The 59,210-nt window shown below is 44.5% G+C and overlaps 2 protein-coding genes across 2 annotated transcripts; one reads left to right on the forward strand and one right to left on the reverse strand.

Moving 5' to 3' along the window:
• Positions 1 to 3,671: 3,671 nt before the first annotated feature.
• LOC118114167 (ataxin-1) lies at positions 3,672 to 16,325 on the forward strand. The gene is made up of 3 exons (XM_035164449.2): positions 3,672 to 4,074; positions 7,807 to 9,847; positions 11,116 to 16,325. The coding sequence occupies exons 2-3, from the start codon at positions 8,036 to 8,038 to the stop codon at positions 11,776 to 11,778; spliced, it is 2,475 nt and encodes an 824-aa protein (XP_035020340.1). The 5' UTR covers positions 3,672 to 4,074; positions 7,807 to 8,035; the 3' UTR covers positions 11,779 to 16,325.
• Positions 16,326 to 18,569: 2,244 nt separating this feature from the next.
• On the reverse strand, positions 18,570 to 57,420 carry itga8 (integrin, alpha 8). Its single transcript, XM_035163203.2, has 30 exons — positions 56,810 to 57,420; positions 56,370 to 56,500; positions 52,764 to 52,864; positions 52,318 to 52,441; positions 50,928 to 50,989; positions 50,339 to 50,384; positions 48,177 to 48,302; positions 47,995 to 48,039; positions 46,527 to 46,570; positions 45,022 to 45,078; positions 44,815 to 44,867; positions 44,520 to 44,725; positions 41,207 to 41,404; positions 36,727 to 36,772; positions 36,385 to 36,492; positions 32,409 to 32,464; positions 31,844 to 32,001; positions 31,610 to 31,741; positions 30,808 to 30,875; positions 30,132 to 30,279; positions 29,358 to 29,450; positions 26,143 to 26,222; positions 25,618 to 25,698; positions 24,271 to 24,376; positions 22,652 to 22,810; positions 21,049 to 21,165; positions 20,818 to 20,931; positions 20,355 to 20,456; positions 20,132 to 20,254; positions 18,570 to 20,027 (listed from the first exon to the last, which is right to left on the reverse strand). Exons 1-30 carry the CDS (start codon positions 57,001 to 57,003, stop codon positions 19,938 to 19,940), a joined length of 3,168 nt encoding a protein of 1,055 aa, XP_035019094.2. The 5' UTR covers positions 57,004 to 57,420; the 3' UTR covers positions 18,570 to 19,937.
• Positions 57,421 to 59,210: the final 1,790 nt, after the last annotated feature.

Here is a 59,210-nt window from a genome sequence, read left to right on the forward strand (position 1 = left end):
CAAACCCCCCACTCGACTGTGAAGGGGCTGCAGGGAGGTTTATGTGACACAGGAGTGCACACACAGGGTCTGCATGGAAGAGTCATTAGAGGGAAACGTCACCTCTGAACTCACAAGACAAAAGTCAGCATGTGAAGTAAAACCAACATCTGGATAAACCAGAGTCTTTTTTAGAGCAACTGCTGTGGAGAGATGGAGTTGGACACATGGTGGGGGGGTGTTTGCACATGCCATAACTACTTTTTCACATATTATTTCTGCTTTACTCTCTTTTAGTTTCTTACATGAAAAGGTGCCTTTCAACATTTTAGGGAAAAGCTCATCTTTAAATGTATGTTTGATGCTGGGTACTTACCTGTAAAATCTTGGCAGCCACCTGTAGCCTACGTGTTAAAGCTTTTATTTCCTTCCTCTTGCCTGTGTCAACATGGGCTGGGTACTTTGATGTGTATGCCACAATACAAATATTGATTAATCTATTGAGCTTTGAGCTTTTCATCGCCATCAGTGTTATAGGTCAACTGTTATGGTTTGATGAGCTATTTCAAGTTTTTAAATCGTGTTATAAAACCTCTCCAGAACTTCCCCCTTCTGTGAGGGGGAAAATGGTTCAGTCCACCCAGGATTCAACTTGTGTTTCCTCCTTCACAGATCACAATATTTCTGCTGATGCTGAGAACTTCAGGTGAGTTTAGAAGCAGTTAAAAATTAAAACGTATTAGGTTATGAACAATTTTGAATTATCATACTAAAACAATAAAACTTGCAATATGCTATATCCTGTGTAACTCAGCTAATAATTAGCTACACTGCTATTTAATTTCCCAACATTGCTCTTTGCTTCAGATGAAACCAGAGATCGTGGGTCTGATTGATGACTCCATTTTCTTTCAATAAGATATGTAATATAATAGGGTTGCTACTTTCTAATTAATTAATGCAATAATTATAATTGATATGATGATTTTATTGATTTATTGATAATGGTTTGGAGTATGAAATTCTGCTGCCTGAAAAACAGTAAGAAAGATGAAATGATCGATCAAATAGCTCTTTTAATTATTAAAAATCTTATTTCAAGTTATTTTCTATCAATCAAAGCAAATAATCCAATACTAATTTAAACTTTTTAACACAGGTATCAGTATTTTTTTGCATGTTCTCTATCTAAAATGAAGACTGGAGAAAGTGTTCTGGAGAAATGATTCTTCAGGACAAATTTAATGGTATTTTTAACCAGTATTTGAAATGCCATTTTATACTTTTACTTTTCTACAATACTCTGGTTAAAGTATTTACACTATACTACAAATAACAGCTGAAGCTATTTGCCACAATTGATGAACTGATATAATATGATACATTGTTATTATATAAAGGTCCTGCTTACCCAAACAGTTCTTTCATACTACTACTAATTACATTTTTATAATACTACTTTTGTAGGATTTACTTATGTGCAACTTTGAATATGGACTTTGACTTATTATAGAGTATTCTTACATTGTAGTACTTCTATTTTAATGAAGGATCTGAGTGTTTCTTACACCCCTGTCATTACATATGTAAGTAGTAGGGGTGAAAAGGTCAGAATGTTCCAGGTAGTGTTTGTAAAATCATGAACGAGTTCATTAATGCAAACCATTGTGCAATCCTTCCATTTGCATGACAGTGTTTGCATCACACATGCTTCCCTGTCCTCTGTGTGCGTGTGTTAGTGTGTGAGAGCACCAGTGTTACATGTCTGGACATGTCTGCTGCATGAGAGCAGGCTCACTTGGCCACAGCAAATGTCTGCTGTGGATGCACAACTGAACGCTGGTAATGATGCTTGGATACATTCTCTTCTTTTCGTCGGACACCGCACAGTTCCAAGGTAACATGATTCGTCTCTTCACATTTGGAGCTGTGTGAGATCATTGTTGAAAAAAAAAGCTCCCTCACAACTTTGCAGCAGCTGCTTTTGTTTCTGCTGAAGGCTGCTGTGTTCCAGTGCACGAGCATGAGAGGGCACCGAGAGGCAGAGTGTTTAAAAATGGAGGAATGTGACTATAATGCAACTGTGGTTTGTAGAATGGCACTGTTGTAAGTACTTCATTACTACTAGTCCCACTTCTACTACTACTACTACTGCAATACTATCACTCCTCATTATACGGTTAATGTTTGCATGATGACATATCTTATTATAGTTTGGAGCTCTCCCTCTCATTATGTGTGCACCAAGCTGAGGAATGTAACACTTGAGGCACAGCCCTTAGTTGTGGTAGTGTGTGTGTGTGTGTGTGTGTGTGTGTGTGTGTGCTCAGAACAACAACAACAACTGGGGCCAGTCAAACCCCTCCGTCAGGTTGGACCACAAAGAATCAGCGTCCAATAGATTCCAATAGCATCTGTGAAGCTGTGAACAGAGATTGTACATATCTGTGCTGAAGACTTCCCCTGCACTAAAATCCAGGGGAACGCCTCTGATTGAGCCACAAACAGATCAGATGTGACAACAGTCCCTCTCTGGATCTGAACATCTCTGCTCCACGCACCTGGAGCTGGATTCGTGAGTTTTCCCCCCCGGAAAGCTTCTTTCAGCTCACTCGGCCGACATTAATTCTGACCTTCAACTTACAGTGAGTCATGTCAAGGCAAGGAAACAGCAATCTCTTGTAGAGGGTCCAATGTCTCACAGGGGGGTTCTGTCCTGTTGCCTTTGCTGTGCAGGGGACTGTGTAGTTCCTGAGGTTTGCATTGGCTTGGTAGCATCTTTGAAGAAATGTGAGTCACAGTAAGAAGATGAGGCAGTAGCCCTCCTTGGCAGTAAAGACACCCGGCACATGTTGTTTTTTGTGTGCCTCAGATGGAACAGCTGGGGAAACACACCAACTCACGTCAGTGGTTCAGCGAGTGCATGTGTGTGTGTTTTATGTAGTGTAGAGCACATGTGCACTGGATTTATGTCTTTGTCTTCCAGCAGCTGTACGGGAGATGGAGGATGAGCGGGTGCAGTAAAGGAGGAGGCTTGAGGGCAGCAGGGAGGCCACGGTGCCAAGTGTCAGTGCCGGAGGTGGGGTGGGTTATCAGGGAAGAGATGGGGGAGGCATGGGGAGACCTTGGTGTGTGTGTGTCTGTGTATGTGTGTGTGCATGTGTGACGGGGGGTCACTCCCAGTCACTTTGCAGCTGAGTAGAAGCCGAGGCTCTAATTGTAGGGCAGCTCGCAGGGCAGATTAGGAAGAGATTTGTCTCTGCAGGGAAAAACCCATATGAAAATGAACAGGAACAAGGCCGTGCATTAAAAACAGCTTTGACGCTCTAACACACGCCGAACAATTTAATCCTCCATGTGAGGGCACATGCAGTCAGCATCTACGCCTCTGTGTGTGTGTGTGTGTGTGTGTGTGCCAGCGTGAACATCCCACAGTTATTCACATTCATGCAGTATGTCTGTCTGAGCAAACCCTCTCTTCTGAGTCTCCAGCTCTCCCTCCCTCACCCTCAGTCTGCTGCTCCCTCTCCCTCCCTCCCTCCCTCCCTCTCTGTGTGAGCGTAGTCTGGGCTCTGAGCCAAGTGGAGTGTGTTTTTTTGAATGAATACCTGATGCGGCTGATGAGGCTGGCTGGGGGAGGAGCTGTGTCAGTGGAGTACTGAGAGAGAGAGAGAGAGAGAGAGAGAGAGAGAGGGAGGAGGGAGGGAGGTAGAGAGGGAGAGAGAGAAGCAGCCAGGCAGAGAGGGAGCTGGCGGTCTGGTGGCCTTGCATAACACACGTTGGAGCAGCCTTTGCACGCAGGACTTGCAAGTGAGCCTGAGCAGTGGGAAGGGGGGGACTTCCTTCCACCGTCGGCCCCGCAGAGGCAGCGTCCAGCCCCCGAGACCCGAGAGTCCGGAGAGGAGGGCAGAGCTGGAGCTGCTTACAACACAGGCTCCAGGAGAACAGCACAAAGGAGAGATTCAGGAAGAGGAGTTCCTAGGAAACACGTCTCCTGCACACTCACACACACTCACTCACACACACGCACACACACTCTGAGAGGCAGGAAGAATCTTTGGACATGCTCTGCAAGCAGTGGCTGTGGAGAGACTGGTGAGCTATTCTTAGTACTCTAACCAGAGGAGGGGAGGAGGGTGGGTCGTTTCTTCTTCTGTTTTTCTTCTGGATTTGTGGGCATAGTAGGATTTTTTTTCTGCCCCCCGCTACTACACTCGTGCTTACTCTCACTGTCATTCCCCGAGCCCCTGGAGGAGGCTCCAGTCACAGCATCTGTCCACAGCCACATCTGCAGGACTCGGCGGCATCGATCGCCGTGCGGCTGGAAGGTGGCCGCTCGCTGCGAGCTGTGGACGCCCGCGTGCACATCCCCTGCGCGTGTTTGTGCGGGACGTGTGAGTGTGAGTGTGTGTGCGGAGCAAGAACTCTGGAGTCATTGTGGAGACAAGCAGCCTGAACCCCCAGCGCCTGTTCTTACTGTCTGCTCCAGTCTGCCACACGGTCGGTCCGCCTCTTAAAGGCGCAGGCAACACTGTTGTGCAGGGAGCGGGGCAGGAAAATGGCTCTTTCGGGTCTTAGTGGGGGCAGTGCTCCTGTACTGGTGTGCTGTGTTTGGTTGAGGCAGCTGTGTTGTAGAGTGAGTTGAGGTGAGGTCCTCTGAACCCCACACACACACGCACACACACATGTCGTGCACGTACATGTCGTCCTCCACTACCCCCCTTCATGCAAGAGCTTAGATTGATAATGATGTTTTTGTTTTCTATATATAGCCATTTGCTGTACAGTGTATTCGCTGTGTATCTGTCGTCTTGCAGGGGGAAACGCATGACAGCATTGACACCAGCGCTATAACCACAGGGTCGCTGCATTATCCTGTTGTGGGGATCTCTGCACAGAAGATGCATTGGAAGACAGTGTCACCAAATAATGTCGCTGCCTCTCCTCTGCGTCCTCCTGCTGCTGCAGAGACACGGTGTTGCTATGAAGCCGCGGACCGGCGTGAGGAGTAAATAGTGGGAGCATGAGATTCAGGGCTCAGGCGGAGTTGGAGGGTGGTGGTGTTTGGGGGGGGGGTTGCTTGCTGCGTAAAGAGAGAGGCGCTGTAACTCTGCGGGGGGGGCTCTCACCTGGAGACAACAGCAGAGAGGAGGCTGGGAGAAAAAAACAGACACACGCCGCTCCACGCCAACCCATCTCTGTGGTTTTGTGCAGCCTCTTGTGTGGGAGTGTGAAAGAGGATCACTGACTCCCTCACCCTGTCTGAGCTGACAAGCATCAGTGTGTTGCACGGGAACAGAGAGCGTCCTGTCGACCCCCATCCGTCCATGTCTCAGAGGTGACAGTCCGGAGGCAGGGGACTGACTCAGTGTTCCCGTGCTGTCTGGTTCGCTGTGACATGTCTCGAAAGCTCGCCTTTGTTCTCCATAGTATCACACGAGCCGTATGTTTGTTGGTGTCAGTGTTCTAATAATAGTCTGAAGCTGGAAAATGTAGAGAGGCTTGTAGCTGCTGTGCCGTGCCGTGCGTGTGTGTGCGTGCGTGTGTGTGTGTGACCATGTGCAGAGAGCGCTGCGCACAGGTTAAATGAGGAAAGGAATTACACCTTCTATAGGAGCATCCTATTTTATCTGTGGTCTGTGGGGTGTTTGTGTGTGAGTGAGTGTGTGTGTGTGTGTGTGGCGCTCGTGAACCAGAGCACGCCGGCTTTGTCTTCCAGTGCAGCTGTAATCAGAGGAGGTACTTGTGCTTCAGATGTGATGTCATTACAGTGTTGATGTGGTGTTTCAGAGGTGAGCCTGTGCAGCAGCGGCTGTGTTGCTGGCCGGGGAACTCTAGGCAAGGAGGGGGTTCTATGGCGCTCTGATGCTGCAGGCGCTGCTCAATGTGGGTCAGGAGAAGCAGCACTCTGTCTTCTTCCCCGTTCCCCTATTCTTTCTCCCTCCTTTCCAATCCTAATCTTCTTTCTTTCCCAGCCGTCCCCCCTTCCACCTCCCACCCACGTCTTTTACTCCCTTTCCTCCTTCAACACAGTTCTGTCATCTTACATTTCTCCCACTCCTCCCCCTCACTCTCCTCTTCCCTCTCTGGGTTTCTGTTTCTCTCCAGCCCCGCTGCTCTCCTCCTTTGTTGCATCTGCCGGATCCACCAGGCTCTGTAGTCCTATACGGATGAATCGCACGGTTTGAGGTTTTTCGCCGCAGTTGGATGCGGTGACCTTGTCAAAGCCATCGACAGATGTAGATGCATCTAAGAGAAAATGACCAAGGTCGCCTTCTGGCTTTTCTCCCTCCCTCTGTCTTTATGTAACCTGTCTGCGGCTGTAGTGAACCTCCTCCTCAGTTAATATGAAAATACAGTTTTAGTGCTGTCAAATAGCCGGGCTCCACTCAATGGAATGTAGAGGCAGAAAATGAATGGATGGTGTCATATACACACCATCTCCGTGGCGCCTCTGGTTAATGAACAACTCAGAGTCCCGTGCATTGACCCACAGATAAGCCTGCAGGACACAGCAGTCAATCAAATAAAGAAGCCGTGACAAAAATGACCTCATGGGAAAGGAGAGGCTGCATGTTAATGCTGCTGAATCAATGGATGCATCGCATGTTGTTGTTGTTTACTTGTGTGTGCACATTTTAGAGCTACTGCATGTGACTATGCATACTTAAAAATGGAGTGCATGACTCTAAATGTCGGAAAAGCCTTGCAGTCAAACATTGACAGTGGCTAGGAGACATTTGGGTACCTTTAACCAACACGCCCTCTATGCATCACAGTTTCCTGTAACCTCTCTCCTGGTTTGTTGTCCACTTATTCCCTTGAACCTGGAAACAAACGGAGTGCAGCGGAAAGCCTTGGCAAAATATTTTCATGCACTTCAGTGAAAGAGCCCAGTTGCACCTCTGGCAGAAGGTTCTCTAATCAAATTTCAAGCCATATTGTTTTCACTTCATTTCTCTGATGTGTCCATTGACCCACAGTTCCTGTCAGGAGGTGGATGCTATATGTATAGTTGCCCCACTGACTCAACGCGAAGCCTGGGAGTGTTAAAACAAAGAGTAAAGCCTGAGCTCCTCTGAGGCTGTTACTCTGCGCTGTTATCCTTTCACTCTGCTCTGCTTTCTGTCCCCTAGAGCAAGATAACAGCCAACAGCAATGCTCATACACTTACCCTGTACACATGAGTACACACACACACACGCACACACACACACACACACACACACACACACACACACACACACACACACACACACACACACTGCATCCCAGGAAACTCCTGCCTGGTGTTGGAAACATGAAAGAGCCGTTTCCACGTTATGTAAATGATGACACACAGCCCTGCACTGTACTTCTTATGTGTTGTACGTCATTACTCATGCAAAGGCTGGTTGAGTTTTGACAGATTAGTCCATGCAAATCCTCAGGGGTCGTCTCTACATGTTGATCTTGGAGAAGCCTACGTGTTGCGTTCAAGTTCATCAGAAAAACACAAATCCGACTGATGCAGTAGTTATACAAGGTACCACCTTGTGGCAAAACAAAGAACATCAGGAAATCTTTCTAAGGGTGTGTTATGGTGTTTGTTGTTTTGCATTTGGATCTCCGCTGGAACAGTTTGGGATTATGCTTCATAAACACATTTTGTGCTTATAGAGCTAATTCTGCAGGGAAATTAGACTGTGCTGAATTAAAGTCAAATACAACTTTTATAATATTCATTTATATAGCATGAGAAGAGGGTGTAAACATTTTGTTACCAAGGGTTTTGATTTCATTTGCATATCATCTGAGTGTCTGATTCCAGCTTCTCTCTGCCATCAGATTACTGCCGACATCGTGGAAGAGGTGGATCGGTCAGAGATGATTCCTCATGAAGTCTATGGAGCTCATTTTGGGAGCTGGACTGACTCTGTCTTCTCTGGTGTGAGACCTGGAGCCGTCTACCAGTGAAAACAAAGCGAGTCAGAGCCACACAGTGCACAGAGAGGCTGTGTCAGTCTCAGAGGAGCTTACAAGTAGCACAAGGGAATATTAAAACCGCGGTGGCACAATGAAATCTAACCAAGAGCGGAGTAACGGATGCCTGCCTCCTAAGAAGCGTGAGATCCTGGCTCTGGAGCAGAGGCCAGTGGTCATAGCCACAGCTCCACCCCCAGCAGCAATGGTGGCCGATAGTCCCCACACGGAGAACTTAGCGTGGTTGGCAAGTGTAGCCAGTGAACGTTGCAGGTCTCGGGACGCAGAGAGCCCAAGATGTCTCATCTCCTCCTCTTCTCCTTCCATGTCTGCACCTTCCTCGACCACCCCTCTGTCCGCAATGCCCCTGGCCTCTCTGCCTGCAGTTTACTCCACAGCCCTCCCCCAGCAGGCTGGGACTATCCAGTTTGCTCAGCTGGGACCCAACGTTCAGTTCATCAGCTCCGGGCCTTATGCCGGCTACATCTCCTCTCACATCATCTCCACAAATTCTAGCTCTGTGCCTAACAGCTCCACCATAGTAGGACAGCGTCCTCACCTGGACGGATACACCACTGCCCTCGTCTCCCCCAACACCAAAGGGGAGCAGCACTTTCAAATAGGCCTCTCCCCCACAGAATTGACACCCGTGTCGCTCCCAAGCTCTCCCCAAGTCACCAGCCAGTACATCCATCTGGACAGCAGAACACCTCTGACCGTCAGCGGAAACTCCGTCAATTCACCCGCAGCCCACCTCCAGCTCCACCCTCACACAGCCAGTTTCCCACAAACACTTACCCTCACTCCCTCCCAGTTGGTGGTTCAGTATGCAGATGGCTCCTTTGGAAAGAAGCCAGAGGGGCATGCTAAGGGTCTACTGAATGGGGAAATGGAGCTGGTCAAGCAGGCAAAAGCCCACAGCTATCCAGCAAACCATCACCAGGTCCAGAGCTATGAGGCCAGACATATCCTTCTGCCTGCAGACTATGGCCAAAACCCCACAGGACTCCAGACCTCCTTGGTGCTGGTGGCTCAGCCCAACCACGGAGAGGAACATGACGCTGGCTCAAATAAGATCTCCTTAGTCCAGACTGAGAAGGGAGGCATCTGCTTGGGGAAACCAGTGTCCAGGTCCTCCTCTTTCACCTCCTTCTCTTCCTCAGAGTTGATGAAGTCTGTTGCTCCTCACACAGTCATCCAGACCACTCTGCCCTCCGAGGAGCTGCCAGCCAGCCTCTATTCCTCTACACAGCCACCCATCATTGGTTATATCACCAGTTCAAACCAGCATGCTGTCAGCTACCATGCGGCGCTGCCCCAGCACCTGGTGATCCCGAGTGGCCAGTCCCTCTTCATCCCAGTCAGCGGCACCAATAACGGCATAGAAATGGAGGTCAGTCGTACTGTCAGTGCCCTGACTGCTACCACTACCCCTCAAATATCCACCGCCATGCCGCATGCATATCTAGCCACAGCCTTGTCCAGGTGTGAGGCACTTGGGCAAGATGGACATCAACCACACCCTGCTGCCGCACATGCTCCAGTGCTGCCAGTCCTGCCCTCAAACCCGGCACCGGCAGTGTTGGCAGCTCCCTCCCCGACTCCTGCTCCCCCTCCTGCCCCTGTCCCAACCCCAGCCCCTGTTTCCATCCAGGCCTCCCCCTCCATTTCCTCCTCCTCCTCCTCGCCTGTGGCGCTCCCTCCATTCTTCATGCGAGGCTCCATCATCCAGCTGGCTGACGGGGAGCTGAAGCGCGTGGAGGACCTAAAGACGGAGGACTTCATCCAGAGTGCTGAGATTAGCAGCGAGCTGAAGATCGACTCCAGCACTGTTGAGCGCATTGACAGTGGGCAAAGCCCCAATGCTGTGGTCATACAGTTTTCTGTGGGCGAGCTCAAAGCTCAGGTGAGATATTCTGATTTACTTTTTAAAAGATTAAACATAAGTGAAATATTTAAGGTCAGTAGTAATAGAATTTTAAATCTCACGTCTTAGGTGCCCCCCCAGTGACAGAAGGCAATGCTCAGGTTGCCGGATTTTATTGATTGATTGATTTTTTTTCTTGAATCCATTAATTGCAAGTAAAAGAAAACATCCCTCACTCTCACAACATTTTTCAAAATCCAGCTCTAATGCAGGAGATATGAGAGAAACCTGTTTTCAACCAACTGCTGTTGTCCACCCCTTCTTCTCTTGGACCATATGCCAAAGTCGCTTTTGCACATATAGCACTTTGTTTGAAAATCTTTAAGCCATTATCCATGTTATATTATTCCAAGTCTGAAAAGGGTTGCAGACAAGAGCTTGACTGATACTGGATTATTGAAAGCAACAAGGTTATTTGATTTAAAAAAAATATTTATTTGTTATATTCTCTTAAATGTTGTCATTTAGAATATGGGAGAGTTTACAGAAAAGTAAACTTGTCAGTGCTGCTCTGATGGATACAATTATGTAACTGTGACACTTTGTCAAAACGACCTCAAACATATCTTTGTCATATCTGTACTTAATTATTGGCAGATAATCATACAGCATATGTGCGATGAGCTAAAACTTCATTAGCTTTAAAAAAACTCCAGCTCCATTATAACCACTACATCCTCCATATTTCCTACAGAATAGTCCGCTCTATGTAAGTGTCATGACAGTGTGACAGTCAGGCAGCGTACACAAGACCTGGAGCCTGAAACTGAAGCTGCTAAACAGAATTCAGTCTCCATTATTTTATTGTTTACACCTGCATTATTCTTTCTGTGGAATGTCAAAAGTTATTCCGTGAAAAATTCACAAATTTTCTATGAACAAAAACTAACAGAATAATTTGCAACATGTTATAATCCTTTCCAAATCCTTCCCATAGCAGCTTTAAGTGGCTTTTATTATTCATTTATAATGTTGAATGATATAGTGATCAGTATATCCATTTAGTTTCTGGAGCAGAACTTCGAAAAACGTTTTGGACGTTTTTTCAAGAGGTGGTGAAGTGGTGCCATTTGATATTTTTGGGTGTCCTGAGCAAAATCTTACGACGTCAGGTAAAATCCCCAAATCATCTTTCCGGTTTTGTGGGTGCCAGGGGGGATATGCCATCTTCAGGCGACTCTTGGAAATCCGTCTCTCAGTCTGTGTTTTGCAGAGAGTTGACTGTGTTTTGTTGTGCTCCTCTCCAGGTGTGTGTGGAGGTGCTGGTGGAGTACCCCTTCTTTGTGTTCGGTCAGGGCTGGTCGTCCTGCTGCCCCGACCGGACCACCCAGCTGTTTGAGCTGTCCTGCGCTAAGCTGTGCGTGGGCGATGTGTGCGTGTCGCTGACCCTCCGCAGCTTGAGGAATGGTTCGGCGACAGACGGCCAGGCTTTGGCGGCCAAGCTGAAGACGAGTCACCTCTCTGACTACTGCCACAGTGTGGAGGCCACTGTCAGAAACAGTTTGAGCCCAAACGCAGGCGGTAACAGCGGCCTTCTAATGAAGGCGTCCAGTGGAGAGAGGCTGGAAAGGAAACAGGTAGCTGGACCGGGACTGGGACTAGTTCCAGGGTCAGCAGACGGGTTCTACGGAGCTGGACCGGTGCTGACAGTCTCAGGGACTGGAGAAGTAAGACAGGAATCAGTGAAAACAGACATGCCTGCTCTTACCAGACAGTGTGAGCTAGAGAGACCCGCCACCCGCAAGAGGCGCTGGTCGGCTCCGGAGAGAGACCAGACTGAGAGAGCCGAGGACGAGCCTCCTCCGACTCTGCCCAAACCCTCTTTCGTCCCGCACGAGGTTAAAATCAGCATAGAGGGCCACTCCAGCACTGGGAGCGAACGCTTCTTGAGCAGAAGAGTAGACTGTTAAGAGAACTTTAATGAATTTTAAATTCCTGTGGTTTGCTTTGTGTTTCCCCGCCTCTCTTCTCGCTATCCAGACTACTGTAATATAGACAGAGTTTACACAGTATTTACATGTTTTCTTTCACCTACGTCTGATATCTACGATGAAGTACGGTAGAGCACCTTCATAACGTGGTATCACACATGAGATCAGTGCAATCAATGCTGAAAGCAAAAACGAATGCAGCATGAATGTTGAGTATGAATGGCAGTCGCCTGAGAGACGTTTCACTCGTGTGTCATGTGGCTCAAACCTGTTGAATGCAGTCCCGTTAATCATTTCTGTCTTCACGTGCACAGACCCCGATGTCAGCTTGTAGAAAGTGGGTAACCATATTTTTTTTTTTTATAGTTTGTTTTGTGTTTGGTTTGAAGTGATGTTAATGAGTCAAAGAGAGACCTACGGTGTTTCTGTGACAACGCTCCATCTTCATGACCTGTGATTTATGCTGCCTTTGTGCATCTGATGAAGTTTTGATTTCTCTTCTATCACTGCAGTTTTTTTTTTATTTCACACCATGACAGATGTGTGCTACCACCGTCGGCTTGTGTCACCTGTCTCCATGAGTGTGTGTTTGTGTGTTTTTCTGTGTAGCTGTCCAACAGAGCACAGGAGTCAGGTGTGTGTGTGTATGTATATGTGTGTGTGTGTGTGTGTGTGTGTGTGTGTGTGTGTGTGTGTGTGTGTGTGTGTGTGTGTGTGTGTGTGTGTGTGTGTGTGTGTGTGTGTGTGTGTGTGTGTGGCTGGTCGCTGTGAGTTCTGTTGTCAGTGCAGCCTTCAAATACAGAAATGGAAAAAGGCCTGAATGTAAACCACTGAATTTGTCCTCAATACTAACTCATGAAGTCACTCATGTGCTTTTTGCTGCACCAGTGATGAACACGCTGAGAACTTGGCACCAGTGCTTTTCAATACGCGGGTGACAGCAGGTGCACATGAGTGCATTCCTCTGTCAACTTGACCTTGATATTTTGCTAATTTTCTGATGATTCCTTCCAAGGACAACGTGTGTTTTATCGACCTTCACACTGGCTGCCTCGTGCAGCATTTCACACAATGTACAAAAAGGGAAAATTCTGTCTTATACCTCTGAAAGAGTTTTTTAGCCAGTCTTTGTGTGGCTTCTGCCCTCATACTGCAAAATAAACCGCAGTTGGCCAAACTGGATACTCATATTAATTGATTTTTATTTTTTTAGCCAATGTGGGCAGCGCAGCAAATGGTAAACGCAACACTGACGTATTATTACCTTTTCAAACTCGATGACAAACAGAGCAACATTAGCATTCATCGTTCATCTGGGGCCTCGATTCCAGCAGCATGATGAGTCTGATGACGTCCAGCTCATCTTCGTTTTGGTCCCGCAGGAAAAATATCTGGCTCTGACGTTAGTGAAGTCTCCATCATTTTTAGAGCTTCTGTACTGAAAACTATAAAAGGAGGTAACGAGAGTATCTTTGTTGCCCTGAGGGGAACTGTAGAGTTTGCTAATCGATCACCACGAGCGACCCCCTTCCACATTCCACAGAGCCACCTGATCCTATGTCAGTATATTATTTGTAAAATATTGAGCAACTTAAAATGCAAATACACCATAAGATAAAAAAAATGTATCTATATAATATTGACTTATTGATGGGAACGTGGTACCTTCCCACTCCACAGATGGATCCTGTTGATTTCTATGGCCTTAGATACAGTATATAATCTACCTGGTTCACAGCAGCACATGTTTTTTAAGAGTTTTTAACCATTAAAACCTGTTTTCCTCAATGATGATATGTCCACACCTGGTATATCAGAGTACCGTCTTTGGATTAGTCGATTTCTCAGAGTAGAGCCAAAATAAAAATGCTACAGTTCATACTCAGGAACAGTGTGTGTGTGTGTGTGTGTGTGTGTGTGTGTGTGTGTGTGTGTGTGTGTGTGTGTGTGTGTGTGTGTGTGTGTGTGTGTGTGTGTGTGTGTGTATGGTGTGTTAATGTGTGTGTCCACATGTGTATGTTCTGAGCAGCAGCACTTTGATGAAGCATCCAGCAGGATGGTGGTGATGGCCCTGTTTCTTATCTACGAGATATATTGAGAAGAGTAAAATGACTGTTTGACATCACCCTATGTCCGACAGGTTCACTATTGAGAGGAAACTATATTCTGCTGCGACGGAGAATATAAACACACGTCGGGCAAAACTATCTCAAGTTTATTTTTGATGACGTATAATAGAGCTACTATTCAGAGGGCGACGCAGAGAGTTGTAGAGCTAACTATAGCCGGCAGGTGTTGATCATGTACAGTAAGTTGTATCTAGGACGTGTACAGTGTGTGTGTGTATAGATATTCTAACCCTTATGTAGCTTATGTACTGTATGTGCCACAGCGCCTCCTTTTTCAATCATTCCATTAACTCTCCAACAACAAGTGGTACTTTGTTTTTTTCTGGTCAGTTCAGGTGTTGATCCAATGTTCATGAATGTGCTACACTCTTCTCTTTGGGAACGTCGACACTATTCAACCTCCTCACAGTTCCTCTGACTTGCACACTGTAACGTACAGTTTGTGTGGATGTGAGCTGCAGTTCTCCTCATGATAGCCATGAACCTTTTAGAGCTCCTGAAAGGTGTTTTATTGTAAACCCAGTTACCGACTGTTCTCGTCTGCTTGTGTTCGACTGCTCAGGCTTACCACTGCCCAGTGACTGTTTTCTCTGACGAGACTGCGTGCTCTTATATCATCACTGTTACAAAAGTCGAGCTACTGTTTCATTCTTTGTCTCTGTAGCCATTCTTCTCTCTGTAAACTTTATCCTTTTTTAAATTTCCTTACAGAAATGGGTATTTTTACAGATCTGAAGTGACATCTTGACGCAGACTCATCTATGAAGTGTGGGATTGATGCGCTAAGGAAAAGTCTGGTGTTACTCTAAGTTTTTCCTATTGTTAATCAATCTCATGAAAAGACTAAAACCAACAATGCATTAGTCAAACCTTTATCCCCTTCACCGTCTCAGTGGCACTCGAGCCCATTCATCCCCACTGACAACATCATATCTTTAAAAACTGGTCACAGAAGTGTACTTAATTCTTTTAAAGGCAGAAGCTTACATCAAACAGCTGGGGACTATTTTCAGCTGCGGATTGACACATTACAGCTCCAGGATTTTTTATGTTCCCTTGACTAAACAACTTCAAGGCCCATGTTCATGAGTGATGACAATGGACTGTATTTTATATGGCACTCTTCCTGTCTTATTGACCATTAAAAGTGCTTCACAGTAAAGGATGCATCATACAGTCCTTTATATACGCAGCCCTTTTACTATCACACCATTCATAAACAGCTTTCAGACATTCACTGTCACCTCAGGATGCAGACTGGAGAAGCCCGGGGATCAATTCACAAACCTTCTGGTTAGTGGACGATCCGCTCGACCTGCTGGCCACAGCTGCCTCTTTCCTCAATTGTTTTTTCTTCTCCTCTTCCTCGTCTTTTCTGGTCAATATCACATCAGAGTAGTAGAATGGATCAGGCCTCAGCTGCACAGACAATACCTTAGTTTGATTAGCTCATTGTTGGCTGTGGTCTTTTTATGGGATTTGTTGACATGATTAAAATATAAAATAATTCTTGACTTATCATTTGCAGTCCCTTCACACCCACACAGTTATTCCTGCTGGTTAGACCTCAGGTGGAATCTGGGAGGAGCTGTGCTCAATAAGATTGTCAATAACATTGTCGTGCCCTGACAAGGACCAACAACAGTCAGTTGTGTTGACAGAAGGCGGCGTCATTGAAAACAAATGTGTGGGTGGACCACAAACGTATAGAGACTTTAAGTTGGACCCCAATATCAGCCTGTTGGAAAAGCTTAGTAACCCCTGAAAGCTTGAACTAGGCCCATTCAAATACAATTTTAAAGCCTTTCTAAGTAATGTTGGACATGGTGTAAGCACCACCATGTGGTGATCTATGGAGTTGCACTTTGACATATAGGGTGGGGGTGTTTTAGTTACTAATACACATAAGTAATGTACAGCATGTCTGAGAGAAATCGTACACTAAACAGTACATCTCAGCGATTTGTAAATAGCCAAAGTCTTCCATTATAATGTTGGTATGACCTTTGTTGCCAGTGGAGAAGATAAACACTGATCCCCATGTACAGACCTTTGAAGTGAAGTTTACGTTCAAGAATACGTCATCGTTCATTTGACAGAATAAAGGATATTGCTTCACCTAAGACATTTTCTTTTGCACTAGCTCAACAATCCAGGAAATTATGGGAGAAGAACACTTAAAAAAAGAAAAAAGGATTTTGTAATTTGGGTTTGTTTGCTGGATAAATCTAAGTTACAGTTTGTCCCACTATCGTACGTAGTAAGTATCAATAATGTTCCCTATTTTGATGGTGTTGAGGTTCGCTAGTCAGAAACTGTTAAATCTTTACTTCAAATGTTCGATTTTACATTTGGTCAAATATATTCAAAGAAATAAACAGTCTAAAGAAAAACAAACAGCATTTCTCTTTTGTATTCTTTCCCAAGACGATCAGGGAGGAGGGAGGTTTGGCAGGACTTTGTAAACATGTGGTTTTCTACCCGGATGACTGTGAGCAATGCTTCCACTTGAGATACATCTGATAATTTGTCTGATATAAAGTCTGATAATAGATTCACCTACATTCTCCTGATCAGACATTTCCCACAAGAAACACAATGAAAAAACTGAAACAGCAAATATTTGGACAGAGAAATTCTTATTTCTTATTACTGTAAAGAAATCATATTCATGTTTTGCCTTTTGTAGTTTGGTTAGCTAATAATAACCGTTATATTTTATACAGTATATAAAACACAAATCCTTATTTGCATTAAATCAAATTCACACATCTTAATTGTGAATATTATCTATAATTGTTGTATTTTATTGTAATTATTTCCCGATCACTTCCCTCTGAAACGCGTTGTAATGCAGACCCACTGCACAAGGTGTCTACTTTGATAAAACCCACAGAAAAGAAGAGTTTGTCAGCATCCATGAAATTTGCAGGTGAACACAAACATCAGTTCCAGCCCAGAGGTCTGAAGGATGAAGCTGCTCCCTGCCGCTCAGTTATAAAGTAATTTCCTATTAGCAACATGTGTTTTATTATTATTGTATTGTCGAGCTGCTTTGCATGTGAAGTGTGTCCTACAATGTGTTTGGTGTGGCTGCCTATTGTGCCTCAGATTATACTCATGTTCACACAGTTGAAGGGAAGAATAAATTACACATAAACCGCTTGCAGTGTGTTTTAAAATGATCTGGTTTAGTAGCTGCTCGGCTAATGAAGAATAATGCAAATTTGCAGTTTAATAACTCGTAGATGACAAATCGTGTTCTGATTCAGGCAGTTAGTGGAAATATCAAAGACTAAGCTCACATCTGCAACAAATACGTGTTTGGCTTCAGCACCAAAAAAGTGATATAATGTGGTTCATGCTCCATTCCTACCTTATAGAACTTTGTAAACACAATATAAACAAGTGTGAGCTACCTCCATGGATCCGATATACTATATGTTTGCAAATGTACATCCTTGCTTTATTGTTTATTGTTTTATTATTCTCTTATGGAGAGTTTACATTAGATACTGGATTGTTTACAGAGCTGATAGGAACACTGTGTCCTCCCATGATACTTTTGCAATATTCTGTTCTTCTTTAAAATGCTTAATCCCTGAGATTACTAGACATTAGTTTAGGGAGCTGTTGGACATATATGCATTTGAGAAACTACATTTCCCAAAAGCATAGAGCCTTTGATGTTGTGAGCTCATGTGGTGTAAAGTCTGAGGCTGCAACACACAGAATTGCATGAAGTGTCGACTTGAGAGACCAATGAAAGTTGACGTCTCAGAACAGAAAACACACTTAGAAAAATAAACTTAATACCAAAGATGTTGTAGCAACACAAAGTCAACAAACCATCATGCAATATAGACTTAGTGTTGACTTGTGTTTATAAAGCAAGAAACTTGTATCACTATAAAGTTGCAGCTGTAGGGAAATAAAGTTCGGGCCACACAGCACCTGGTGTAGAGGCCCATATCGGTCAAATATCAAAGCTCAACAAATTGCCTGAAGGCGAAGACTTGATTCCAGCTCCACAAAAACATTCTTGGGTGTAGAAAATAACAAGAGAACTTTTATATCAATCCTGTTTTTATAACTCCACATAAAATATCTACTGAAATCCCCATCGTCAGTAAGACAGTTTGAAGTTACACTTACAAATACCCCAAACTCACTGCTCAACAATGTTCCACACTGAAAATTCATCCTCACAGCTTTGTTCTTTTTATTATTGTTTTAACCATAACCTGATATTTTCTGAAAATAAAACAACCACCACAGAGTTTTATTGAAGTCATCTTCACAAGAGGTCGCTGTCCTGCCTCTCCTGCACCTCGGTCAACCGCAGAGCAGTGGTTTATCTCTACACTGCACCACCTGGGGGCGCAAGAGTGCTTCTGCCTAGGTGGAGACAGATTCTACAACAGCTGAATCGAACTCTGTTATCACACAAACACAAAATATGTTTAAATAGAACTAAATAAGAACATGCATATTAGTATAAATGTACCCTGCACAGTGAAAAACTACTCTGTGCTATAAAACAATATTAATATTGATAATAGGAATAATTAACCTCAATGATTTGCTTGGTCAGGGCAAAAAGCTACTATGAGTAAGAAAATATGAACACAGAGACATAAACGTTTTTCATTTTCGATTTATTTCATATTTCTGTGCTCTATTTTTCCAACAAATGCGCTGATGATTTCAGTCTCTAACTTCACGGCGAGGAGGAATATGTAAAGTTCGCTTTCCCAAACAAACCAATATTAATGAGAATGACTAATAAAACAACACTTTATTCTGGTACAAATAACAAATAGCACACAAGGTTGGTTTAAATTCTGGGTACTGATGATGCCCTCACACTTTGTTCTGCCTGCATGTGTGTGACATATTTTATTATCACATAAACAAATGACATTAAACAGACGCAGCTAAATGCTGTACAGTTGGTGCAGCAGTGCCTCAGATGGTCAACAGTGTGTTTTTGTTCTGGACTCTTTATCTTAACAGGTTTTGAAGTGTTATCGAATCCAAAAGAACAGACCACAGTAATAAGTTATTTATGTATTTGTCTCCCCACTCTATTCGTTTTGAAATGTCATGTGGCTTAAATCACTCTAATCAGTTGCTTCTGCAATGCTAAAATCGAATATACACTTATATACATAAACAATGGAAACATTAAGCTCTGATAAAAATAATGCCAGTGTAAACAAGCTTCAGTATCACGCAACACCCAAATATTGCACATACATTCTTAAATATACACGTTAACTCTGTGCCTTTATGTTTATGAATGCGGATCCTATGTATATGTGTGTGTGTGTGTAATCTGTACACAGCCTGCTCTGAAGAACCAGGATAAATTAAATTAGGTGGGGAAGGAATTCAATAAGTGAATGAAGGGCTCACACAAGAGGCACATAATAAACACACACATATGTACAGTAACTGCACACACCCACACCCACACACACACACACACACACACACACACACACACACACACACACACACACACTCACTCACTCACTCACTCACTCACTCACTACTCACTCACTCACCACTCACTCACAAACAGACAAACACTCACAAAAGCACTTGTGCATAGACCTCATGTCTCTTTGTGCCTCGCTTACACAGACACATGAAAACATTCAGAAACATTAAAAGCATTGCCCTCACAACAAAGTCCGTGCTGTCTTCAGTTCTGGTGCCTCATTGCGATGGATAAACAATAGACATGTGTGTGTGATTGAGCCTGTTTAGTGTGTTTTGGTCCCGTTCTGTCTGGTTTGAGCCTCTCTCCTTGTCCAAGCCGGAGCGGCGCTGCAGTCTTCCGTCTGTCCTTTCAGTCAATGTCATTAATAGAGAGGCAGAAGATGTGCAGCCAAGGAATGTAGGGTCCAATGGCAACAGATCTCAGATCTGATTCAAGTTACTCAGAAGGTGCACATCCCTCCCAAACCGCAGTCCTCCATTCAGGGGCTGTCCTGCATCGACTTAGGCGTCCCCTGTTTGATCCGACGTCAGCCGCTCCTGGTCAGAGACGTTGTCGTCAGTTGGCGGCCGCGCCCGGTCAAAGAAACCACACTGAGGGAATCATGTTAACCCATTAGTGCAGGATTGGATAATTGACCTACCATAAAGGAATGCAGAGGAAGGTGGATGATGTATGTGTGTGTGTTATTTTGTACCTTCCACATGGCGAGCGTTAGCATGGCCAGCACCAGCAGCCCCAGCAGTATGGCCAGGATGATGACCCAGAGGGGAACAGCAAACGAGACATCAGGAGTCCCCCACAACACCAGGGTCCCCATCTGCAGAACAGAGGGACGCGTTTATAAGAGCCGACACACTTTCTTTTCCTCCTGTAGCATCTCACACACTCTCAAACACTCCAGTTATTCTCGATCTTACCGAGGTGCTGTGCTGAGGCAGGCTGTGGGGTTGGATCCGATAAGGCATGGCTGTGACCATGAAGGACACAGTGGAGTTGAGGACGTATGGGTCATTACGCCGCTGGAAGACACATGTTACAAGACTTTATTTAAATGGTGACATTTGACCCGTCATTTATTATGTTTGTTCCCTAGGTAACATGCTCCGTGTAATTTAGTTTGAACTTTAGCCAGAAAGGATGAGAGACACATGAAGTTCTCAGGAAAAATGCTAATTTAAACACCTCTATGACAACTGGGTCAAGTACATTGGCTTATGAGGATCATGTAACACGACTAAAAGCTCCAGAACCTCTACTTAATAGACCTCATTTTAAAATTGTTTTCTCAAGAGCTGTTTTAAAGGGAACAGGAATAAACTTTAGACCTTAGACCATTTAATTTACTTGCACTAAAAAGGACACTAAACTGAAGACACTGACCTGCAAGAACGTATGTGCCCAGAGTCTCGAGCGGATCTTAACCACCGCGCTCTGCCCGCGGTCCAACCGGCCGACCACACATGTGATCCTCAGACAGGAGATATTAGTGCAGTTCTGCATGAGAAGAAGGTTGGATAAGAGAGAGAAAATGAAGACATCAAACATCTGTGAACCACTGATGAACATCTGGTTTTCTGGGGAAGATGTACAGTACATGCGCGTGTGGCTCACCAAGGTTTTGCCGCTGTAACTCTGATCTGTGCTGACGGCTCGTTTGTGGCGGGTTGGAGGAGAACTGGTGTTCCTCAGGAAACCCAATAACTCAGGTGTGTCCTGGAGAGCGGAGATCTGACGAAGACGAGGAGAGAGTTAATAACACTGAATTTTATTCTCCTAAAGCTCTACTGGAAATGATGAATCTGCACCTAAAAGATGATCCAATTATGGATTTGATTATTTAAGAAGACAGTCATCAATCAGTAAGTAAGGTAAGGTAAGGAAAGGAATGGAAGGAACGGGAAAGTGATGTAAGGTAACGTAGCGTGACGTAGCGTGACGTAGCGTAAAGGAGCGTGACATAGCGTGACGTAGCGTGACGTAGTGTGACATAGCGTGACGTAGCGCAACGTAGCGTGACGTAGCGTGACGTGACACGATGTAAGGTAACAAGACGTAACATTAAGCGAAAGAAAGGATCAGATGTAAAACAACGAAAGATGTAGTTGCTCCAATGCTCACATTCCTTGGTGTTGTTTTACAAATTTCCTCATCAACATGTGTTTGGCCCGTATGATGATAATTATTTGTCAGCTGCAGATGAATTTATGTTGGCGGTTTAGCAGAGTCTGTATTACACATGGGCTCACATAAGAAGGAGGTAGTAAACATGAAGACAGAGGATGCTTGTAAACGTAAGATGTTTAAGATGTTTTTACAAGATACAATAAAATGGCAGAAAATCAGCAGCTGAGAAAACCTATGACGTTCAGGGATCGGATCAAAAAGGGTTTGGATGAAGGGAGGATTTGAAGAGATTTTCATTTCTCAATTGCAGCTTATACAGTCAAGCTGACAGCAACCAGAGACACGACGGAATAACCGGAATTTCCTCCAGTCAAGGCTCACAGAGAACAGAGATAGAGGTGGGACGCTGGTGGGGGATCACGCTAGTTCTGTAATAGTTATCTCTAGAGCTTTTTCATTTGGGCTGCAGCTAGGGATTATTTCTAATTCAATTTTTGCGTAATCATTTAGCTGAAGAGGTTTGAAAAATAAATCGCAAAACTCAAAGTGACATCTTCAAATGACTTAAACAATTTGTCTGACCAACAATTTATTCTTAGTGTCGAGCAAATCAGGAAGAAAATTATGAAATAAAAAAGTCTGACCTCTGACCATGTACTGACTCATTTTGTTTTCATAGAGGCTTATAGCTTGGTAGTATTTCATATTCAGACATAGGCTAATTGTACAATTTCTGAAATAACTGCATGTTTTCTTTTCAAATTACGGATGATATCATAGATATTGGAGACCATTCCTGCTCTAATTTCTTCTAATGAGCGTAATAATCCAGCCTACTCGTTTTGAGCCAGCTGGCAGAAGAACATGGAGAGCAGCCAGAACAACGAGTACAATTATGTTTAAAATAAGCGGGTATAAATGACGGACCAGCGCAGGGAAGAATCAGCCGCCAGCAATGAAATAAATAAAAGTTGGAAACAGCAGTAGGCTGTAGAGTGAGTAAGGAAGGGAGTAGATGCACAATGATATATTTGGGGCTTGAAATCTGGCTGTGTGTACGTGTGTATACGTTCACATGTTTTCATGTTACCTGAAGGCCGAGAGGGTTGAGGCTGGTGTTCGTCCGGCAGCTAATTGGTCCGTCAGTTTGAATCTCCATGGCATACAGCAGGTTCTCTTCACGGAAACGGGACGGCCAGCCGACTTGAAGCTCGGCCTCTCGGATACTGCTGGGACCAGAGTTGTGGAGCTGGAGAGAGAGAGAGAGAGAGAGAGAGAGGGAGAGAGAGGGGGCGCAGGGTTGTCAGTATTGTGTTCTCCTCTGTCTTATTACAAGGTCTCTAATGACTGAGGCTATAATCAGGTTATACCAACTGTGGAATGATGACACAGGCCACCTGTATTTCAGTGAAGATAATACTAATGCTGCCGTCAGTCAAGTAAGACCTACAGCATCACTGGGCTCATCGTCCCTCATCGAAATGAGGATGAATGAATAATGAGCTTAAATGAACCATCAATTCAATAACTCCTCTTTTTTTATCCCGTGTTTTCTCTCTATCTTACACACACACATGCACGCATAGCCTCATACACACACACACACACACACACACACACACACACACACACACACACACACACACACACACACACACACACACACACACACACACACACACACACACACACACACACACACACACACACACACACGGTCATTAACACTGAAGCAAGTCTTCCAAACAGGACATGATCCTGGTGCTGCGGGGCAGGAATTCTGTGCGAGCAGAAAACTCTGTCCTCTCTAACTAGAAGCAGCTGCCAACTGGAAAAAGTACCACAAATGAAAATCATTATCAGCTGCAGGACAGGCCAGACAGTGCTGCACTCCGGTTCAATGAAGCACACGTCTTTTTAAAACAAAGAGAAATCACATGTACGCTACACACACGCATGCAAACACACGCCCCCTATTATAAACCGTTGCCAGTCTGGCTGCCATCCTCCCTGTTATCTATTTGCCTGTACCGCTGTTTGACCTTGTTTTTCCTCTAAGTTATTATTACTCATTGCACTGGATCCATTTTTAAGATCAACCTTATTCCCCTTCCTTCCTCCTCTCTTCTTGCCTGGCTCCTTATTCTATACTCTGTTTCACCCCCTTGTCTCTTGTTTTCCTTCCTTCCCACCAGTAATTACTCCTGAGCTACAGACCTTTGATCAGCCAGAGCCCAATTTTCTTTATAGTGCTACTGGTTTTTACTTTGTATGCAAGTGTTTCTCTTTACTTCACCTTACAGGGACCCCCTCTTGCTGAAGCCTACTTAACAACGTTCCACGCCTATTTGTCTGCTCTTTTCATCTTAGCAGTCCACGTGAAGACAAGTTTTTTGACCACCAACCTGAAAAACTAAACTAGGACGGCACTTGGTTGAGCACATTCCTTTGCCAAGGCCCAACAGCCCCTTAAATTGCAATCAAGCTGCATCAAATTACACACACTCATAGATACCAGTCCCCTATATGTGTGACAGATTTTCTTTCATCAAGATCCATGAATTATTTCCTGGGAAACTGGTGAAAATGTCAAAGAATCTCCAATCTCACAATGTTGATAACAACAACCAACCAACCAACCAACCAACCAACCAACCAACCAACCAACCAACCAACCAACCAATACACAGATGCCCTGCTTCCATTTACCTCATAGATGTGAGTTACTTGTGGTCCCACTTCCTCCTCTTTGACAGGCTTCTCTTTGGGTTCCCAGCGCGGGAATGGCAGCACCACCTGAGAGGGGTGAGACACCCTGGAGGGAGGAGAAACAGCTCAGTGATACTGGAGCATATGCACATGAACAGGTTTAGAGTCAATCTTAACGAACTCTCTGTATGAATGTTGACAGATGTAATTGGTCATTGTAACCATTCATCTGCCTCGCTGTGACAGACACTGGTTGTTGTATGTAGGCCTGATTTCCTGTGTTACAAGCCTTCAACTGGCAACCAGATTGTGTCCTTCCACCATGACTCAGGAGTAAAACACAAAGGGTTATAACTTAGAAATGATTTAATATTTAATATGTGTATCTTGATTGATCAGTTGAACTTTAGAGTACATTTATTTGAAAGAAACCAACAAGGGCCTATTATGGTCTGTTTTTTATGGTCAAGTTACACTAAGAAGGGAACATTTCAAACATACAGTGTAATGGTAAGATTGACTTAAAAATCTGAGTGTATCCTTTAACAGTTGTCATGTTTTACATATATATATATATATATACATGTCATATATCTACAGAGCTAATTCTATCATTAATAGTATAAATACTAATAATGCTTAAAATGCCAGTTTGGTAATTTTATATTTAAATACATTATATATTAAATTTAGCTGATGATTCTACAACATTTAACAATGCTAAACTGAAGATTTCATGGCCTGTAGTGGTTTAATGTTTATAAGCTAAATGGGTTTAAAATCTTACCTCTTAAACTTATCTTAATATTTAAATTTGAGGTGGACAAGTCCCATCAGATTTGAGCAAATACCACCACGGTGTATATTAAAAATGGTGAAGTAGGATTTGAAATTTGAAACTTAAATTCTAGATTGAGATAGAGCAGTTTCACATGGCAAACTTGTATGTCCTCATCTCCCTCATCCCAGGTCCCCCTTCTGCTTGTGTGCACAGAAGTGACCACACCCAAACAACGCCATGCAAGGCTCCATGCTTTGAAGTGTGTGTTATTGTGTGTGTGAGTGTGTGTCAGCGGCCATATGGGCATCAACGTCCATGTCAAAGGTTCCTACGTATCCCATGTGCACATGGTTAGTTGATATTTATGTTTTCATGCTGTTTTCCATCTGTATATAAACAGGCTCCGTGGATTCAAAAGGCGAAGGGATGTCCTGCAAACACCCAACAAGCTGAGACTGAAACCAGATCAGTTTTATCTTTGAGACGCGCAAACAACAAAGCATGATGTCACCGCTTCCTGGTGCAGACGCCACACTCTTGTCACATGCAAAAGATGCTTGACTCACCCACGTAAATCCAGTTGAGCTTGGGCAACGATGGACAGATTCAAACTGACTGGGTTGCTGTTGGAGTTATCTTTGTTGGAGCTGTAGAGAGGGAATTTATATTAAATGTAAAGCATAATATAAAACACACACCGCTCTGACTGGGCTCCACAATCTGTGTCTACTTAGAAACATCACACAGGAGGCTGCGATAAAAAATACGAGTGAAACCAAAGTCTCAGAAAAGCACATGATGAAGCTGCGTTTTTATGTTTCGCTGACTCCATGAGGAATTCTTCCGGCCATGGACTTGATGTACGGTCTAGTGATGTTCTGTGTCGAATTGAACACAATGAAGCAACAGTGAACAGTGGACGTCTGTCTTCCCCTGTCGCTACAGTTAGTTTCATCAAACCACAGACAGTGACAGGATCGGGGGCAGACACAGGACGTATTTACATGTCTCAGAAGAAAGACAAACAGCTCTTTGTGTGTGCGAGTGGGCGGTTGCAGGGGGGTGTGCGTGACTGTCGGTGGGTGTGTCACCTGTGGATCTGTAGCTCAAAGCTGATTTTCGGTCCGGCATCGTCCAGCCTTTGCACAGCAAACCTCAAACCAACAGACAGCTGGGCAGGCGGATGTATAAACAAACATGTGACGGGAGAAAGATGAGGGCAGAGAGATGACAGGGAGGAAAGAAAGAGCAGAATTAAGATCCATCCGAACATCAAAAGCCACATCAGGTCTTAAACTGTCCACTAATATACAGTAAAACCCCCGTTAACTAGATCCTCTGCTGTTATTACAGAGGCGGGAGATCATGTTTGTGTCAGTGTGTGTGTGTGTGTGTGTTGACATCAGCAGAAATCTTAAATCGGAGAACATCCAGACAACACACACAGACACACACTTAAAAGCTACAGTTAAGTTGCTTGTCTCTCCTCAGTTTAAGTCTCCTGTCCTCCAGGGTAACTCAAAACATGTGCCGGATTTGGTTCCATCGTCCAGCGTACGACGACAGCGCACGTGTGTGTGTGCTTGTCACCGCCAAACAGTATGTGTGCGCATGTGTACGTGCACGTGTGTGTGTCTGAGCTCTGCTGAACAACAGGTCAAACACATGGTCCAGAGAGGGAAATGACAGCATGCAGACTCGCACTAACACTTCAAAAGACGGGCCTGGGGTTGGGGGTGAGGGGGTGTGTGGTGGGACTACAAAGCCTGGCAGGGAACGTCTGAGGAGACAAACACCAAATGAGAAGGTTATGAGTCGTTCAGAGAGAGGAGCAGACGTCACTGTCAGCTATGATACTGAGAAAGGAGGAGGAGGAGGAGGAAGGAGGAGGAGGAGGAGGAGGAGGAGGAAGAGGAAGACAACCTAAGATGTCTGAGGAGGCAGTGGAACAAAGAGGTCAACTATGACTCTTAAAATCCGTGTTTTAAGTATCCAACTCTCAACCCTGGTTTAAAAGCAGCTGTTAAACACTTTACTTTTTTCCTTTAGAGAGAGACCAGCAGCTGTGGCCTGCTTGAATTTAGCCTGGTTTTTTACAATGAATGGCACATTTTCACGGTGGAGAAAAATCGTCAAAACATCCAAAGAAACTTTCTCTAAGTACTTTTGCAATGTGGTCAAACTCTACCCCACCGTTGATCTGTACGCACAGTGTATTCCAAATAATTATCATTGCACCACAATATGGCTAAATACACAACTGCAGTCAGTGTTTGTCTATTACCCTCCTTGAAGCTACAAAGCTTTGCCACAAGCAGCGTATTTCGTCACGTTTTAAAAAACAATGGTTCATTGAAACAAAACTGACAGAGTTGGTCTCGGCTGAAGTTGTGGTTTGAGAAGTTTCTATGGGCATTGTTGTAGTTTCTCTCAACCATATAAGTATCAGTTGGGATGAATTAAAAGTCAACAGACTATTGTGGCGGTGAGAAGAATAAAAACCTATGGCAGCCTACAAGTGTGTTTATATGGAAGATACGTAAAGTGAGACATACTGTATGTAGAGAAAAAGAAACAGCACAACGTTCCTCTGTAAGTTGTTCAGGGGTTTTGCTACTAAAGATTAATTTGCTCTGGTATTTACCTCCCGTGATGCAGAGTAGCAAAAAAATGGAAGTGACATAGAGCGAATGAGAGACAGCGGCAGAAACAACGAAAGGAATCCAGAAGAAAACCCTGCTGATAACGGAAGAGAATTGTGATCTTCAATCTAAGGAAGAAAATCACGATTCTCATTTCCCCCAGGATCATGCAGCCCTAGTATTTACCATTATCCCATAGTCGAGTGTCAATGGTCAAGTCTTATAACATCACTTTAAATGTAGGAATGTTGGTACGAAATCACAATTTAAATAAGAATATTTGTCCAGTATTGACATGTACAGTGTCATAAACTTCACATTAAATGCAATGGACAATGTTCCACTGATTTAAATATACATCATGTACTTTTATAGAGCGATAACAAAATATAATCTTATCTTCAAAATAGGATTCCACAGAAAGGATCATGCAGCTACTGTTATTATTATAGAAACAGAAGAATTGAATCATCATCACAGTTCGGTGCGATGAGTGTGGACAGCACTAATGAGCTCAGTTATTCTCGCACACTGACTCTAAACCGCAACTGCTCTTAAATGTCAGTGTTTCCTTCCATCAATAAGACTGGGATCAAGACTTCCTCCATTTAAAAACATTCTGTGGCTTTGTAGTCGTGGTATTGTCTTTTGATTGTTATCGATCACTATCAAAACTTTGACATAGACTTACAGCGATGTGGCTAAGCTACATCTAAAGTAAAGATCAAGACCAGGACAGAAAGAAAAGCAACCCAGACTAAGTCAGGCAGACGGTACTGAAGCCAAATACCGGAGCCAAGAACAGCTCTCCTGCAGGCATGCACCTCCTACACTGATGGAGGCACCACAGCTGTGTCATGTGGCACAAGGACTGAACTTCAATAATGAGAATTGTTGAGCTGCGCAATTTGACCACAGTCTGTATGGGGTACATGACGGTATGTTCCGCATAAGCCCTGGGATTCCTGAATGTCCAATAGGGCAAGTTAAATATGGGAAACATCTGGACAGCTGTGGAGCACTTACACACACACACACACACACACACACACACACACACACACACACACACACACACACACACACACACACACACACACACACATACATGCACACATGCACATGACTTGTCCCTTTCACATGCCTTATTTTGTGCTCCTCCCCCCAGCGGTGAAACATGACCACATAATTGATTTATTAGAATGCTGCGTGTCACCTCCAGAGCTCAAACCCACCTCTGTGGTGGCCTTGACACCTTTAGAGAAACCCAACATTTCACCCAATTCACACACACTTACTCAAATAACACACTAAATTTGACATGCTTTGTGACTCACATACGTGCACTAACGTGGTGGAGTCTCATGACGGAAGGCCCCACTCTTTACTTTACGAAGCTGTGGCTTCCTGCATGTGTCAGCTATCCGCGAGCTGCATGGATTACTATTCCACGCTGCACACACACTTATGAGGAAACCGAGTTTGGAGCATTGTCAAGGGAGTCGGGGTGTGTGGAACGAGGGTCCAGGTGGTGATCAGTAATCATTGGAAGCCATCAGTCGGTGCGAGTTAAACCTGACGAGTAACAGTCGCAGGTTCTTAGAGTTGATGGCTGAAAGCGGTGTTTTTGGTAAAAAAAAGTGTGTGTGGGTGTAAAAACTCACCTCAGTCTCGGCTACCATTGGGTTCCCGAGGTCACACACCACCATCCTGGAATCATTGACCATCTTGTACTCGCAGTTCAGCTGAGACAGAGACTACAGAGGAGAGAAGAAAATAGAGAAGAAGAAGAAGGACAGTTGGTGAGATGATAAGGAAAAAAGTTGATGAAAGTGACAACAGGGAGCAGTTAGAGTCAAGAGGGGAAAAGGGAGGGAAGTGTAACAGCATCAAAAGGGGGAAGGGAGCGAGGGATTGAAAAACGGGAACGAGGGAGAGGCGGGTGGGGGAATGCTGGGAGAGGTGGAGTGATGAATGATCTGACAGTAACAACCTCATCAATCAAACAGCCCCATTACACACTCATTAACGCACACACACGGGCAAACACACACACACGGACATAAACAGACACACACACACGGACATACAGCAGTTGACCCTCTCCACTTCCGTGGTCACTAATGCAGCTTGTAAATCATAATAGGGTCCTCTGGGCGGTTTCCAGTAGAGCATACCTTGCTGATAGCCTTGCCACAATCACGCCAAACACAACAGGAAGTGATGTCGCACTGTAAACGCTGCCTCAAATAGCTCACTTCCTTTTGCTATATGCTCACTTGGTACATGCTTCAAACACTGATGAGAGAACTGCAACAGTCTTATGTGTCTATTTTCCATATCCACACTGATGAGCATGAACACCAAACCAGATGTAAGCAGACAAATGTGTGTGTGTGTGTGTGCGTGTGTGTGCGTGCGTGTGTGTGTGTATTTACCTCCACCCTGCGCTCCACTCCGATGTAGTCAGCCTCTGGTGGTATCAGTGTGTGTAGCTCTGTCTCGTAGGCTCCCTCTCCTCGGTTCACCGCAGTGATGGTCAACATGACCAGATTGTCATCTCCAATCACCAGCTCTGAATGGTCTCTGTGTGTGTGTGTGTGGTGTGTGTTTTATTTGAAAGGGAGAACAGTGTAAAAAGAGAAAAGAAAGTATTTCAGTCATGCAGAGGACACATACAATTACACACCAACACTGGTTTCATAAAAAAAAAACATCATCTGTCTTGTGTTTTTTGTGAAATGTAGTTTTGAGAATTGGACTTCAAGTTTAATTCACACAGCTGCAAAGAATGCGATCCCCCCTGACCCCAACAACAACCCCAACAATGTGCATGTGTCAGTCAGTCCACGGTGACAGGATGTTTGTGTTACGCTGCCATGGCGATATCGTACAGCTGGAAACACTAGAGACGAGGCTAATGCACAAACGCAAGGTAAATGGAACTATAACGTGAGCAGCCTCGGTGTAAACTCTGCTCATTGTGTGAAGGATAACAGACATATTTTCTTCAGCGTGAGTGTGTGTGTGTGTGCATGTGTGTCTGTGTTTGGCCATGTGAAGTGTCGAGTGTTTACAGGTTGAGGTCAGAGGGCGTGGCCGTGTCGGTCTTACATGCTGGCAGAGAGCTGCAGGTCGGGGATACAAATATTGTCGTCTCCGCAGTCCAGGAGAATGTAGGCCTGGGAGGAGAGAGGAAGAGGGGGCACAGGAGAGGGGGTCGTCATGAGGAAATGTTTAAGGTACCCTGGGTATCATCATGACAAATAGAAGAAAACGTAACTGGGACACACCAGGAATCAGGTGATGTAAAAGCACAGACACACACACACACGTGTTAGGAGTTATGTTGTCCAGGTCTTGGCAGCGAAATGAATCTGCCGCTGATGGGTTTGGGCTTTTTGCTGCACCCACAGAACATATATACTGTGCCCAGCTTCAGAATGAAGTCAGGTTTGGTGTAATCTCCTTTGGCTCTAGTTACTCTAACTAACTGAATGTGTCATGTGTTTCAATTACAACACACAATGAAAGCCTGGAATGTGCACAACAAACAAACACAAAGTTTTAAGTTGGTCAAAAGCTATGTTTTTGTTGTGCATTAAATCCTTCATTTCTTGGTAGAACAGGGGACTCCTGATTTTCTGTTCATTTAATTCTGGATTTTGGGTGTTTGATTGACAATAAACCATCTTTGTACTGGGAAAAGTTGAGCATGAAAAAACCTAAGAGGTAAGGCAGAGATTTTTTATTTGTGAACTTGTCATTTATAGGCAAAATCAATAATTTTCAACACACTTTATCCCCTTAGACCCCAGATAAAGACAAAAGGACAAACAAGAAGTAGATGTTGCATGCACAGAATAGACTTTAACAGAAAAAGTAGTTAGTTTAGTTATATGTTATATATACTCACATGCTCTTGGAGGAAAGTGCTGCTGTAGTGGTTAAGGACAGGTGGGAGGTTTTGTCCCGGTGGGGGAGGAGCGAGGCTGTAGTTCAGAGCCAGTGAGATGGGTGTTAACTTGTCCCTGAACTCTTCGTCCTCCTGTGAAGAAAAAAAGATGACACATGTGTGACCGACTCCTCTTTGAAACAAAAAACAAAATTCAAAATCTCCTTCATTTGTGTTCGGGTGTGGTTTGCTCACTTTCAGGTAAATGGTGTAGCTCAGGCATGCACGTGGGCGGCTACGACCCAGCGTTAGGATCCCCCTGTGCTGAGGCTGCTGGGTTTCCAGGAAGAGAACTCGCTTTACTCCCCCTCTGCTGCCTTTCAACCAGTCCAGCTGCAGCTCCGCTCTCAGGTCTGGGCCAGAGGAAATGGTAGAGAGGTGGAGATGGATGGAGAAGTGACAGAGTGAGTAAGAAACTCCAGCCAAGCGGCTACTCCTAAACCATTTGTGTGCCTGCAGGACTATACTGTATATGTGATTTTCCACTGGTTATATAATAGAGAGCCATATAGGCATCATTACACAGTGGAAAAATGTACTTCACACCTCCACTTACTGTGTCTGACTCCCCCCGTTCCCACCCTCATCCTCTCTTTGTCCCCGGCTCTGATCGGTGTGGCAGAGCAGGCGGACTCCGAGCAGGGAAATCTAACAAGATGTCTGACGAAGCTGGTTCTGACAACTGTGACTACACTGTCCCACCCACTGAGCTTTTTCCCTTTTCACCTCCCTCCCTCTCGCACTGTGCACAGCCACTTACCCACAGAGCTGGGGATCCCCACACCGCTCACTGCTGCACACACATCCACCTTCAGACTGCAGGAAGAGGAAATTAGGAGGAAAGAACAACAAACAGAGAGAGAAGATTGAGAATGATGGCTATGTTACATGATTAACACATTATTAAGACACGCTTGCCGTCCCTATAGAAGACAAGAAGATGTATTCAATTCATCTTTACGGGGATTTCTCTCATGAGTTAGACTTACATTGTGTTGTGTTTATGAGCAAGTTATGGATTTCGTTGTATTCTTTATCATTTTTAGACTTTTGTAGCTTTATTTGAAAATCCATCCATCCATCCATCCATCCATCCATTATCTGTATCGGTTATGGCAAATTGTGGTTTACATTCATTTCTGTTGTCTTTTTATCATATGAGTGTATATTTCTATACACAATCAGCACGAGTTGTGTGGTAAATACATAGGATATCTATAAGCCTATACATTATATACCGTAATAGAATGATGACCCCACCCTAAGCTCCAATGATTTCATTATTTTATATATTTTAGTTTTGACTACACTCGGCCCACATAACAAAATCACAAAGAAAACCCCCAGGCTACATAAAACTAACTAAATAAATAAACTGCCTCTCAGCAAGGCATTTCTTCCTTCCTGTGCTCCAGGGGACAGAGGGAAATAATGCTCAGGACCCAGTGGACAATGGCTCCATTAGACAGACATGGGAGACTGGGCAACATTTGTGCATTTCCTCTATTTATGTGAGTTTGCCTGGATGTATGCGCAAGTGTGTATGTGTTTGTGTCTTATCACCTCTTTAATCACGAACAGGAAAGTGACTTAATATCTACTAATCTGAGGAAGTTTACAGATTAGAGCCTCCCGCTTCTCCACCGACCACTCAGCAATATGAGGCACGAGGTAAATGACTTTGTTTGGTTGCAGTTCACCGACCCCGACAACCAGATCGCAGATGTTGTGGATGCTGGTGTGTTTGTTAATAATTAGAATGCCCATTAGACGACACAATGGTGATGAGCTCTAAATGCGTGCTCTGCAGATGTGAGCTGGTGTGTGTGAGATAAACTACAGGTTTCTTTTTTAATAATTGTTCCCCTAAGTAATTTTAACCTCTCCAGGTGGTTTCATGTGTGTTTAATATGTGTTGCATGTAAGCATGTGAGCACGTTTTGTGTAGTCGGACGGGCGTGCTCAAGTGTGACTCTAATAAGCACTATGTGTCGAACTTAAGTGTGTGTAGCACCGAAATTACCCCCATATTACTGACAACAGCTCGGGCCCTTGCTTGCTCATTACTGTATGTAATTTTCCCCCAAAATGCATCTGTGCTCCACCACCCCTACGCACTTTTAGCTGGCCCTCCCTGCAAATACGCACACACAGACCCCTCCCCCCCACTACTGGTCCGCTTAGTGAGTGGGAACTTTCAATTTAAGACTGGTCATTAAGGGACCGTCCCTCCTTTTGCACCACTCCTACAGTCAAAGAGCATCTGATCTTCTAAAAAAAGAAAAGGTTGTTCAAACCTGCAATAACTGTTTTTTTGTCAACTTGGGCGGCAGCAGAAACAGGCTGGAGAACATGATCTTGACATATTATCACCTTAAGTTAAAGTAGTAGACACATTGGTCACCAGATTAATGTAGGTCTAATATTTGGCCTCTTTTAGCTAAGTTTTTGGTTTCTACTGGCTCCTGAGGGAAATATCTCAAGTTATGTTTTCTGTTTCCTGGTGCAGAGCAGCATCAAAACCGTAAAGCTGTGAACCCAAAAACCAGCAGAAAGATAATTTAAAGCTCCAGAGCTGAGTTTTAATTAATTGTTGGACCATCACTACGTGTGACCAATTCAACACACGAACCAGTAATAACCATTTGATCCATCGTAGAATACTATAAAAATACAGTTTTTACTGCAGCTTTAACAACACTCGCGGTTGTTCTGAAGGTATTTCCAGAATTTTGAAAACAGAATAAAAACTTTAAGTCCACTGTCCTCAATCAATCCATTTCTTGAGTTTATTTCCTAAATAATTTTGCCAGAAATAACCAATATCATTTCACTTTCTGTAAAACGCAAGCAGAAAAAAAACACATTAGTTTGTATCAGCATATAAATGTTAAAAGTGATCTTAGTTCACATTGGCAGAGAGAGGATTTCTGGCTAAAATATATTTTGCTTGGATTTTGAAAATGAAGCAGAGTTCCACAATCTGTAATAAAACTCACTGTGCATCGAGCAGTTTTTCAACCAGATGGTGAGAATGTTTTTTTTTGAGGATTGTGGAACTATACCCTCAGGGTAGTGGTCAGTATTGTTAGAAGACCTGGGTTTTTCAATGATGCTCAGATAATTATTTTTCAGAAAACCCAATGTTTAACCCTGAGACTCGAATGTAACGGTAATACTTGAGAGGCACAAACTGGGGCCACCTCCCATCATGCCTCTCTCCAGCTCTCACCGCAGGGAAACAACGGAAATGTCAAAAAGTCTTTACCCCTCTAAAACACAAGAGTCTCAGACATCTCTTAATTCTGAGAGCTGCTGTTTAACCCTCTGCATGTGTGTGTGTGTGTGTCTGTGTGTGTGCGTCTCCTACGTCCTATCTGATTCCATACCTCTAACCCAAACTTCATGGTGGTTTATTTAAATAAGCTTTAGTTTTGTTTTTACAGAATTCCATAGTTTAGTGCTCTTTCAATTTGACCAAAACCCTTTTCCCCTTTCGCTCTCAGCCAACACTCACACACTCCAGCACACACACACACACCCACAGACAGCGTGATGGCAACTAGCCGAGCACACTTAGCCCGTCCAAACAGTCCTGCAGCGGTTCCAGGCACAATAAGTGAGAAGCAACAAAAGGCTGTGGCGAAACAGCGGGAGACTTCAGACGCGCTCCCCTCGACTAAACCCACCCCCAGGCTGTTCAAAGCCACAGGAACAATAATGTAATCAAAATAGAATTATGCAGTTTCAAATTAATTGCAGAGTCCCATAAATCTGAATGTCCAGGTTTTATGAGAGGGATTTTTCAGTTATTGCGTTAGACGCAAAGACAAACAGACCTCGGCCGATGGCAGACATCTAGAACACAGAGGTGATTTGTCGCATCTGTCAGTTTGTGAAAGTCTATACATTATACTACATTAAGTTATAAACACACACGCACATGTACGCAAACACACGATACACACACTTGACTTTTAACAGAATATGTACACCAAGTCTTAACTCTCAAAGAGACCTTTAAAGTTGTGAGGAGAAATGTCCGTAATCTGTAACATCTATTACTAAAACTGGTCCTCACAAACATAGAAGTACATGAAGAGAGTTAGCAAGATTTTTGTTGGTCCCACAATGCATTGCCAAACGGAAGTGGCGGATCAACACACAGCTGGAAAAAATTACGTCAAATTGTCGACTGTGGTGAAGAGCTAGAGGAACAGTTTAATATAAAGTTATTGTGAAAGCATTTCGCTTTAATTGACAGTGGTGTTCTTAAGTCAGCTTGAGTCACGAAGTAGGATACATTCATTTCTTTTGCCCACACATTCTATCAGGTCTGTAAAATGGAAAATCTCTCTTCAGACCAGACTATTAAAGCAACACTGAAACATTTTTAGAAATAATATAAACACACTACAGATGGGTAGATAACAGTGTCCACTCATTGGGATGAGTTTCCAAAACTCAAATCTAAAATGAGGTCAAAGTAATATATTTAGAAGCACTGACCAAAAGTGCTTTTTTCTAATGTAGTGTTTACATTTTTTTTCTGTTCCAACTTGGAAAGCCAATATCTATTAATATTATGAGAAAGCCAATGTCATATTGGTATTGGTTTACACATGTGGGCCAGCAGGAGCCACCCAAATGAGAGGTTTAAAGTTTTCCATTGATAATGTTTAGTATGTGAAGAGCACTGTTTATTATCATTGTATATATAAGCGTGCTCCTCTTACCAGGTGACCATGATGTCTGTCTCAGGCAGGTGACACTGTCGGTCGTCAGGGTTCAGGATTCTGGGTGTCAGGTTCAGTGCAGCTTCCACAGACACTACAGCTCGGGATCTAGACAGACACACACACACACACACACACACACACACACACACACACACACACACACACACACACACACACACACACACACACACACACACACACACACACACACACACACAATCTTGAGTGCAGGAATTTGGGAGTGTCTAATGGAATTTCACACAAAAAAATCCCAAATTGAAAAAAACATGTCTGCACATTGAGACGCACTTCAAAAAGAGACGCCTTGTTCTCTCTTACCTGTACACCGACACCTCGCCTGAGCCAAACGCCCCCACGATCAGATCTGCGAAGAGAGAGAGAGAGAGAGAGGGGGGGGGGGCACAAGAGGGAGAAAGAAGAGGGAGACAGAGTGAGGGGAGAGCTGAGAAATGGAGAGCTTCAAAGAATGCACCAGATGGGACTGATTTCAAGGTCTCCAGAAATCTCCATCAAACACAGACTTCTCACATTTAATACACACGCGCACACGCACGTGCACTTACACATAGATCCACATACACACACTGTGATATAGCATTACCTTTCTGATATCATCATGCTTTTCTTTTTCACACATGACCCGGTTCAGACTAAAGTCATTAACACGACTTGTTAATTTGTGCATTTGTGAGTTCATCATGAATGCATGTGTGTGTGTGTGCGTGTGTGTGTTCATTCTCATGGATGTGTGCTGCGAGACAGGGACCCCACGTTGCATTCCAGTGCCATTACAAAATTTAACGTCACTCTAATCACATTTGGCTAAACAACAACAATTCCGAGCAGCCCGCGTCGCAACAGTCATCTCCTAATCGTAAGCAGCCACAGATCTCCTCTATATACTGATTTTTATTTGTTTTCATGGCTTTTGTGATCGACACACACTTTTAATTGGCTCTCGGAGTTTAAAATAGAGCCGGCCTTTTAATGGCTGCGGTCAGGGGACACATACCAATGAAAGCCACATGCACGCAGAAACACACACACACATATGCAATATATGAACACACATGCTGATTAAAACAATGTGAAACTGACGGGAGGCACTTAATGGATAAAAGCCACCACTGGCAGATGAAGGAAAACAAAGTTGGCTGATCCTGAGGAAGACTGATCAACCCCATGCTGCTCAGCGAGACACGACTGGTGCCACAGCTATGATTATTTTCATAAATGAATCTGTTATTTATTCAAAAAAATTATCTGAGTGTGTGTCAATCTTTTATTTAGTAATATAATGACATTAAAAAACGATATATAAGAAGTGGGAGACTTTTTGACTGAATTTTTTTTTAAAGTTCATCAGCTTATTTTTTATCAGTTAATCATTTGAGCACCAGAAGCAGCTATGTAGGAAATGTTGTGGTAACCAGCTTCAGAGATTTGCGCACTAAGCTTGTGGAAATGTTCTCTCGCAGACTGTGCTTGTCATTTGCTGTGTCTCTCCTCCTCTGCATATGCAAGAAGAAAGGGACTAATTGAATCTGAGAGCGAGGCACATCTGTTTCTGCCTTTGGCTGCAGTCAGAGTCCCCCTGAAACCACAACATTAAACAGTTAGGCCCTGGTCCCTCTTCCCCTGGGGTGTGCTGTGTCGCTGCGTTGAGTGTGTGTGGCACTGTGTGTATGTCCTGTCTAGAAAAGCCCGCGATGAGAAAGGAGCCCGAGATGTGGGTTTTTTTGCTGGGCAGCCGGAGAGGTACGCTAAAGGGGAGGAGGGGGTGAGAAGGAGGAGATTAGGATATAATAGAAAGAAAAGGAGGGCAGAGGATTGCAGATCTTGGCCTTTAAACTGCAATCTGTTAAAGCCATCAGAGGCAAGGTATACTCTCAGCAGAGGGAGAGAGAGAGACAGAGAGGGACCTCCTCGCTCCCAGGCCGAATTCCTCCGTTCATCCAGATATTGGAGTTGTGTAACCTGGAAATCTAACTCCACTCCTGCCACAACTCTGAAGGTCTGTTCAATACAGTGGTTGTCTCTCTGCTCATTATCCCGACTCTCGTGTTTGCTCTCAAAACTACTGCATGACACGAGACTGATTTGGTGATAGGGCACCTTTGGGGTTAAACGTGTGTGTGTGTGTGTGTGTGTGTGTGTGTGTGTGTGTGTGTGTGTGTGTGTGTGTGTGTGTGTGTGTGTGTGTGTGTGTGTGTGTGTGTGTGTGCGCGCGTGCTCATGGCTGCACTAAGGGCTAAATCAAATAACAGCCCACTTTCCTTTCCTTGTCAATCCCCTTTCCTTACACACAGGAAAGCTTGACTGCCACTGTTGATTTGAGGCTGCGTGCGTGCGTGCATGCACAGAGGCACAACGAACCGATCCCCTCACACAAACGGGCCGACAAACCGGCTTGTGCACACTCTACTCACTGATGGCAGCTCTGGGTGCAGGTATAGTGTCGGTAACTAAGCTGCTTTAGCTGGTGGTGTCTGTCCCGGCCTGTGAAAACACAACCTCCATCCAGAGTTTAGACAGACTGTCAAGCTGTCACTGGCTGCCTGCCCTGACTGCCTGTTTGGCTTCAGGCGAAAGGTCTTGCTGATGAAATGCCAAAGGTCAATGGCACTCAGAGGAAAAAGAGGTGCTTATAAGAAGAGGAAAGGAGCTTTTTCAAAATGTTTGAATGCATGTCTGGGATTATTAGAAGGATATTCAATAACCTGTCAGCTATTATACATACATTTCAATCACTCAGATTACATTCTAGTAACGAAAAGGATAGTTTTCACACTGCAGACGAGGGGAATAGGCCGTTCAAATTAGTGGAGGATTTACTTTGGATTGCTTAATAAGGAAGGTTTTGTTTAAAGGCACACTTGGTGTGTATAACTAATGATGAGGGAACAAGAAACTGTTCTCCTTTTTCTTACTTTTTATGAGAATGAGCTGGAAATACTTTTTACGGAGCCCAGTAACACATTTTACACCTACTTACCGACCAAATGACCTCCCACCCCCACACACATCCAAATCCCTGACCCTGACACCTCTCTGTGCCTGTGACTCTCTCAGCAGGCTGCTGTGATTGACAGGTAAAACATTGTTAGTTTTTGACCTTTGACCCCTTGGTTGAACCCAAAATGCACCCTGAGGCAATCTGATCCCCTACCACCACGCAGATACCCTAACCTTAACTCCAGCCCGCTTTGTGGCCTCCCCTGCATCAGTAAGAAACAGTTGTGCCTCCAAAGATGCCTGCTTCATTTAGGTTAATTGAATTTAATTCTGAGTGTGGGTTCGGTAATGCCTAGCTTTCAAAGTGCAAGTTATAAAAAGAACAAATACGTGACATAATCTCTGGGGGAAACTAATTAAAGCTAAAAGCAGAGTCTAAGCATCACCTTTCTCTCTCCTAATGCTCCTGCAGTGGACTAATGACATTGAGCATAGATGGGAGCATATTGCAGCTCGAGCCGGCCTCCCAGACGCCTGTGCAGTCCTCTCATAATGCTGATCAAACATCGCTGGCTCCTTTGAACAGTGTGACTTTACTACCCCGCTAACGACACACCATGTGTGTACGTGTCTCACTTCCGCCAGCCAGCTCTCTAATGACAGACGACACGAGCACACACACGCACATTTGTGAGTGTGTGTGTGTGTGTGTGTTTACATGGTGTGTGTGTGTGTGTGTGTGTGTGTTGGCTGAGAGCTCAACCACCCGTGAGTTTCTACCTCACTTCCTCCTCCCAAAGGGACACGACCAGCCTGAGTTTCAACCTGCAAACCCCTGATGTGTATTTACTATAATGTTTTTAAATTCAGGATCTCTGCAGTGGGTCTAGCTTTGACCTGCAGCCTGGCACATGCTCAACACACACTCTGCGTCCGCCAGTGAAACTGATCACAAGCCGCACATGTGAACCTGCGTGTGTTCCACGTGTGTGTATTTCCCTTGATATCCTGTTTGTGGAATGAAGATAATCTGTTATTATAGCAAAATGAAAAGGAAAGGGGGTTGAATGAGTGGAGGCAAAAAAAAGGGGAAAAAGGTAAAACCAAACAAATTCTCCTTTTCAGCCTAATCTGTGGAAGCACAAAGCCAAAGTAATGTTGAGAACAGAATGGCTCTAAATTAGGGGGAAAATAAGGTAGTAAAACATTGGTTTTACAGACCTGCTTTGCTTCAAATGCCCCCTTTCTTCTTGACTGAAAACCTGTGTATACAAACAACTTCCCACTCACATCAAATCCTCTCCTTCTCAGGTCTCTTACGTATCGGAGTGCGTTTTCCAATACGTTTCATGCAGTCAGAAGGTGGAAGAGTCTGGCAAAGTAAGTACTGTAGGTAGCACATAAAGTAGTGCATGTAATTTGATTGAATAATGCTTTGATTGTGCACACTATTGGCTGCGGCTTGAGTGTCTGGCAGACATGAACGTGTGGCTAATGTATTATCATACTTTTCTTTCTCTCCATCCTATGTTTTCTCTCCTTCTTGAGTTTTGAAAAATCCCCAAAGAATGCAGTTCACTGGCACTCATCCCTATACCCCCTTCCTCTGGACTGATGACTTTACCAGAGCAGAGGAGGAAAGCAATACGGGAGAACATAGGGATGGTAGTGGAGTAGTGCTTGCATTGGGGGAACGATGAAATTTGGAGGTCAAGAATGAAGGAGAAGGGAGGTTGTAATGAGAGGAGGTGGAAGGAAAGTGGAGAAGCGAAGGAATGTAAAAAGGAATTTTGATTACAACGCAGGGAGTGGAGTGGAGAAGAGGCTGAGTGTGAGTATTTACCAGGATACTGATTGTTGTCCAGGTCTTGGCCTCCTCTCACAGTGAATCCAAATCCCGACAAGCTGCCACTTGGGGTCCAGGCTGCTCTTAGCTCTTGGCTCAGCACCAAGCCTTGTGTGGATACGTCCCTGTTACCGTTGAAGATCAATACTCTGCCTCCACGGTCCTCGCCTCCGAATGGACAGCCCACCGCCACGTCTATGGGATGACACGCATGCATGTTTTAGACATCAGCAGGGTTAAGGCCCCTTTGAGACAGAAGCGAAGGAAAACATGCAGGTAGCAGGAAAAAGCTTGACCTTCCTTTACCGGCTGTGGAGACCATGGCCTCTTAACAACGTTTCTCAATATCATTGATGCTACTAATATTTTTATCTTGACTCTTCTTTTGACATCTGGGCAAAGTTTAGGTCATTGTGTGTGTTTTTGGTCTGTATGGGCAACATTTGATTGTTCGGAGCCCTTAAGGAACATGGGCAAAAAAAGGGTGCTGCACTCAAGAAAATATCTGGTGCGCACGAGAAGGTTTGTGGTGCGCACGCAATAATTTTTCTAGTACAATGGACAACATTTTTTGTGCATGCCAGAAAGTATTGCATGTGCGCACCAGATATCTGCACAGCAGGCAGTTAGACGTGTGGGCAGGGACTGTCTACAAAGTGCCACGCAGAAAGTCTCCTTCTGGTTCGATTACAACCCTCATTTTAGAAAAACATATTCAGGCATAATTCACGCCATGTCCCGTTAGGGGCTCTGTATGATTTAACTTTAGCTAATGGGCACAGGGTTAATGAAAGAATAGGAGGCAGAATTTCTTTCTTTCATTTTTTGCTGAAGCTGTTTCTATGGAACCCCCTGAAGTCCCGATGAAGATATTTTTTTATCTTGAGCCCACAATCCTGTGTCTCTATGAGCAACAAGAACATTCGTTTGTTTGACATTCCCAGGTGAAAATAAAACTTGATTACTCCATGCTATGGTACAAATCTGGTGGCTGTGGGCATTTGAGTGATTAACATCTTCTTAAAGTAAATATCTTGTGGCCACAAGATAATAACCTTTTGCACACAAGATAAAAATCCTCATCTTTTGGGACTTGAGGGGCTCAGTATATGTTTCCCCCTGATTCAAGTTGTTATTATTAAGCGAAGCTAATCATGCCCAGACAGATATAATTAACTAAAGTATGGCAAAAAAGAAAGTCTTGTGAGAGGAATACCGTTCTTGTATCTATTCTGTAAGTATGAAGCTACAAGTAGCAGCTAGTCAACTTAGCTTAGTCAAAGACTAACAAAAAAGAAAACTATTAAAACCACCTTGCTCTGTACAAAGGTAAAATCTCCCTAAAGAAATTACATCATTAAGCTGAGTAAGTGTAAAAATTATGTTTTTATATTTTGATGTTATAGGGTTGATTGAGCCAAACTTTCTTCTCTGAGAAATAGGCTACAGGATACTAGAAATATGAACTAGTGACCTTTAAAAGGTGTCTTGAACAGAACCCGGCTCACAGCTTACCAAGACTTCCAGTTTCTTTGCTAAGCTATAGGCCAACCAGCATGTGGCCCCTGTATAATACCCGTAAGGGCCTGTCCTGGTATAAAAAGGTCACAGATTCACTATACAACCAGTTTTGAGTATTTAGCCTTTAACCTCTCAATGTCCATGCAGACTGTAACTGTCCAAACACCTCTAGACATCCTGTTTGTCTCCGGACCCCCTCTCTCTCTCAGCCTAAACAACTCGTTCCACATGAAGCAGATTGTGGGGTAGAAAGGGTAAATGCAACCATGTGTGTATGCAAGTGTAAGAGCCTGTGAGTGCATGTGTCTGTATGTCTATGCGTGGGTATGTATACAAAACTGAATAGCAGAGTAAAAAAAAACAACTAACTAAGAGAAAAAAAAAAAAAAGTCCTCAAATAATGTGAAAGTCACTAACAGGCATTGCTCAACAACATCCCACACAATGCAGACATCCACAGGAAAATAGCCTGTGGAACACCCACTATGAAAACTGGGACCAACTAGGAGGCTGTTACTCGCAGGGAAAATGGGGTCAGTGATGCTGACAGTGTGTCGGTTCATAAAAATAAAAAACAAAGCCACATTCCTGAATAGATTAGCTAAAATGAGAGGTTTTCAACAGCTTCCACTCGACGTCACCATGATGATGAGAGGAAATTGGTACGGTTCTGCTTTTTACGAGGAGATCTCGGACATCGAGTGATGAGGTCACTGCGATTGGAGGATGAAGAGGATCCATGTAGTCACAGGAAGTAAAGGGATCTGTCAGTGATTACACTGACACACACGATGGGACAGGTACACTTGAAGACATGAGTTTGACATTAGCAAAAAGAAGCTGCTGAAAACCCTGATCAAGATGTTTCCGTGGTGACTCGATGTATGTAATGCACATTCACAAAATCATGCACAGATATGGACAAATTCTCTCTGTGCACGTCACTGCAGCTGGCAGAGGTGCTCCTTCCCCTCTAAGGCCATGTCAACACCTCTCAGACACTGTCACATCCTGACCCACAGCCTCATGTGGTTTATGTTTCGGGCCAGAGAAAGCTTAAGTATGGATCCAGTGGTTATTGACCCGATGGTTAAAGGTTTTAAAAGGATTGGGACACACATTAACACATGCTGTCCATAAATACATAACACATAAATCAGTGGGATGCATGCTAGGGCCAGATGTGCATCCATTCATTCATTTTTGTGGGTTCATTCAACACAGGGCATTCGGGCTGCGGGCTGCATGGTTTGTTCTGTGTATGCACAAGTGTGCGTGCGTGTGTGCATGCGTGTCTTTGTCCAATCAATATGAGAATAAAACAAACACATTGAAGAGGAATGAACTCTGGGCAGCCGGACAAAAACTCCCAGATGATTTTATCTCAGGGCACATCTGGTGAGTTAAAAATAACCCCAACACACACACACACACACACACACACACGCTTAAACACACATGGCCTTAACCCTGACCATCACAGGACGAAACAAGTTCACTCAGACAACTTTTCTTCCCCACACTTCCTGATTGGCTGAGAAGCTTGAAGGTTTTCTCGAGCCCCTGCATCTGACAGGATTTCCTCTGCAAAACACAGAGATAGATTTGTCCGCCATCGTGTTTACCTGAAACACCCCCCTCCATGTGCACGGACAAGCACAAGGCAGAGCGATACACTGAAGCAAAAATATATCAAAGGATTTCCTCATCTTCCTCTTTCTTTTTCTATCTCTCTCACATCGCTTTTTTTTTAATTTCTTCAATGAATTTAATCAGGTCCTCAACATACCATTGTACCCATCTTGGTTGATGTCTCCCAGCGGTGCTATAGCCGAGCCAAAGCGTCCGAAGGTGTGCGTGCCGGTGAGGGCGACGGGATTGGAGAATGTGAGCGGTGCCATCTGCAGGTACAAGTAAACCCTGCCCACCTCCCTGGGTTTGCTCTCCATCTCTCTCTCCATGTAGAGGGGCGCCCCGACCAGCACGTCGTCCATCCTAGGGGACACGAAGAGTAGTTTCGACCCTTCAGGGGAAAGAAAAAGCAAGTGCATGCGTCTGGAGTGACAAGTTGGTTTTCTACTCACCCATCTCCATTCAGGTCGGTGACAGCCACCGAGTAGCCAAAATACGAGGCCATCTGAGAGACAGAGAAGAAATTTGTACTTTTAATCATGAATCCAATGCTGTTAAATGAAAATCCAATCAGTGAGTGCCCATCGTGTACTAATTGATATGAGGCCCTGCAATGTGACGGACTGTGACAGTGATGAGTTGGGTGTAACTGATCCTACCTGTTCGCCTGTGAAGTTCTGGATGAAGGTCAGATTGGTGGAGTTGATCATTACCACCTAAAACCAGCAAGTAAGCTGTTAAACACAGTGTGGCACAAGCACAAGGCTTTGTATTTAAATCACACCAGGGGTAAACATGGCCAAGCGGTCTGACAAACAGGCTCATGAAGAATGCAGAAAAAAAAAAAGTCAGAAACCGCATTACAAAAAAAAAGAAGCTTTTATTCAACTGAAATCCCTCTCTTTTCCCCACCCTCCCCCACCACCATCCTCTTTGCGCCTTTACCATTTTTCCCTCATCTTTCTCTCCTTCCCCCATCCTAACCCGGGTCGTGGGGAAAGACGGGGGGCTGAGAATTCCTTCATAAGACCTAAAATAACAACCACATGGAGACAGCCGGGGGGCTGCACGTACACACTCACATGCTCAAACGCACACACATGCAGAGGGATACGCTTTGACCCAATCACAGATGTCTCAGAGACACACTAAACGGGGATAGACTTACGAACACAGACAGATGATGATGTGTAAACACAAATACTGAATCACCAGCTTGGACGTCAACTTTCCTGCACTCTGAGTTGTCAGATTGGTCCCAGAAGAAACCTGATGAGGGCTGACAGCTTCCCCACTGCCTCTAATGTGGCCTATACCTGCATCCCTTCTAACACGACTCCGACGGTGCGCTACAGGCCCCGATCTCCATGACATTCACAGGGCACTGCATGTACAGGAAGGAGCAGTCGTGCACCAGCTACAGCCAGACCAGACATAAAACACACTCTGATGTAGTGTGTGCGTGTGTGCAGTGCGGTGAGGCCTGCGGTTGCACTGCAGGTTAGTGTTAGGGGTCATGTGTGTGTGGAGAAGGGTTAGTGGGGTTAGGTGGGGTCACCCCCCTCCACATGAAGCGGAAGCTGTGTGTCATTAGGGAGGACTGACACAGCCAGCCCCGGGGACAAATTCCCATAAGACAACTATAGACACACTGCAGTATATGCATAGAGGCACATACAGTATTTGTTAAATCCATGTTGATTCATGTTTGTGTTCCATACTGTAGAGTACTGAGCAGCTGTCATCCCGGGAAAGATTGACTTCTCTTAGTCTCCCAGTAGACACTCAGTCTATCTGCCCTTCAAGCCTACACACAGTCTCTAATATCTCCTGCACTTATTATTGTATGTCCCACATTATGCAGACATAACATACCATAATAAGATGCACAGTCATTCCTATCCTGCAGAACAAGCTTCACTTGCTATTTATTCCTCGAGTCTGTGCCACTCCCATAGGTGTTGAACTGGCTCTGAGATCTGGTGCCTGTGAAGGCCACCACACATGATTTACGTCATTTTCCTACTAATCAAAACACTCACTGGCCATTTGTGCACTGTAAAGCCATGTGTGCATTTGTTTTGTTTAAACTCAGAGCAATGCCGTTGCTGCTGAAATGTCTTCTTCTGCCTTTTGTCAAATTCGCCCGCCTGCAGCTACTCACATATCCAAAGTTCTGTGCTCCTCTCGGGACTCCAGCTATCAGCTCTGGAAAACATGAAAACAAAGACAGATATATTTAAATTAGCGTGTGCACATGTGTGAGAAGGACTTACAGAGGAAGAACAGGCTCGACAGAGGTTTGACAAAGGCCTAAACCCTTAAACCCCCTACGAAGCCCACCCCCCATTCCCCGTCAGAACATCTGAGTGTGACTGAGAACACACTGGGAGCTCTCAACTCTACTTGTGTATTGATTGATGAGTGCGGTGCTGAAGAGTTATGGGGACGATCTGAGGGTCCCACCCAGAGAGAGAAGACAGAGTCCCCCCTTCCTGCCCTCCAGCTCCAGCCAACAGGCCCAACCACGAGCCTTTAAAACCAGCAATTCCCAGCTCCATCTTCACTACCAGCTCCCAGTTACAACCAGTTCCCCAGTCTGAAGATTGGTCGGGGAACACGACCACAACAAGTTTCGTACCACAACACAACACATCACATCAACAGGCATGTGTAACCTCTTAAGGCTCACTTTAAGACTCCCTGACATGTGTTGTGCCGGAGGGGGTTCAGGGGACTTAGCGGGGTTGGTATGGGGGTATGTAAACGTAATGTTGTCCCGTAAAGATCCCACTAAATGGTGATTAACAAAGAGGCTCCGATAGACAGGAAATTGTGAATGGGAAGGTGAAGTGGTGCGAGGGGAGCGGGGGTCTCCGAAATAAGTGTGTGTTGACACAGTGTTTGAAGAAGAAGCCATAAAGATTGCTTTAAAATGATGTGGCTTGACCGTTTGTATCTTCTGTAATAAAAGAGCTGTGCATTTCCTTGTGTGTTTCTTTATAGTGCTGACAAACTGATGGCATGGGAAATAGCTTCAGCAGCACCTGAAGCTGATGATATGAATAAAGCCCAAACCGGATGTATGTGAGGAGAGCAAGGACAACAAACTCATCTGAAAATGTTCTAGAAATATTAAGTTTTCTGAATATTAATAGTACATAAAAAAAAAAGATGAATTCAAAGGCATTTTTTCTTCAATGAATTCATACTGTCAGGTTCTTCTGTCTCTTTCCACCTAATATTTCAACTCTAGAAGTCGCTCTGGACCTTCTCTAGACCTGACGACGTCTGGTGAGTCTGCCACTAATCCTTCTAATCAGTCGGATGGAGGACAGGAAATCCCTTTATCAGTGGTTCCTGAAGTCCAGTCCCCTCAGGGTCACGACCTAGACGTGCAGAGACAGTTCTCATTACTGCTCCTGAGTTCAGTCCCAGACACTGTCACCCAGCTGTCCGCTCCCTATCGCTCAGCCCATCACACCGTCCACAGTGCTCCCCAGCATCCAGCTGTGGGACGCAGAGACTACACGCATGCAGGGTTTCAGACGGCAGGGTGGCTGCATGTCGTTGGCGAGGGATTCCTTTGGTGCTGCATGTGGTTAGTTGTAATGAATTGTCGGCTTTCTCACCTTGTTCAGAGTCTCCCGTAAACTCCCCCACCGCCACAGAGTAACCTAGAGAGAGAGAGAGAGAGATCCGTTGCACATGACAGCATACGGGTGAAATTAACTCTGTGTTATGTCATGTTTCCTAGTCTAATTTTAAGATGCATGAGTTCATGTGTGTGTGTGTGCATGTTAATGCATGTTACCGAGGTAGCTGTCATCATGTGTGTCCTCAGCCGCTCGAGTGTATTTCTCTCCTGGAACCTTTCTCAGGATTGCCTTCAAAGAGTAACCGTTCAGTATCTCAGCTATCCCTGCTGTCATCACTTGACCTGCACACACACACACACACACACACACACACACACACACACACACACACACACACACACACACACACACACACACACACACACACACACACACACACACACACACACAGAAAGATAGAGATAAATAAACACCCAGGGCAAGAGAGCCACATCTGTCTCATGGACAGTGGTTTCAGCTTGGACCCCATGATGGGAGCACTGCTGCCCTCCGCTATAGAAACCTGCTGGAGCTGGACTGTTCAACTCCACATGAAAGATGCACACAGCTAACTACACATCGCAGTCCCACCCGAGGAAAAGTAAAACATTGGCGGAGGGAAAGCTGGGAAAATATGTTCCTAAAAAAAAAAAAAACTCTAGAAAATGCCTGTCCTCGGAGAAGACTCTGAATTTATAGATGCCCGCACACAAACAACACTCTTCCTTTACTGTTGAACAGGAGGTCAAACAAACAAATGATTTTTATCTATGGCCGACCTCAACCTTCCATAAATCCTCCTTAATGTGTGTGTGTGTGTGTGCACTGACGTTGGGAAAATGTGCCCTCTCAACCCTCCCTCCAGCTCCTCTCCCACACTCACACTGAGCCATGAGCTCCTCTCCCGGCATAACATCTCAGCTCATTATAAAACTCCAATCTGATGAATGAGACGCCGTGTTACAAACTGTTAACATAGAGGCATAAGTCACTGATGCTAATTTGAAGTCTCCTTTACACCCAGAGATAACAAGAGTGTATATAAAAGAGCTTTTTTAATGATAGCTCAGGCTGAAGGCTGAAGATAATCGTGGTATATTAGAGGCCATAAAAAAAAATCCAGGCTGAGTGCTCTTATAAACATTGAGAGGAAGTGTTTTAACTGGAGGCAGCCAGCCTTGCCACGCTGAGGGCACAGAGCGAGGGAGCAGTCCATTAGGCCGTCTGCGATGCCTGTCGAGTGCGGTCTTGTAAGCTGGAACGTTCATTATTCAGCCATATGCAGCGCAGCGACTCGGATGACAAAACAATAAAGCTCCGTCATAAAATAGGACTCTTGAAAGAATCGCCAATGAGCCAATTTCCCCCTATGTCTTTCTCATATTTCTTTTTGGACCGCCGTGTAAACAAAAACACTGTCTTAATCTTTTCCATGGGGAAGAAATGAAGTGCTGTGGAGTGATAGAAGTGGGGTTACGGAGAGTGGGGGAGTGCAACTGATCAATAACTGTCTCCCCGTTCCTTACAAACCGCTACAGGACTGAGTTACGGTAAAGAAAGACGAGAGGAGAGGAGGGAATACACTCTTGCTCACACCTGGAGTTGGGGGAGTAGCGTTACCCTTCAGCAGCTGAACCCTGACACACTCTGGCTGTGTCTACAACTATTAAGACACTTCATCCCTCTGCTTAGACTAGCTGACCCCAGCGCTGCTTTTATCAAGCAGAGGATCCATCTTTCTCCCTCTCCTGCTCCCCGACACACTCCCTCGTCTCTTCTCATCTTTCTCTCTTTCTCGCCCCACTGCAACATGTTTCTATCATCTCCTTAACGATCCTCTATCGCTCCCGCTGCCCCCGCCACCCCACCCCAAAAAAAACGTTTCTCTGTACTTCTCTGCTTCATCTTCGCTCCTTGGAGTTTTTTTTTTTTACCAGGGCCCTCTGTGCTTTATCACGGGGCAAAGGGGCAGTTCCTCCACACTCCATTACCCCCTGATCAGCTCATTACAGAGCCCAAACACTCACTTCCTGTTACACTGTTACAGAGAGAAGCATGGAAGAGCGAGGAAGGGGGGGACTAACAGAAAAAGAGAAAGAGACACATTTCTTTCCACCTTGTAAGACTGTAATGAAACTTCAAACCTGGCACAGATTTCCGTGTGCGTGTGTGTGTGTGTGTGTGTGTGTGTGTGTGTGTGTGTGTGTGTGTGTGTGTGTGGGCTGTCCTGACTGTTAAACTCATCTGCATTCTCTTCTCTCATTTGAACACCGTCCCATCTATGATATCACTGAAGCAAGAGACTAAACACAGGTTCACACTCTGCTGGGGCAGTTACCTTGCCAGTAAAAGCTTCCAGGTCCTCCCACCACCAGCTTTCCTTCCTGGAATAAATACAATTACTTGGGGTTAGTCATGTGATAGACATTTGCAGAGGGGGGTATATAACATGTGTAGCTGTGCGCGCGCGCGCGCGTGTGTGTGTGTGTGTGTAGGAGAGAGCACATATGAATCCTGCTGTCATGCCTGTTGACATCCTGCTGAGAATGACAGCTTCCTGTATAGAGGGTATAGGGCTGGGCCATGAAACATAGGTCAGGGTTCACATTGACTATACACCGAAAGAATGCATAAGCATGTGTGTTTTGTCTATTGTGTTCAGAGGCGGTGGGTCACATCAGGAGTGGAGGGCTCCTCTAGGGACAAACGGGCTCTCATCTTCCCCGTGTCCATAAATCTCCGGAGGGAGTCTTGTGTTTTTCAAGAGACCTCTCTGCATGCACTCCTGAGACAGGACAAGACCTGGGGAGAGTGTGTGTGTGTGTGTGTGTGTGTGTGTGTGTGTGTGTGTGTGTGTGTGTGTGTGTGTGTGTGTGTGTGTGTGTGTGTGTGGGGTGATAATGTATGATTGTTGCCGCACTCTTTACCTTGGTGAAATCCACACTGAAGCCAGCCTGGCAGAACCCCTGCCCCTCTGGGTCTGGATCGCCTGAAAACCACAAACAAAGTGAAACAAATCACTAGAACCAGCATCCTAATTATAATGGCACCAGTTTTATTGAGTAAAGCGCTGATCCAACGGCTCAGACATATGCTTTAACATAGAGAAATGAAGAAAAACTTATGACAGTCTGTGCTTCTGTTTGAGTAACTCTATCTAACTGTGCATGAACAAAAAAACGTATGTACCTAATGAATTGTTCTTCAATTCAGAGGCACCCTGAGGTGAAGTTTAATGATGCGTAACTACACACGCGCGTGTATAAACAGAGCGTGAGTTATAGCAGTAGTCTGAGCGGTCGTAGATTAGGTTTAAGATGAAGCAAAAAAAGCTGCTGGAGACAGAAAATTCAGGCTCAGACACATGATAAAGACATAATTCCCCCCTTGAGAACAATAGCGTTTCAACGTGATTAACCATGATTCGTCATCAGAGACAGAAACATAAAAATGCAGACGTTAACCAGCCACTACAGGGATCGTGAGAGCGAACGTGTGTGTATGTGAGTGAGATCGGCGAGGGATTTTCATGCAAAGCCGATGATGGAGTTGACGATAAGGGCAGCGTTTTGATCTGCTGTTTAGGAAGTGCCACCCGATGGAGATAAAAGCATGATGGCAGGGGAAAGGCAGGGGAATCCCATTCGTTCCATTTATAGAATGAATGACAGAAAGCAGAGGATGCAGGGAGAAAGAGATAAGCTGTCAGAAAGATAAATTACAGTAGCTGTAACTTTAAAAACATCAAACAGAGTAATACATTGTGGAGGCCAGTGAAAAACATACTCTGTTCACATTTCAAAGAGTCAGTTTATCCTGAATAATGTGGCTACTGTCAGGAGAGACATGTAGCAGTGCTCAATGCCACAACAAAAACTAAAAAACTTCTCACGTCAAATGTTTCGGCGCCGGAGGCCGAAATCTGAGTGACAGACATTTTTAAAATCAGGACAATAAATCCCAAACTATTTATAACTGAATACTACCAGAAATTTTTGGGTGAACTGACACATTAAACTTGAGGCACATTACTTTTTATAGACTGACATAAAAATCAATGTAGTGTGCTAAGGCTTTATGTCCTATTATGACATACTACACTGGTGGATGATACTGTATCGTAGGAAATGGTCTGTTAAGGCCATATCTTTAAAAAGAATTAAAGCTACAGTTAATTTGTGTTCATAATGACTTCAGAGAGAGAGAGAGAGAGAGAGAGAGAGAGAGAGAGAGAGAGAGAAAGGAAGGGTAAAAGAGAGGTAAAAGCAGTAAAAGAAAGGTGTAGGCAGTTGGAGACGGGGCTGCACAGTGACTCACTGGTCCTGCACGGAGAGTACTCTGCGTAGGCGCTGAAGTTCTGCACGGCCACATAGCAAGTCCCCACAGGTTCCTTCTCCCCACTCAGCTTCACTGTGCGCCAGTGGTAGAGCGGAGCACAGGCCTAGACAACAAATAATACTCTTTAGGACAAATTCACATCAATGGCGAATGAAGCTAGAATGGCAGGCAGTGGAGGGCAGAGCTCCACCAAGGCCCCACAGTCCCTGTATGAAACCACATTTAAATTCACTAGATCCAGGGTTTTATCTGTTTTGTATCTGCAACAAATTGGACACATTTTGTTCAGATCAATTATTTATTCGCACCATCCCTCCATGAAATATCATAGACATCAGTTGGGTTATTTTTGCGTACTCCTGCAAACAATCAAAAACATATGCTCCTTGGCAGAGGTAAAAAGTTTTTAAACTATCACCACTCACCACCACTTTTCCTTTGTGTGTCCTGACAGATGCTCCAAACCACTGGTGTGACTTGAATTCCACAGGCTCCCTGGTGCCATTCACCTTCATCATTCTGTTATCTGGACAGAGGGACAGAGACAAAGACAGAGAGACAGACAGAGGTAGAAAAAGACAGAGAAAGAGAGAAGGGGACAGAGGCAGAGAAAGAGAGAAAAGGAGACAGAGACAGTAACAGAGACAGAAAAAACAGACAGAGGCAGAGAAGAAGATAGAGACAGTAACAGAAAAAGAGACAGAGACAGACAGAGAAAGAGACAGAGAGGGGGGAAGTAGCAAAGACATAACAAAATTGAGTATAAAAGAGACTTTTCAGAGTGTTGCCAGAAAGCAGCTGATATTAACCATGGTAATGTGGATCCTTTAACTGAGACTGTGTGGATGGAAAACATTTGTCCCTGAAGCAAGAACAAACAGAAACATCTTTAACACGACTGTAACAAACATCAAAACACCATTTGCCCCCCAGAAACAACCATTTGTCAGGATACTGATGGGTTTTCAGTCAAAGACTTTCTCATAAAACGTAGCAACACTTAAGACACACACACACACACACACACACACACACACACACACACACACACACACACACACACACACACACACACACACACACACACACACACACACACACACACACACATTGTGTGCATTTCTCTCTTGAATCCCCAATAAAGTGTCAGATTTGGTGAGAGTAGAGTGAGTGTGTGTGTGTGTGAGTGTTTGTGAGCGTGCATGTGTGTCTTTGGTCTATTGTAGATATTTTCCAGTGTTATTAAAGACCAGCTGTGGGTCTTTAGGGCCATGCAGACCCTCCTTATTAAACACCTTTCCTTTTCTGTTAAACGTATTTAGCCTTACTCTATTACCTCTGCTAAGGAAGTTGTGTTTTCACCAGTCTGTTCGTTTGTTGGTTGGTGTGTATGTCCATTTATTTGTTTGTAAGCAAGATTTCACGGAAAACAACTGAACTGATTTCCACGAAGGCCGTTTGGCTCAGGGATGAAACCTGTCGCATGTTGATGCAGATCTGGATTCAAGATTTTTCTTTTTACATCATGAGATAGTTTTTTCAACATTTTCACAGTTTTCAAAGGGAATAATTCATGGATTTTGATGATATTTCGAGGACTGATAAGTACGAGTGTGTGAAATTTGGTGCAGTTTGACTGATTTTAAGGGGACTGTTGAGCCTTGGCAGGGGTATGAACTCTCCTGAGTGCCAGTTAGTCCTTTTCTTTCTTTAATGTTATTAGATGACTTTATGATTTAGATGAGTTTAGATACATTTCTATTTGTAGAATCCGTAGTTTCATACAAATATCTACTGAAAACTCTCAAATGAAATCCATCACTCTATCATTTTCGCAAAGATGAGGCTAGAGATTAAAAGATACAAAGAACTTTTTATAATCTAAGCATGGGTAAAATTTGTGTAGAATCCTCTAAAACACAGCAAACCCCAGATTAGATGTGTTGAGGCCATTAACAGAGCATTAACGTCAACGTGTGGCTTCCATGTGTGGACGTATGGAGCCGTGTGATTGTGACCACGCTTGGAAAACAGGACGTGTGCTAGATCAACATTTTTTTCTGTACAATTAGGGATTATTAATAGTGCTTTTTTGGCTCTAAAATCTAATGAGTCATGTATATATCTTATAGATTAAGACTAGATACATTTATACGAGTAGAACGCGCGCGCGCGCGCGCGCACACACACACACACACACACACACACACACACACACACACACACACACACACACACACACACACACACACACACACACACACACACACACACGCTCCCAGGTTTCTCCACTCTAGTGATAGACATGCAATTTATCACTAATCTGTCACACTATCACCACGTCAGCCCCCATCCTGGACCCTACCCCCAACACTGCACTGGCATGACGGAAAACATCTGCCTAACATCACTGAAGCCGTGCACTCACACACACACACACACACAGGTACACACACATAATCAGGCACACGTGAAACCGACAGACAGATATTAACCAGTACAGTACAGACCAGATGTTCACCACCAGGGCTAACACTTCACTGTGCATGAGTGTGTGTGTGTGTGTGTGTGTGTGTGTGTGTGTGTGTGTGTGTGTGTGTGTGTGTGTGTGTCGGTCTGATTGTACCTGTAATAAAAAGTCTGCTGTAACTCTAGAAATATCCACCATGGCCACTGTCATCAATAACCTTGTGCCTTCCCCCCCATTCCAGAGAACAGATAAACACGTGCACTATAACTGCACATACATTTACTCCTCTATGTTTATTCTTCTTTCCTAAAAGCCTCAAATTTCCCCCCCGTAAAGCACCTCACACTACGACTCTTTGTTAAAAATAACTTGTAATTAACTTCAGGGCGAACCAACACAACTGTCCTCGCTTCAGAGCTTTACCCTCGTCTTCATGGAGCCTGGCTTTCAGCTCAGAACACTGACGGCAGCTGACCGGCTTATCAGCTGTTTCATTCAGGTACCAGTGGCTCATTGAATCATCAGCTGATCGGCGAGCTGCTGACAAGCAGCATCCGATCGTGGTCATGAAAATATGTGTTTAGAGCACAAACAGTCCTCTGCTGATATCCTCGTATCAGTATCAAAAGCTGCTGAAGCTTTCTCCTCATGCATTCAGATGCTGTTAACCTCGAAAAAAATCGAATATTCACGTTATGGCCTTTTCTCCTCAGACAACAGAGCAGCTGCCACCAAGTCTCTGCAATACAAAGGTAAAGTCTGCCTCTAACTCTATTTCTGAGATCCTCACAAACATGATTCTATCGTTAGAAAAAGAGAGAGATGGCTAGAGAGGGATAGACTGATGGAGAACAAGGGGCTGCGGGAGGTGAGGGTGGAGGGGGGGGGCACATTTTCAAGATCTAATAAAAAGCAGACCTCACCCAATCCCCTTTCTTCCGAAGGGGACTAAATTCCCATGTGCATACAGTTTACCCCCACCTTTTTTTTTCACTTGTTCTCTCTCTACCTCTCTCTCTCCCTCTCACTACCTCTTTGCACGCGCACACACACACACACACACACACACACACACACACACACACACACAGATGGAACAGTGACTATCAGGGACATTAAGGTGCACAAACAAAGTCTGATTGGACAGTGGGCCTTGATGATAATATATTGTAAACCATATGATGTAGACCTGCACAAGCAAACTCCCGCCAGCCACCTTTTTTCTGTTGGACCAAGTTGATGAGGCCCATATGTCTTATCTCTCTTTTTCATGCAACAGTACATGTGCCAAGTCATTTACACACACACACACACACGCACACACCATGACACATACACGTATCAGACACACAGGTTACGAAACTCCACCAGTTCCAAATAGTAACATGTGGGGCCACCTCTGGGAAATAAAAACTTATTAAATTTAATTGAATGTATTCCCTGAACTTCTCATTTGAGAAACACAATGATAGTGTTGGGGCCTGCGCCTCCCTGTCACAGGTCAGATATTCTTTTCCATGTTTTGCGGCAACAAATCTTAAAAGTTTTGCAGGGAACTCACTGGAACTGTCAAACGGTATCTGCCTGCAGCTGTCAGGCAGGCCAGGCCATGGGCAGTAGTAGACAGCTCCAGCCTCCACGATGCCAGGCTGGGAGGTGTTCGCCTTAGGGGCCCCCACCAACACACTGATCCTAGTTGGGGGGGAATGAAAAAACTAAGGTTAAACACAGGCAACTCATGCAGGAGAGTGTATAAAATATATGCAAACATGTGTGCACCATTTATAAATCTCAGTTTCCTCTCTGGCTCATTGTGTGTGGAGCAGTAATCTGATAATCCATCCTTCTTCTGTCCTGCTCCAGGCTGATATACCAGCTGCAAACTTGATGAAGCTTCATTTATTTTAATCTAAATCAAACTGCGCTATAGTCAAGCATCCTAAAGGTTATAACACAAGTGCAGAATTATTTCAGAGCCCCAATAAGACCTCATCCACTCACGTGTTGCTGTCGGCGGAGTCTTGGTAGAAGTCCACTGAGTAACCGAAATAACTTCCACCGGGTCCCCTGTAAACCGTGGGATGCTCTGCGTGAAGGTTGAACCCCCAGACTCCGTCCAGCGCGGGCCGGAGCACCAGCAGCACCCCGAGAACTAACATCCCAGCGGAGGAGCCACAGTCCCGTGCGCGCTCCATCCACGAAGAACAACTGCGCACAATTCACCCCCGGAATGAGAGGGAAGTGTGAGGGAGAGAGGGAGACTGAGAGCGGGAGAGGGTTCCTCCGTGCAGGTGAGGTGATGGAGCTTTGTCCCCGGGTTAAAGTCCACCAGCGGCGGTCTGACACTGGATCAGTGCGCTCTGCTGCGCTCTCTCCAAAAACTGCCTCCTGACATCCTTGAACCACCAGGTCCGCGCACAGCCTGGGCTCCAAGACTGCTCAGCCGCGCCCCCGCCCTCTGCACAAAACCTTACCCCCTACACACACACACAGAAACACACACGCGCGCACACACACTCACACACATATTACAAGGACCAAACCACATCTGAGCGCGCAAAAGGGGCCCGCGCGTCACCGCTCCTTCTAAGGCACAGCCAACTTTTCCGTGGCGAATTTGGGGGCTTCGGGCCTGAAACAATAAATAATACTGAAGTGAGATTTCACCTTCTCCAATCGACTAACGATCTAATGTACACAGGCGCGCACAACAAGGCTTTGGCGCTTTACGCACAGAGATGAATGGTTCATAAATTAACCCACCTTGTATTTCTTTATTGGCCGGTTCGTCCAACCATGCCGTTCAAAAAAAAATGGCGCGTTTCCTGCCCTTGAGAATAATCACTTGTAATTATGTCAGTAATTATTATGTCGGCTTATAGCAGAAATCTCTTGAGCTGCATGTGCAGGTTTGGGCAGTTTATTTGGCTCGCTCCCTGTTTCACTCAACACCAGACGACCCCCAAACCTCCTCCAAGGCAACCTGCTTCGCTCCTGCTGAAAATATTATCCTGCACTAAAATAAGATTTTTAAGAGGCAACAAGCCAGACCCAGGTTTTTTTTTTTTTGCATATTTACCCCAGCACACTTTTCTTATCAAAAGCTCTCCCTCTGTGCATGTGTGAGGGGAGAGAGAAAGAGTGCACCCACTTCCAATCAAACCAATCTGCCATTTATCAGCGTGTGGAGTGAGTTTCAATTAAACTGAGCTTTATAGGCATGAAACTCCACAGCCGGCCTCAGAGCAGTAAAAGTGCAGCGGAGTCACAGTGGCACTGGAGCGTTTGCTGTCAGCAGAGTTGATAAGAACCAGGTGAGAAGGTGAAGTAAAGAGTGTACGAGGAGAAACCCAAACCTTGACCTGCCAGATGGAGAACTTTCTCTCCTCCGCACCCTCTACCTGCCCCGCTCTCCTCCTTCAACAGATTTCCATCCGTCCTGCAACTCTATCCCCCTTCCTTTATTGTTTCATTTAAATGAGAGCGGAGTCGGTTCACCTTCTGCCTGGTTCCTTTTTTGTGCAACAGTTGAGTGTTTGTGTGTGAGTGTGAGAGAGAGAGAGAGAGAGAGAGAGAGAGAGAGAGAGAGGGAGAGAGGGTAAAGGACAGGGTCTGGTCCTTCTCAGCTGTTTCTATGTAAATCTAAGATGAACAGAAGAAGAGGAAAAAAACAATAAAACATGAAACACATACAGTAGAGACAGATGTGTCCTGTTTCTTTCTTCTTACACAAGAAAGATGGTGATGGTGATGGAGCAAGGAGGCAGCAGACAGACACATTCCTGGGCTTTTGCCCTATTTGGCCTTAGTGCGTCTGTGTTATAATGTAGTCCACCATGTGACTAGCGTTTTAATGTAGTGCAGTTTCAGTGTCTGATTATTTTCTCCACCATCTTTCATCCAATTAAATTCCCGCAGATATCCAATTTTCAGGAATACACTAATTTACTCATTCTCTTCAGGTTACGTCCCCTCAGTGTGCTAATGTGCTCTGCTCAGGGATCAGGCACAGAAGTGCTTTATATTTTTATACACTGTCCATGTTCCCCTTCCCTTTTTACAAACTTATAATGCAACTGTTTAGCAGATTGATGTGTCAGATTAGGCTCACATCCTCTTTCCATTAGACAGATCCATTAGACACACACCCAGCCAATATTACAACCCTCCTGTGCAGATGCCGAACAGGCATTAACTACACACACTCACACAAATGCATAAACAGAGTTAAGGACCCTGGGTCTCGTCCTAAGCCAGGAATAAGTACTTACAGTAAATAGTGTAAAAAGATACTCCTCTAACATGTGACACCTGATGACTCAATAACACACAAAACAGTAGCCACATACCACTGATTTTACGATGCCTTATAAAACGCCAGTGTTTCCATTGTCGTCTTTTG

Source organism: Hippoglossus stenolepis, chromosome 8 (assembly GCF_022539355.2).
Source record: "Hippoglossus stenolepis isolate QCI-W04-F060 chromosome 8, HSTE1.2, whole genome shotgun sequence".
In the NCBI taxonomy this organism is placed as follows: domain Eukaryota; kingdom Metazoa; phylum Chordata; class Actinopteri; order Pleuronectiformes; family Pleuronectidae; genus Hippoglossus; species Hippoglossus stenolepis.

Bases quoted from the DNA above. Each gene is read 5' to 3' on its own strand.
- itga8 (XM_035163203.2), bottom strand. From the start codon at position 57,003: ATGGAGCGCGCACGGGACTGTGGCTCCTCCGCTGGGATGTTAGTTCTC. The intron at 46,571-47,994 runs GTGAGAAAGCCG...CATGTTTTCCAG, and splicing joins TACGGGAGACTCTGAACAAG to AGCTGATAGCTGGAGTCCCG. The intron at 32,465-36,384 runs GTAAGAGGAGCA...CTCTTCCTGCAG, and splicing joins ACAGACATCATGGTCACCTG to TCTGAAGGTGGATGTGTGTG.
- LOC118114167 (XM_035164449.2), top strand. From the start codon at position 8,036: ATGAAATCTAACCAAGAGCGGAGTAACGGATGCCTGCCTCCTAAGAAG. The intron at 9,848-11,115 runs GTGAGATATTCT...GCTCCTCTCCAG, and splicing joins TGGGCGAGCTCAAAGCTCAG to GTGTGTGTGGAGGTGCTGGT.